Source organism: Pinus tabuliformis, chromosome 6, assembly GCF_031772625.1.
Source record: "Pinus tabuliformis cultivar Carrire ecotype Pingquan chromosome 6, CPIR1, whole genome shotgun sequence".
NCBI classification, from domain to species: Eukaryota; Viridiplantae; Streptophyta; class Pinopsida; order Pinales; family Pinaceae; genus Pinus; species Pinus tabuliformis.
This window is the reverse complement of record NC_142292.1, coordinates 171,337,827-171,409,915: the sequence shown is the minus strand read 5'-3', so window position 1 is coordinate 171,409,915 and position 72,089 is coordinate 171,337,827. Positions and strand designations below refer to the sequence as shown.

General features: G+C 40.0%; 2 protein-coding genes and 3 long non-coding RNA genes across 7 annotated transcripts; 3 read left to right on the top strand and 2 right to left on the bottom strand.

The window, feature by feature from the left end:
- Window positions 1-29,791: 29,791 nt before the first annotated feature.
- Window positions 29,792-30,977, bottom strand: LOC149257942 (uncharacterized). 3 transcript variants are annotated; one of them, XR_016256772.1, is made up of 3 exons: window positions 30,583-30,977; window positions 30,204-30,390; window positions 29,792-30,091 (listed from the first exon to the last, which is right to left on the bottom strand). It is a non-coding gene; the product is annotated as an uncharacterized LOC149257942 (long non-coding RNA). The 3 variants fall into 3 exon arrangements; XR_016256770.1 differs by having other exon boundaries at window positions 29,792-30,119; window positions 30,239-30,390; window positions 30,583-30,976; XR_016256771.1 differs by lacking the exon at window positions 29,792-30,091 and having other exon boundaries at window positions 30,149-30,390; window positions 30,583-30,976.
- Window positions 30,978-31,584: 607 nt separating this feature from the next.
- LOC149257941 (uncharacterized) lies at window positions 31,585-32,134 on the bottom strand. The gene is made up of 2 exons (XR_016256773.1): window positions 31,955-32,134; window positions 31,585-31,772 (listed from the first exon to the last, which is right to left on the bottom strand). It is a non-coding gene; the product is annotated as an uncharacterized LOC149257941 (long non-coding RNA).
- A 573-nt stretch (window positions 32,135-32,707) lies between these two features.
- Window positions 32,708-33,523, top strand: LOC149257940 (uncharacterized). Its single transcript, XR_016256774.1, has 3 exons — window positions 32,708-32,943; window positions 33,154-33,272; window positions 33,476-33,523. It is a non-coding gene; the product is annotated as an uncharacterized LOC149257940 (long non-coding RNA).
- A 1,300-nt stretch (window positions 33,524-34,823) lies between these two features.
- Window positions 34,824-35,769, top strand: LOC149257939 (oligopeptide transporter 4-like). The gene is made up of 2 exons (XM_089414615.1): window positions 34,824-35,344; window positions 35,447-35,769. The coding sequence occupies exons 1-2, from the start codon at window positions 35,259-35,261 to the stop codon at window positions 35,739-35,741; spliced, it is 381 nt and encodes a 126-aa protein (XP_089270741.1). The 5' UTR covers window positions 34,824-35,258; the 3' UTR covers window positions 35,742-35,769.
- A 3,398-nt stretch (window positions 35,770-39,167) lies between these two features.
- LOC149257938 (putative germin-like protein 2-1) lies at window positions 39,168-40,102 on the top strand. The gene is made up of 2 exons (XM_089414614.1): window positions 39,168-39,366; window positions 39,468-40,102. Exons 1-2 carry the CDS (start codon window positions 39,237-39,239, stop codon window positions 40,010-40,012), a joined length of 675 nt encoding a protein of 224 aa, XP_089270740.1. The 5' UTR covers window positions 39,168-39,236; the 3' UTR covers window positions 40,013-40,102.
- The last annotated feature ends 31,987 nt before the right edge of the window (window positions 40,103-72,089 follow it).

The following is a 72,089-nucleotide window of genomic DNA, read 5'->3' as shown; positions in this document are numbered from 1 at the left end:
TAAAAATTATTCATAGCATGCATTGACTTCTATGTTACAGTAATTCAACCATAAATACAATAATTGAATTTTCATCCTAAATAAAATGTTCACTTACCCAAAATGTTTGCTTCTTGAAATTGTAAACTATTCGTAATTGGCTACATTCTTATTGTAGCCCTCTTTTATTTGGGGTTTAACACTTTGGAGAAAACTACTATTAATTTTGGAGAGTAACAAAGACAAGATATGATGTTTACTACAGTAGCTCGAGTTAAATATTTGAATGGTCTATGATTTCAACTGCCTTTTCCATATGATCGATATGAGAAAATGGCAAAAATAATAGGTGTGACAATAACAATAGTATAAGAAAATAGTTTCAGATTGATCGCAGTGAAGATTGTTTGTAATTTACTATACTATTATTATTCACATTTTCTATCATTCAACATTGTTACTGATCCGGATTTAAACAGGAGCGCAACAAATTACAGAGATAACCATATACACAAAGATGCAACAGAAATAATACTTCATTTCATTAATGGAAAATACTGAAATATGCTTACAACCAGAAATGGAAATAAACCAGCTAGGGCGATGGTAGCTTATCTCTGAGAAGAGATGTGGTGGCTACATGCCTCTGAACTGTTTTACAATGAGGCTCAAAGGCCTATTTATTGTTGAGAAACAATGGAAAACCCTTAACATTCCAAAACCTAACCCTGGAAGATGAAACGCCAAACTGTGGGCCCCGTTTGGGTAAATTGGTACACCAACTTCCCAGGGTCGTAACTTTGGCATACGATCTTCGTTTGACGCGTACAATAGCTCGTTAGAAAGATCTATCCGAGCACTCCCACTTTGGGAGGCAACATCGGTCCATGGACCCATGTTTCCCCAGATTTCCCAAAAAACGTCGTTTAGGGCCTCAAAACGGCTCCGGAAGTTCAAGACCCGAAAAACTGCTAAAAATAGTAAGTTGTGCTACAATTAAGGAAACTAAAAATGCTGAGAGACACAATGGTGGGGGTCCAAGTGGACTTGGAAGATGGCCACCAATATCCACCTGGATCATTCCTCCCCCCTTAGGAAGCAATGGTCCCCATTGCGTTGAGTTCCTCCATGAGATGAGGAAACTTTTGCTGAACTTGTTCCCCTGGTGAGCCACTTGCCCTGCTGAGGGAGTTGGTCTGCTTTGACAACTCGATACAGTTGGATATTCTGTTGGTGAGTGTTCTTGATCTGTGTGTCCATGATCCGATCAGTTGCAGCTTGTTCCATGCAATCTGGATTTAATTCTGTGGTTGTGAGTTGTTCTGCAATGTCGGATGTGTCTAGCAATGGTGGAAAGTATGGCTGAAGGCAGTCCACATTGAACACTGGGTGCAGGCCAAGGAATGGGGGAATGCTGAGCTCAAATGCATTGTCTCCCATAGCCTTAGTAATGGTGTAAGGACCATATCGGAGTGGTCTCAGTTTCCGATAGGCTCCAGTAAGGTGTTCCTTTTGCAAATGCAACCAGACTTTGTCACCCACCTGAAACTTGTGTGGCACCTAATGTTGATCATGTCGCTGCTTGTACTTGGCATTTGATTTCTCCAAAATGTCATGGACCTGCTGGCGAATATGTTGGATGCGCTCAATGAAGCTTGTGGCCTTATCTGTTTCGGACTGGACATGAGCTGAATTTATGTGAGTAGCTGCAAGTGGTATGGCCACATCAATGGGGCATAGTGGCTGGAATCCCAAACCCACCTGAAAAGGGCTATGGCCAGTGGAGCTGTGAAGAGCTCGGTTGTAGCTGTGCTGAACATAGGGGAGGCTCTCGTCCCATGTGCGTGGATGCTTTGAGTTATACATGTGTAGAATGTGCACAATCATCCTATTGACAACCTCTGTATGGCCATCAGTTTGAGGATGGAAGGTTGTGGACTTCGTGAGTTTGGTGTCCAGCATTGACCAGAGACTGGACCAAAATGTACTGAGAAACCGACTATCTCGATCTGAGATGATAGACTATGGGATCCCAAAGTGCACCCACACTCGTTCAAAGAAGAGTTTAGCAGTGGCTTCTGCTGTGATATTCTTCTTGCAGGCCGCCATAATGGCCATCTTCGAGAACCTGTCGACGACCACAAAAACACAGTCATTTCCATGCTTAGTGGAAGGAAGGCCTGACATGTAATCCATGGAGATGGATTCCCAAGGTCGACTAGGGGTAGGCAACGGGGTATAGAGGCCGTGCTTCTTGATGGTCGGTTTGGCAATGGCACAGGCAGTACATGATCTGATGTACTTCCCAACATCCTGTCGAAGATTCGGCCAATAGAAATAATTTTGCAATACTGCCACTGTTTTCTCGACCTCGAAATGCCTAGCAGCCCGACTGTAGTGTGCTTCCCAAATCATCTTGGCACGCTCGCTTGAAGGAACACAAAGGTGACCCAGGTGGCATAACAGGGCAGCCTGGAGGTGAAAATCTGGAACATGCCGACCTTCCAACAGTGTCTGGTATGTGTGGCCGAATTCTGGGTCACTTTTGTAGAGAAGTGGCCAATCAGAAGTCTCGTGCCCACAAGAGTTGAGCACGGTGGTTAACGCCATGATCGGTGGTCGACTGAGGCAATCTGCAACATTATTGGTGCTGCCCTTCTTATACTTGATATTCAAGTGGAACTGTTGCAGGTATGTAGACCACTTCTGATGGCGATCATTCTGCAATTTCCCTTGGGTCTGTATGAACTGCAGGGGTCGGTGGTCTGTGTGAATGACTGTTTCCTTCCCCAAAATGTAATGCTTCCATTGTCGGCAGGTCTGTACAATGGAATACATCTCTTTATCATAAGTGGGGTACTTCCGAACTGTGTTTGAAAGTGTTTCACTGTGATATGCCACTGGATGTCCCTGTTGAGTAAGGACTACCCCAATAGCATAGTCAGAGGCATCTGTCTCGACCTCAAATGGTTGTTGTAAATCTGGTAACGCGAGCACTGGTGCCGTGCAGAGGCGATCCTTCAACTCCATGAATGCCTTCTGTTGAGATTCAGACCAAAAGAATTTTGCTCTCGCCCCTCCCTTGGTGACTTGACTCAAGGGCCAAGTAATATGAGAAAACCCCAACATGAACCTGCGGTAGAAGTTGGCAAGACCTAGAAAGCTGCGGAGCTCTGTTAGAGTGGTTGGAGATGGCCAATCCCGAATGACTTGGATCTTGGCTGGATCGACATGCACCCCCTGTTCATCAATGATGTATCCCAGATACTGAACCTGGGTCATGCCAAAAGTGCATTTCTCCAATTTGGCACATAGCTTGTGTTGCCGCAGTGTTTGGAGAACCTGTCGGATGTGGTGGAGGTGTTCTTCCCAACTCTGGCTAAAGATCAGAATGTCATCCAAGTATACTACTACAAAGGAGTTGGTGAATGGCTGCAAGATGTCATCCATAAGCCTCATGAAGGTTGCAGGAGCATTCGTCAATCCGAAAGGCATAACCAACCATTCGAAAAGGCCCTCCTTGGATTTGAAGGCAATCTTCCATACATCAGAGGGTTCGATTGGTACCTGGTGATATCCTGACTTCAAATCGATCTTGCTGAAATATTTCGCCCCCTTTAGTTGATCCAGGAGGTCATCAATCCGCGGGATCGGGTACCTATTACGGACAGTGATCTTGTTCAGCGCCCGATAGTCAATACAGAGTCTCCACGTCCCATCCTTCTTCTGTACCAACACGATCGGGCTCCCACAAGGCGATGAACTCGGACGGATGTGACCTTTATGCAGGAGCTCCTGAATCTGCCTCTTGATTTCATTGTTCTCTAGAACGGAGCGCCGATAAATTGGTCCATTGGGTAGCGGCGCACCTGGGGTCAGATCGATGGAGTGCTTGACCTGACAGTGCAGAGGAACCCCTGCAGGGGAGGTGAAGATGTCCTCGTACTCCTCCACAACCTTGTCCATCTGTAGTTGTCGTGCAAAGGGACCCCGTCTGGAGGCCGCGGCCACCGTCTTCTTCTTTCCTTGAGGGCGTATCATCAGGAAAACAAATTTCCTGGTTTTGGAAATGATCTTACTGCATTGTTTTGCAGTAATCAAAGAGATGGCGGTAGGTGGTGCTACCTCTGGTATCCTGTACAACTTATTTCCCAATGTAATAATAACAGCACGAGGCCTTGATTCATACACAGCATGTCGCTTCCACAAGTATGGTTGTCCTAATAATACATCACAAACTTCAAGGGGAGCAATGTCACACAATACCTCATCCGTGAAGGGCTTGATGTTGTATGGAAGGCGACACTGCTGGCTCACGCGAAGATCTCGTCCTTGGTGAAGCCACCCAATGGTGTATGGTTGTGGATGTGCTATGGTCGGTAAGCCCAACCGCTTCACGACCTCTGCCGAAATGAGGTTCTTTTGACTCCCGCTATCAACAATGAACTGTATCGGGGAGCCCTTTACCCACATCTGGGAGTGGAAGAGACGCTCCTCCTCCTCTGGATCTTCGGGTTCATTTTCTGGATCTTGGCGGTAGCAACAGTGGTGTTGGGATCTGCATCAATGATCTACTTCCCTTTGTCATTCCCCTTATCGGGTTCTGACTCAGAGTCGGAACATGCATCTGATTCTGAAACCTTTAGCTCAGCCACCAGTGATTGCTTGGCCCGACACTCACTTGTGTTGTGGGTGGAGCTCTTATGGAACTCACACCATTTTCCCGTGTCCTTTTTCGGCTTCGCGGCACTATTCTTTGCTTGCAGCTTCGACGGGTTGTCTTGGGTTGTCCTACCTTGGCTTTGTCCTTTGTTCTGTGGTTTAGGGGCACCTTTCCCCTGCTTTGGATTCACAGATCCAAAGTCTCGCTTCTTTTGCTTAAACTTCTGCTCGACCTTGACGGCATATCGGTATGCTGCGCCGAGCGAGGAGATGTTCAGGAATTGTATTTCTTCCTGGATGTACTTGTGCAGGCAACCACGGTATTTGAGTATCAAATGTTGCTCTGAATCCTTGATACCCAACTTTGTGCGAAGGGTATGGAAAAGATTGGTGAACTCCGGCACGTCTTGGTCCCTTCCCTGCCGCAGCGTGGTCCACTTTATGTATTCATCCTCATAGCTTCCGACAGGGTAGTACTGCTCCTTGATGGCCTCTCGGAATGAATTCCAGGTGGGTGCGGCTGAAATAGTGAGCTAGTACTTACATCCTTTTGCTCGCAGTAGGTTTCCCACCAGTCCTTGACGTGGGGGGCTGCTTTGAGAAGAGCGAAAACAATCTTTTCCCTACTCGAAAATTCATGAACAGAAAAATAACCCTCTAGTAGATTTAACCATTTATCTATGGCATCTACGTCTATCTGACCCTTGAATATGGGGATTTCAAAATTAACTTGTACCTTAAAGGGTGTGGCGTTTCCAGAGTAGCTACTGGAAGCCGATGCGTCGCTTCTGGGTAGCCGCTGAAGGATCTGGGCAAAGCTGTCCATCATCGCGTTCCGTTGTCGCTCGAGGGCTTCTTCGAGCAAGATTTTTATGGGATCTCCTACCCCCTCGTCTTTCTTCTCATCCGCCATGGGAGGCCGTCGGGATTTCCGAGGCTGGTCTTGCAAAGGTTCAACCAGTTCAAGCCCTAACTCCTTATATCCCGACCTTGTTGGGGACATGCAAAGAAAAACAGAGACAAAGCAGACCGCTCTGATACCACTGATCTGGATTTAAACAGGAACGCAACAAATTACAGAGATAACTGATGAGCCCCAAATTTTGGTAACATTTTGGGCTCATTTGGCCTACTTACCTTGCTCAACCCTTCATTTTTTATCACTTATGCATCATTTCTTAGTATATTCATGTTATTTGTAGGAAGGAGGGCAGTCATTATGCCTATGTGGCTAATACATGTTTATTTCAGGTCTTTTTGACATTAAATGGAGCAAAACCACGCAGATGAAGGCAAGGAGATAGCCAAGGTGGCATTGCGGTTTTGTAGGAAGGTTGTCCACAGCCTTGAATGACCTTCCTCGTGATCTCCACCCCAACTCCGAGCTCCAACAGCTATCACCACCGAGCTAGAAGGCAGCCAACGGATTCTAAAGGAACAGCAGTTTACTTTTAGTTGGACAGCCAAGCCCCACTAATTTAAGAGGCTAGCTTGGCCCTCATAATGTATAAATATTGAGGCTATAGCCTTCGATAAAAAACTTTTGACCCTTTGTTGCAAATTCTGAAGTACGAGCTACAGCTCTGTTTTGCTCTTTGTAAGCCATTTTTGGCATGTTGTTAGACTTTTGACTATGATCTTTTAATAAAAGGCAGGCAGATTTGAGTTCAATTCTGAGTTCTTAGAGGAGCTATAGCTCTCAGGTTTGGGCCCAACCTGAGAGCAATAGGCCTCCTTTCTTTGTATTGTACTTGTCTTTCTTTCAGCATTATATTTCTTGTCCTTTACTTGCGCTTGGAAACATAGTTTGCTGATTTGGATTTCTTGGTTTGGTTACATAGGTTAGTGTTATGAAAAAAAGTTGCTTTCAGTAGTTTAGATTAGAGTAAGGATTGGAGTTAATCAGAATTCGAAAAAAGGTTGAATGCGCACTCACTTTCACCTCTGTTTGGGGACCGGAAGTGCAGACCGTGCCAACTACCAAAAACAATGTTTTATATGTTCATGCAAGCTTTAACGCAATAATTTTAGTTGTAGGAGTGTCCATGCACTTAGATCTTGTGGAGTAGCTCTTTGTTTCAGCACCATGCACGATTCTCCCTTAACTTACATTGTTGTTCTTTTGTTTTTAATAAAACAGTTAGAATAGGTTGATGAATTATCGATTTTGTGCAAGACAGTGGTGATTTGTTTCATTTACACTGCGCAGCACCACTCTATCATTTCCTTATCCTTCTCAGCCATGCCTAAGCCATCTCCTTACCTCCCAGCTAGATCATTTGCCCACCAACTCTTCTATTATCCACGTTGTTTTATCTTTTCGGCCTTCCATTGCCTCTACCCTCCTATTGACCAACCAGCTTTACACACCCCCTCTCCATCTCATCTCTCTGTCCATAAGCCATCACAAGCTCCCCTCTCATCCTACCCATCCACCCATACAACTCATTCACCCATCCATCACCCAAAACTCCGATTGCAGAACATCCTGTAGAAGTTAGCAGACTTCCTGTAGAAATCCCGAGCTTCCTGTAGGATCCCCTGCAGACATCCTGTAGAAGCTTGCAAACACGGTTTCCAGGCATATGAACATTGTGAACTTCTGTGGAATGATGTTAGGGATCCCCTGGAACCTCTCAGAGTCCTCCTGACCTTTCCCAAGCCTTCCTCCCCTTGAACTACCCCTGCACAGTCAAGACCCAGTAAGAAGCACAGTCATAATAACTCCAACCACTTGAGCAAAAATACAAAAACATGTTCTCTTCAGATGAAAGTAGTTTAGACTCATGCGTCTCATCTCACTAGAAGTAATGGCATCATTTTTAGAAGTTGCATTCCCACCATTGCATCGTAAGGATTAAGTTGGTCAAATTAGGGTTTACTAGGGTTTCCATGTTTTGTTGGCTTTCAGTTCATTCTTGCAAAGTAGGTTAATTTCCTTTGAGATAGCTTTCGTTCATCACTTAAAAAGCTTCTTCTGAGAGCATATAGAAGTTGGCTTGAGCCTTAGCGGACTTGTGCCAGCTGACCAAGTGACAGCTGCGACAAGAGCTAGTACTTGTGCATACAGCACCGTCGCTTCCAAGTTTGTTACGAACTACCGGTTGATAAAATTAGAGAAGGAAGCTCCAGGAGTTGTAGCATTATTGCTACAATACTGGAGCCCACCATCTTTTTGGCGTCGTTGCTGGGGAAGCGTCAGAGTATTAGTAATTGTTGCTTTTCTTCTATTTTCCTACTTTCGCCTTCTGCCAAGTAGTTTATTTCATTTCCATTCTGTAAAAGTAGCATAGACATTTCCTGCTTTCATAGATTAGCATTTCAATTCCGCAATTTCAATTTTGCAAGCGTAGATTAGCATTTCAATTCTGCAAGTGTAGACTAGCATTTCCATTCCTGCAATTCCATTTGAGCAAAGTAGATTAGTTCTTTCTTGCTTTCATTTCAATTCTGCATTTTCATTTCAGCAAGATAGTTAGTTGTAGATCAATCTGTTTTAGTTTTTGCAGGTACCAAAGAAAAAAAAACAAAAGCAATCAAAAAAGTCTTTCCATTTCATGCCTCGTAGGAATCGAGATAAAACAGGCAAATTCTTACCCAACACCCCCACCACATCACTGAGTCACCCTTCTCTCTTCTTCGGTGACAGTGATCCAGAAGAATCTATAGGTGAACCTCCTGAGATATACGAAGATCCTATAGCAGAAGAAGAATTAGAGACCATCCCATCTGAGGCTATGGCTGACAATAGAGGAGAAGATGAGAGAATAGAAGGTGCCTTCCCCATCCGAGAAACCAATGGAGACATGAAAATGAAGAACATTAGCCCCTCCGCTTTACCTCACTTCCATGGACTGACTACTGAAGATCCTGATACCTTCCTGTTTGAGTTTGCTGTCCTTTGTCGAACCTATGACTATACTGAAGATGAGCAGAAGCTGAAACTCTTCCCTTCAACTCTTAAGGATGCAGCATTATGCTGGTTCATGGGCTTACCTGGGAATAGTATCACCACTTGGGCTCAGATGCAGCAAGCTTTCAATACCAAGTACCGGGACTACTGTAGGTCCAAGGAAACCAAGGGAGAAATCTTTCGGATGACCATGGGAAATGATGAGTCCTTAGAGGATTATGAGGAACGGTTCCAACTTAGCTATAAACGGGCCAGGTGCACACTTGACCCTGAATCCCTCAAGTTGGTCCTGCTCCGAGGAGTCCCTGAAGACCTCTTAGATACCCTTCACATGTTAGTTGGAGGAGATATTTACCAGCTGCCTTATGAGGACATCAAGACTGTGTTTAGGAACCACTCTAGGGCAGCCCGGAAACGAGGTAGAGGAAACCTCCTCTCAGCTGGTATTCCTTTCTCCAAACATGAGTTTGCAAATCAATTAGAAGATCTCAAGAGTGAGGTGAGACAAACCATTGCCATGCAACTTGACACATTCAGGATCCAGCAGAAGAAGGAAGAAGCTGAGAGGGCCTTGGCTATCTTCTGCCCTAGATGTACAAGGAGACACCCTAAGAACGAATGCCCATTGCATTCGGTTGAAGTGTGTTTCGTTTGTGAGGAGGACCATCCCACAAATCAATGTCCAACCTTACCTGGGCTTAAAGCCATGTACCAAGGGACAGAAGCCCCCACTGAACCTCTCTATTTCCTCAACCAAAGGAGGCCACAAGGACCTAGACCTTACTAGCAGGGGATGCAAGGGGCACCCCAAGCTTATTACAGCCCCAACCAATCTACTCCTATGCCTTCCTGGGGTCCCCCTGCTCATCCTTCCTGGTCTATGCCTCCTCCATGGTCTTATCCACCTCAGTACCCTACTCAACCCACTACTCATTCATATCACTCACATGCCCAGCCACGGCCTCAGTGGAATGCACCTCAGTCGGGGTGGAGGCCCCAGTACAACACTCCTCCCGCCATTTTGCCTCCACCACCAGTTCAACCTCAACCATTACCTCCTGCTCCTCCAAGGCAACCTCAAATGCCTGCTCAACCGAACCCGAACCCCAACAATAGACAGGCCCAGCAGGTATACACTGGGGAAACATCATGCCCTACCTATGCTGTGGAGATCCAGGAGATCAATCTTCGATCTGGAAAGACTCTTCCGGATCGCCAACCTCCTCCCCCAGAGGATGAGGAAGACAAACAGGAAAGTGAACCAAAGGCTATTCCACCCTTTCCTGAGAGACTAACAGCCACCACACAACCCAACCCAGAGGAGGATGAGCTTCTGGGAGAGCTCAAGCAGTTGTGTGTGAAAATACCACTTCTCCAAGCCATCAAGGATGTGCCAATATACAACAAACTGGTTAAGGAGAAGTGTTTCAAACACCCAGGCAGGCGAAAGAGAGATGCTTCAACCATCAATGTCATAGGACAACTGTCTGACCTTATGTTAGGACAAGTCATCTGCCCAAAGTACCTAGATCCTGGGAGTCCTGTAGTAGATGTCCACATCGATGGCACCATTATACCTCACACCTTGATTGATCTGGGGGCTGCCATTAATGTGATGACCAGGGATACCATGCTCAAACTCAACCTTCAGGGTTCCTTGAGGAAGACCTCGACAGTCCTGCAACTAGCAGATCGCTCCACCGTGACTCCCGAAGGGATTGTGGAGGATGTCTTGGTCTTTGTCGACTCTTGGGAATACCCTGCAGATTTCTTGGTTCTGCAACCAAAGGCAAAGCTTACTGGATACCCTCTCATTTTGGGAAGGCCTTGGTTAGCCACTGCAGATGCTTACATAAGTTGCCGTGCAGGAAACATGACCATCAAAAATGGTCCTATGTCCAAGCAGCTAGTCCTATACCCTCCTGCCCAACCCTCCTTAGAGCATGACTTACCACTTTGGTTGGAGGAAGGAGAAGAGGATGAGGTGTACTCAGCACCTTTGTGCACCCTAGACACCACTAGAAGAGACCCCCCAACCGAGGATGACTTGATTGAGACCTTGATCCAGAATCCACCTCCCAGTGCACTATCCTCAGAGAAATTGGTGGAGGATGCCCAAGCCAGCACCTTAGTGGACCTTTGTGCCACCAACCCTGTCACTCCCAGAGTCAAGAATGTGGAGTTCGGCCCTGAGAGAACGTTAAAGATCAGCTCCTCCCTATCTCCTTCCCATGAAAAGGAGCTGTGTAGCCTGTTGGCCAGTCATCTAGATGCTTTTGCTTGGAGCTATAAGGAGATGAAAGGAGTCCATCCTTCGGTCTGTACCCATCACATATACATCAAAGAGGATTGTAAACTGGTTAGGCAACCCCAGAGGAGAATGAATCCAGCCCTTAAGGACATTGTCAAGGAAGAATTGCAAAAACTGTTGGATGCCGGATTCATTTACCCCATCTCGAATAGTGAATGGGTGTCCCCTCTGGTGTTGGTTCCCAAGAAAAATGGGAAGTGGAGAATCTGTGTGGCCTACCGAGAACTGAACAAAGCTACCAAGAAAGACCATTTCCCTCTACCTTTCATAGATCAAGTGTTGGATGGACTGGCAGGAAAGAAGTTCTTCTCTTTCCTAGATGGGTTTAGCGGGTACAACCAAATCCAAATCAGCCCGGAAGACCAAGATAAGACCACCTTCACTTGTCCTTGGGGTACCTTTGCCTACCGAGTTCTTCCCTTTGGGCTATGCAATGCTCCTGCTACCTTCCAGAGAGCTGTCTTGAGCATCTTCTCGGAGCTGGTCCATGATGCGGTGGAAATCTATATGGATGACTTCACTCCTTATGGGTCCAACTTCCAGGAAGCATTGTCCAATCTGGGAAAAGTCCTAACCAAATGCATTGAGATGAACCTGTCCCTTAGTCCTGAAAAATGTGAATTCTTGATGACTGAAGGGACCGTGCTAGGCCATACCATTTCTTGCCAAGGGTTACAAGTGGATCCTAACAAAATTGCTCTCATCAAGAAGGTTCCACCTCCCCAAAAGGTAAGGGATGTTCGGAGTTTCTTAGGATTAGCAGGGTATTACAGGAGATTCATTAAAGACTTCAGCAAGCTAGCCTCGCCATTGTTTGGCCTGTTGGAAAAAGATGTGGAGTTTAAATGGACTGACGATTGTCAAAGGGCTTTGAATGAATTAAAGGACAAGTTGGTGTCGGCCCCAATCTTGAGAGGTCCAAACTGGGCCCTACCTTTCCACATCCACACTGATGCCTTGAACAAAGCCATAGGGGCAGCTTTAGGACAAGTTGAACGAAAACTTCCATATGCCATTTACTTTGTTAGCAAAAACTTATCCAAAGCTGAACTGAATTACACTGTAACCGAGAAAGAATTCTTGGCTGTGGTCCATGCACTGAACAAGTTCCGACATTATATCACTGGCTATCAAACCTTTGTACATACGGATCATGCTGTAATTAGATATTTAATGAATAAACCAGATGTGAATGCTCGCATTATTAGATGGTTACTTTTGTTGCAGCAGTTTGATTTGACCATTGTTGACAAACCAAGTAAAGAAAATGTTGTTGCTGACTTTTTATCTAGATTGGATTTGTCTGTAGATGAGGATGGAACAGTGGATGACCAGATGCCCAATGAACATCTGTTTGTTATCTCAGTACTCTCTCCATGGTTTTCTGATATAGAAAACTACCTTGTTTCAGCACAGTTCCCTCCGCACCTATCTTCAAGAGAGAAGAGCAAAATCATCAGAAAAAGTGCCTCATTTACTTGGATCGGGGGCAACCTGTTCAAGCTTGGCCCTGATCAGATCTTAAGGCGTTGTGTAAGGGAGGAGGAAGTCTTTGATATCCTCCTCACCTGTCATGATGGGCCTTGTGGAGGACATTTTGCAGCAAAGAGGACTGCCTTCAAAATCCTGCAGGCAGGCTACTATTGGCCCACACTTCATCAAGATGTCAGAAGGTATATCAGCCAATGTGACCGATGCCAAAGAATGGGGAAACCGACTCAAAGGGATGAGATGCCTCTCCAACCTCAAGTGACTCTTGAGCCATTTGAGAAGTGGGGTATGGACTTTGTGGGTCCAATCAACCCTCCTTCGAGGCAAAGGTCTTACATCATTATGTGCACCGACTACCTGACAAAGTGGGCAGAGACTAAAGCAATCAAAGCAGCAACAGAAGAAAAGGTGGTTGAGTTCTTAAGAGAGAACATCTTCTACAAATTTGGCTACCCAAGAGAGCTGGTCACCGATCAAGGGAGCCAGTTCACATCCAACTTAATTGAAGATCTACTAACTCATCACAAAATCTAGCATAGGACTTCCACCCCCTATCATCCTCAGGCAAATGGGCAAGTGGAAGTCACCAACAGAGCATTGGAAGGGATTTTGACTAAGGTGGTGAGAAGCAGTAGGAAAGATTGGGCAGATCGCCTGGTTGAGGCCACATGGGCTTACAACACCACCTGGAAGACCACCAACGGCTTCACACCTTATGAGCTGGTCTATGGGAAGAAAGCTTTGCTGTCCATTGAATTTGAATACAACACTTTGAGGATGGCAGCTCAGCTGGACCTAGATCTCAGCCATGCACAACAAGAAAGGTTATTGCAGCTGAATGGACTGGACGAGCACAGGATGTAGGCCCTCCTTCACTCAGAAGTGGTTCAACTTCAGAGAAAGGTGTGGCATGACCAACACCTCAATGACAAGCAATTCCAGCCAGGAGATTGGGCATTGTTGTATGACTCCAGGCACAAAGATTTCAAGGGGAAGCTGAGAACCAGATGGCTGGGACCATATGCAGTGGAAAAATGTCATGAAAATGGATCTGTTCTTATTCGGACCATTGATGAGGAAGCCATCCCCATGCTTGTCAATGGGCATCGACTGAAGATCTACAGGAAACCTCTCTCAAGACAAGAGTTCATCAAAACTATGGAGAAATCAGTGTTGGTCATAGAGAAGTGTTCTGCCTCTGCTTTGGGCATACCCTGAAAGATCTAAAAAAAATAAAGATCCTTGGGGGAAAACCTTTCTGAGGCTCCCAAGGCAGGTGGTAGGGGTGAAAACCTCATTGAGGCGCCCCTATTGTCTTTCAAAAAAAAAAAAGAAAAAAAAGGGATTTGAAAAAAGATCCTTGAGTGAAAACCTCTCTGAGGCACTTAAGGCAGATGGCAAGGGTGAAAACCTCATTGAGGCGCCCCTGCTATCTTTAAAAAAAAAAAACAAAAAAAAACAACAAAAAAAAAAAAAAGAAAAAAGAAAAAAGAAAACAATAACCAAAAAAGACAGGGACAACAAGTTTATAATGTGGAAATGCATGCAGGTTGCAGGTGTTCTATGAAGGAGAGGAGGTCTCTCAACTCAAAGTCAAGGATCCTTATCATGCTGCCAGGGGACCTCACCAGCACCTCCTCCAAGAATACTCATCTTCTCCAAGGTATGGGCACGATTTCATCACAGCTTAGTCTTCTACAGGAAGTTACAGACTTTCTACAGGAAGTTACAGACTTTCTACAGGAAGTACAGACTTTCTACAGGAAGTTCTGTATTTCTACAGGAAACTTCCTGTAGAAGTTTTGGACGGCCCAGAACTGATTATATGAGGAGATCTAACGACCAAGGTTCGGTTTGGACGCATGCAAGCTACTATTTTCACCCTTACACACTGTTGTCACCTCCTTCTCCCACCACTGTCGACATGCAATGAAGGTACCTGCACAATCAAGGCAGATCATTGAGATTCAAGAGAAAGCAATTTTTTGTTAATGAAAAAAACGCTGAGATGCCGTGCCATACCCATCCCAGCTATCTAAGAGCCCTGTGGGCATGATCGTGGGGCCACCGTCTTCACCGTGCAGCATGCACCCGAGGAGGAAAAACTGCTACAGGACATCCTGCAGGAGTCCCGTAGCAGTTAAGCTCGCTAGAGTGCACACCATTCCACCGCCTGCAACATGCAAAGATCACATGGGTGCATGCAGCCGAAGCATCAAATTCATCGTCAGCAGCCTGTAAAGAGGAACCTCCGAACCTGTGCAATCACGCAGCAGCAAACAAATCGACTCATCATTGTCCAAAAGCCTGAAGAATCGTGTCGCGGCCGCACAGGTAAGTGCCTCGCCCTTTCTTCCGTCGAATTGCATGAATTTTACTTTGGAATGTTTGCGAAGTGTAAAGTGAATGGGTTGAGTGGTCGTATGGCCATTCGACTGGCCACGTCGACCAGTCAGTGGTCTAGTCGGATGGTAAATGGTGGTCGTGGCAAAAAAGGAACAGGCAGTGCACACGTGAGAGCCATCCAGTCGGGAAAAACGAGTTTTAACAGAAGTGACGGCGGCGGATCTACAGGGAATGATGCGGCAGTAAGGGAACTCGCAGACGAATGATGGAGTGACGTCGTCCAACGGTCCGGCAGGGACAGCTCTCCCCCGCGCCACGGATTCCGCCGAATTCAAATCTAATCGGCTAGATTGCCACCCCACGCATTTATCATTCATCGTTTGAAAGTCGAGTGATCATCCGGATCCCTCTGCAGCTCGACACTCCAAGTCTTTGGCCGTTCGAACGCCTGTTAAGCAGCACAGAGAGCGCAGACCCACTACAGTATCCTCCGGAATTCGCGCGCTGCTTCTACAGGAAAGCTGTTTCTACAGGAAATCGGGTTCCTCACGTCAAAAGGTGGCGGATTCAAAAGGTAAGCCTGAACCTTCCATGCAATTGGTTTTGAGGGTGGCAGAATCGACGTCTACAGTTTGGTCGTAAGAAAATTTTGCAAATATTGTCTGCTGTTGCATGAATTGTCGTCCTACAGGATGTGAGTTATAGTTAAGCCGTGTTAAGGTCATCGGGAGATAAGTTTTGTGAATTGTATGCGTGGCAGAGGCGTAATTCTATGCTCTGTCCCAGTTAGCCAATTTTCTTCCGCACCCGCCACCTCCAGTTAACGTCGCAGGTTTTTCACCATGCCGGGTGGGTTCATCAGAAGGGAACCAACCGACTCCACAAAGCTAAGAGAAAATCCTGAGGTGGTGGAGCTCTTCACGCGAGCACAATGGATATCATTCTGTGACAAATTGCAGGGCTATGACGACGAGGTGGCAAAGGAGTTTTTGCAAGCTCTGAGGCCGAAATCCAAAACATTGGCCACCGTTAACTTCAGGGGTTTGAGTCTCAGACTCACCCCACAATTCATCAGCCGAGTTACTGAGCTCCCAATGGGATTACCATGGGATAAAGAAGAAAGGAAATTGGGCCAACAGGCTAAGAAAGACTTCTTTCCACCAGAGGAGGAATTCTCAGAAGATAAAAATGGGGTTCGTAGAACCAGTTTACTGCCACTGTGGAGTGAAGTTAGCCTTCAGATTATGAAGTACATCACGTGCGAAGGTCGGTTTAGCATTGTATACGGGTACCATTTTCGGTTACTCACGGAATTAAGGCATCAGATGGTCCTACCTGTAGAAAACAAACTCAGTCTCCCCTACTTTCTACTACAGTCTCTGATTGAGTGTGCCACCAAGTTGAAAGAAGGCACACCAGACCAGGTAGCCCACCATGGACTCATCAAACTCCTCGTGGAGGATGCGCTCCACACATACAAGGTTCCTCTCTCATGGGAAGCCTTCAGAAATTTGACCAAGGATGGTGATATAAAGATGCTGACCGAAGAGCTCGGTTCATCTAGCAGTGAGGAGAAAGATTCAGTGCCCGCAGGGAAGAAAGACAAAGGCCAGAAGACCACGACCACGGAGCAGAAGAAAGAGAAAAAGAAGAAACAAGAGAAAAAGGGTGCCAAAGAGAAGGATGACACACCCATTTTGACGACAAGAGAGAAAAGATTGCAAAGCAGAGTGGACAAGGCTGAGAAGGTCCACATCAGCAAAAGTGCCTCGACAGCAACCGCAACCAAGTCAAAAAGTAAAACTCATGCCGCAAAACAAACCAAAGCGGTGACACCTATTTCTACAGGAAAACTGAAACCGGCTTCTACAGGAAGCCCGAAATTAACTGAAAAAGGGTCTTCTACAGGAAGCCCGAAATGAACTAAAACAGGGTCTTCTACAGGAAGCCCTGAAAAAGTGAAACCCAAGGAGAAGAAAGCTGACATTCTTGCAAGGGAGGCAGCAGCTGTGCTGGCCGCCCTCAGCACACCTCCTAAGCCAAAGGAGAAGAGAAAGAGGGAGACCCCTCTATATTTTAAAGCTAGGAGAAGTGTGAGAATAAAGACGGGAAAGCCACAACCTCCGTCCAACAGCCCAATCATTATCGAAGATGCCCCTACTTCGCCTAAGGAGAGGTCCCCCTCGAGGATATCAGTCACCTGTGAGAGGGGGAGCCCGAAGAAAACTACTTGGAAAGAAAGGTTAGACCAATTGACTACAAAAGCTCGGCTATAGGATGCTAAGGATGCTCTACAGGAAACCTTAGCCAAGCTTAAAGAAACTGAGAGAATGGAAGGAGAAGCACCCTCATCACCACCGAGGGAGGGCGAAGTAGAGCCACCAAAAGAAGTGGAGAAAGAACATATACCAGAGCCCAGCCCTCAGCCAAGTCTGAGTTCATATTACAACTTTTTAGAGGCTGGCAAAATTATACCTAAGAAATTTATTGTGCCACTGTTTTTTGCATTGGAGGAAGAAAGAGTCCGTACACACACGTCGATGAAAATAGCCAAGTCAAAGGGTGTGGCGGAAATAGGCCCCTTGCAAGAGCAACTTAAGGAGGCCAGAAGTGAATTATGGCTAAACACGTGGCAAATTGCCAAAGAGTGTTCCTACAGGAAGAAAACGAAAAGCTTAGATTGCAGCTACAAGAGCTGAGGACAGGGACAGGTACACCCTCCAATGACACCACAACAGAATAGCAAGGCAAAAAGGAACTGAACACCGGTCTTGGAGAGCCAACCACACATCTACAGGAAGCAGAGCAGCAAGCACAAATTGAGGTGAAAGCTCTCAGACAACAGCTGCAGCAAAAAGAGGCACAATTGGCCTGCATGGCCAGCTGGGCCATGGATGCTATCCAATGCAGACAGCCGGCCAAATCCTATGGCCTGTACTTGAAAGACCAATGGCTGCAATTTCAAATCAATACCTTGGCGCAAAGAGGTATCTCTCAACTCCAAGACCCGCAGCAATTCACTGAAGTATGTAGCACCAGCTCATCAGAGGATAAGGCTAAATTAGCGGAGTTCTACCTCCATAATTTGGCCCTGCCCAATGTAGTTTCATGGGATCCCAATACAACCTTGGGAGATATGCAATTAATGGCATTTGCCTCATGGCTGAACCATGAGGACAAAAGAGCAGCAGAAGCCAAAGCGGTCATGAACCGGGAGCTGAATGAGCCATTGCTCATCAGACCAGAACCAGGAGATCCAGTTGCACTAATCTCGGCACACCAACATTTGTCCACTGACCCTCAAGCTTCATTGAGATATATGGATCAACAGGCCCAAGCCATAGCTCATTTTGAGGACATGGAGAGACTGTTAGGAGACAACGCTGTCCAAGCATGCACCCGCAGATGGAATACATTGGCCCACAGTCTGAAAATCCGAGAGTACCATACCCCAACTCGGATGAGGGAAGCTCTGGTATGGGTGGCCCTCTATAAGAAATCCATGCAAAACCTCCAGGCCAGCTGGATTGGCCTTAAGCTAAGCCCACCACTGCTGCTAGGATTGATGGAAGGCAGCACAGAGAAAGATGATAATGAACAGTGGGAAGAGGTGAACAGAAGGGCTGGGTTCCATATCAGCAAGGAGGACACTACTACAGAGGCTTGGGATGTAAGGGTGGCAGTAAAGGCAATGAAGGATGAAGAGTTGGACTAGTTGCTCAAGGATGAGCAAATATTTTAGCTGGGGGTTGATGATGAGCCCCAAATTTTAGTAACATTTTGGGCTCATTTGGCCTACTTACCTTGCTCAACCCTTCATTTTTTATCACTTATGCATCATTTCTTAGTATATTCATGTTATTTGTAGGAAGGTGGGCAGTCATTATGCCTATGTGGCTAATACATGTTTATTTCAGGTCTTTTTGACATTAAATGGAGCAAAACCACGCAGATGAAGGCAAGGAGACAGCCAAGGTGGCATTGCGGTTTTGTAGAAAGGTTGTCCACAGCCTTGAATGACCTTCCTCGTGATCTCCACCCCAACTCCGAGCTCCAACAGCTATCACCACCGAGCTAGAAGGCAGCCAACGGATTCTAAAGGAACAACAGTTTACTTTTAGTTGGACAGCCAAGCCCCACTAATTTAGGAGGCCAGCTTGGCCCTCATAATGTATAAATATTGAGGCTGTAGCCTTCGATAAAAAACTTTTGAACCTTTGTTGCAAATTCTGAAGTACGAGCTACAGCTCTGTTTTGCTCTTTGTAAGCCATTTTTGGCATGTTGTTAGACTTTTGACTATGATCTTTTAATAAAAGGCAGGCAGATTTGAGTTCAATTCTGAGTTCTTAGAGGAGCTATAGCTCTCAGGTTTGGGCCCAACCTGAGAGCAATAGGCCTCCTTTCTTTGTATTGTACTTGTCTTTCTTTCAGCATTATATTTCTTGTCCTTTACTTGCGCTTGGAAACACAGTTTGCTGATTCGGATTTCTTGGTTTGGTTACATAGGTTAGTGTTATGAACAAAAGTTGCTTTCAGTAGTTTAGATTAGAGTAAGGATTGGAGTTAATCAGAATTCGAAAAAAGGTTGAATGCGCACTCACTTTCACCTCTGTTTGGGGACCGGAAGTGCAGACCGTGCCAACTACCAAAAACACTGTTTTATATGTTCATGCAAGCTTTAACGCAATAATTTCAGTTGTAGGAGTGTCCATGCACTTAGATCTTGTGGAGTAGCTCTTTGTTTCAGCACCATGCACGATTCTCCCTTAACTTACATTGTTGTTATTTAGTTTTTAATAAAACAGTTAGAATAGGTTGATGAATTCTCAGTTTTGTGCAAGACAGAGGTGATTTGTTTCATTTACACTGCGCAGCACCACTCTATCATTTCCTTATCCTTCTCAGTCGTGCTTAAGCCATCTCCTTACCTCCCAGCTAGATCATTTGCCCACAAACTCTTCTATTATCCACGTTGTTTTATCTTTTCGGCCTTCCATTGCCTCTACCCTCCTATCGACCAACCAGCTTTACACACCCCCTATCCATCTCATCTCTCTGTCCATAAGCCATCACAAGCTCCCCTCTCATCCTACCCATCCACCCATACAGCTCATTCACCCATCCATCACCCAAAACTCCGATTGCAGAACATCCTGTAGAAGTTAGCAGACTTCCTGTAGAAATCCCGAGCTTCCTGTAGGATCCCCTGCAGACATCCTGTAGAAGCTTGCAAACACGGTTGCCAGGCATCTGAACGTTGTGAACTTTTGTGGAATGATGTTAGGGATCCCCTGGAACCTCTCAGAGTCCTCCTGACCTTTCCCAAGCCTTCCTCCCCTTGAACTACCCCTGCACAGTCAAGACCCAGTAAGAAGCACAGTCATAATAACTCCAACCACTTGAGCAAAAATACAAAAACATGTTCTCTTCAGATGAAAGTAGTTTAGACTCATGCATCTCATCTCACTAGACGTAATGGCATCATTTTTAGAAGTTGCATTCCCACCATTGCATCGTAAGGATTAAGCTGGTCAAATTAGGGTTTACTAGGGTTTCCATGTTTTGTTGGCTTTCAGTTCATTCTTGCAAAGTAGGTTAATTTCCTTTGAGATAGCTTTCGTTCATCACTTCAAAAGCTTCTTCTGAGAGCATATAGAAGTTGGCTTGAGCCCTAGCGGACTTGTGCCAGCTGACCAAGTGACAGCTGCGACAAGAGCTAGTACTTGTGCATACAACACCGTCGCTTCCAAGTTTGTTACGAACTACCGGGTTGATAAAATTAGAGAAGGAAGCTCCAAGAGTTGTAGCATTATTGCTACAATACTGGAGCCCACCAATAACCATATACACAAAGATGCAGCGGAAATAATACTTCATTTCATTAATGGAAAATACTGAAATATGCTTACAACCAGAAATGGAAATAAACCAGCTAGGGCGATGGTAGCTTATCTCTGAGAAGAGATGTGGTGGCTACATGCCTCTGAACTGTGTTACAATGAGGCTCAAAGGCCTATTTATTGTTGAGAAACAATGGAAAACCCTTAACATTCCAAAACCTAACCCTAGAAGATGAAACGCCAAACTGTGGGCCCCATTTGGGTAAATTGGTACACCAACTTCCTAGGGTCGTAACTTTGGCATACGATCCCCGTTTGACACGTACAATAGCTCGTTAGAAAGATCTATCCGAGCACTGCCACTTTGGGAGGCAACATCGGTCCATGGACCCATGTTGCCCCAGATTTCTCAAAAAACGTCGTTTAGGGCCTCAAAACGGCTCCGGAAGTTCAGGACCCGAAAAACTGCTAAAAATAGTAAGTTGTGCTACAATTAAGGAAACTAAAAATGCTGAGAGACACAATGGTGGGGGTCCAGGTGGACTTGGCAGGTGGCCACCAATATCCACCTGGATCAGTTACATTGTCACTTTGCACTAAAAAAAAATATTTCGTCATTTTTTATCATTCAAGTTATCAACAGTTTCTGTCATCTCAAGAAATTGAGGTTGCTAAGAAAAATTAAAATTAAATTGAACAAATTAATCTTAGACATATTTAGCATATTTAAAATTATCAAAATAATAAAATGTTCAACAAATTTTGTATAACCACACAGGACTGAAATCAACCTAGATCCATCTTAACCCCGGATCTATCAAGCACCGAGAGGAATCAAATCTCTCAAGGTGCAAACCTTTCCTCAAGTTTTGCACTCAAAAAAGAGGTTTGCACTTCGAGAAATTTTATCCCTCTAGGCGCTTCATAGATCCAGGGCTAAGATGGATCTACACTGGTTTATTTACATTAAAAAATAAAGTTATGAAATAGATATTAATTCAAAGTTTAAACTTTTGTAATAAATTAATTAGTTTTTTAAATGAATTTTATAATAATATTTTTCTTAAACATATTTCCTTTCTCTAATTTCAACTATTTAAAAAACATATTTTGAAAATGAAAAATTAGTAAACTCAATTGTTCAATGCGATAAAAAAAAAAATTGTTTTGATTAAATATTGTATTTTGAATAGATTTCTCATACTTAAGGAATTTAGATTTCAATGTGCACTTTAGAATTATTGTCACTTAATCCCGGCATAAGACTTTTGACATAAACAAATGCTAAACATAAACCTTTTCTATTCATTGACTCTTTGTATTCACTAATTTTGTATGGCTTTTAATATGATTGTGCTCAGTGTACATATTTTTACTATTTAGAAATTTACATGTTCACAAATTAAATTTAAAAAATTATTTTAATTAAAAAATTATATTATTTATTTAAATTAAATTAGTTGATATTAATTTTGATTAAAATTAAATTAAATACATAAAAAAAATAATCGTAAACAAATAACTTAATAGTTATATAAACTCAAATAATAACCTTTATTCAAAAAAATAAATACATGAAATTAGAAATGATATATTACATCATTATACCATGAAAATGTATATTTAATAGTAACATTCAGATATAGCGATGAACGCATGCGCAACAAAAGGATAACAGAAATGGCGTTGACTAGCATATGTAGTTGGAGGAGTTAGCCGGATCCATTTCCGGACCTGAGGAGAGAATGCTGGAGAAATACGAAATCGTTATACCTCTCAATGACAATAAACCTACCATGCCCTTGGTGAGACAAATCTAAAAAGTGTGGTGCTAGATTTGTTGATGGGAATGTTATGTATTATTATTACGCGGTAAGGTGTTTCCTCTTAAATGAACTTCCCAAATTGCTTTTGAATTGAACAATGCCAACCGTGACAATTATCGCTGGGTCGTTGGATCCTGCGATAACTATCAACTATCTTCTTTATGAACCATCAACTGACTTAACTTATTATATCAATAATATTTTGCTCCATGAACAAGGTTTTTTTTTCAGATTTTCAAGTACGCTTCTTTCGTTAATTCTGCGAGTCTGTAACTTGATCTTGCATTGTAAGTTTTGTAAGTTTTGATTTATGTTGATATCAATAATATTTTGCTCCATGAACAAGGTTTTTCTTTAGATTTTCATGTTAGGCAACTGGTATTTCGAAGGCAGAGGCGCATCTATTGCAGATCATTAATCCCCAGCAGCGGATCAGTAGTTTTCCTCAAATTTGTAAGGTGTGTATCGTATTATTGTACTCTTACCCCCCTTGCATGTGCATTACTTGCTAATAACTGAGAGAAGATTTCGATGGTGATTTTTGCGCCAATAATGAGAGTTTTGTTTTCTCGAGCGTTTTCCGTTTGTTGGAAAGTGCCTCTCAGAGATGGCCGAGGTTTTGTTCTGGGTTTGGTAGATATTACCGGATTTTTGTTTCTGGGTGTCGCAGTGGTCCAGCTTTTGTTTGGGGTATGACACCTGTTTTTAGCATAAATTGTTGGGGATTTTTCTGGTAAAATCCCAAAAACAAACAAATAAAACTGAACACAGAGGCAATGCTCTGTTTTTCTTTCTCTCCACAAGATCTTTTGTGCACAGGGAAGCTTCAAATAAAATTTCTGAGAACAGAGTATTATACATCCACACAAAGATTTGTATTCATTATTAATATAATGCCTAATACAAACTTCATCCTCTTTCACTCAGAGGGATTTACCAAAAATACATTCAGCCAACTCTGATACATATTCATCCTCTTTGCTAAGAGGGATTCACCAAAAACAATATTCAACAAAACTCTGTCTCTTCCTGAGATTTTACACTGCTGGTGTGTAAAAATCTCTTTTTCTTTTACTGCTGTAAACCCCTTTTACATTTACTGGTGTAAAACTATTTTTACATATGCAGTAAAATTTTTACATTACATTCACAAAAAAATCTTTACTCACACCATACGATTCTCCATGCTTCCTTCCCTTCGTTTGGGCAACCAACAAAAATTACATTTCAACCTGGGTTTTTGTTTGGCACTGTTGTGCGTTCACACATACAAAAATTAACTTCATAAGAAATTCTCCCCTGCTTCACACGCTGGTCTTCATTCTATTGCATTAACCCTTCGCACTCTCTTGCACTGCTGTGCACTATATTTCTTTTTATTCACAAGTGTGAGTTCAGTAGCTTTATTTTACAAAATGGTCAACCACACATATATGCGCTCCCCCATTTTTATTTTTCATATGCACTGTTGTGCAATACCATAGTTTTTCACTACTGCAGAAAGGAACATTACAACCACAAGCGTTTTTCACTTTGACTCGTTATCTCAAAAAAAACTCAAAACAAACATATGTAAAAACATAAAACGAACACACATAATTACTTTACGTGCCGTAAAAGAACTTCTACCAACTTTCTACGATCAGGAAGAGTTCATTAAATGCCTTAATGAAAAAAATCTGCAGTCAACCAAATGTTAATTTTACTCCACGCAATGTAATTAATTCGATGCAGGTTCGTATGCAGGTTTGATTTATGGACGACGGAGAACATTGAAATGAATCGGACGGTGGACAAAGATTTCGGGAGGCTCCTTTGTGCTGAACATTAGCGTCCGAAAAGTCAGTTCTGTTGACGTATGTAGAGGACCACGTGGCTGCATTACATTGTATCGGAGTCCACTGTCCAGAAACAGCCAGATGACCAAAGGCGGTCCGATAAGTTTAAGTGGTTTTGCTGAGGCGGTTTTAGGTGCTGCGTGCTTGCTGAGTTGATGGCGGATTTGGCCTGTCGTCGCTGTCCACGATTTTGCAGTCGCTGTCCACAACGCCTGCAGTTGGAATTAATATTCCAACACTCCCCTTTAATTTCAACTGCTGGGCATTCAGTCATACCCAAACACTTCCTCATATAGAGGGATTTACCAACACTGCTGTTACAAGAATATCTTTCTCACATAGAGGGATTCACCAATACTGCTTTTCATGCAGTTCCACAAACAATCAAAGTTGTCTTCCTCTTAGCAGAGGGATTCACCTGAGACTGTGCTGAAGAGCACCTTCCTCTTGACAGAGGGATTCACCAGTGTATGCTAAAAAGCATCTTCCTCTTGACAGAGGGATTTACCACACTATGCTGAAAAGCATCTTCCTCTTGACAGAGGGATTCACCAAAAGACAACAGATCTTCCTCTTAACAGAGGGATTCTCCAACATGCCTTCTTCAGAGGCACTTCAATCTGTCTCTTACATTCATTTAGCACATACACGCTGCAGCGTATTGCCTTTTGTTTTCTCAACAGAACAACTGCAAAGATTTCACGCTGTTGTGTTTTCTTTGCATTACATTTCACTTGCGCTACTGCGCATTCCATTCCTGTTGTTTTCACAATGAACAACAACCAAAACTTCACGTTGTTGCCTGCTCCCCTTCATTGATTACAATCGCACTGTTGCTGTATCTCACTTGCATTTCAGATGCAAACAACAAAAACTGCATTTACATTGCTATGCATTTCAATGCATGTGCTCCACAAAAAAAATTTCCATGCTGCCCCTGTTCTATGTTCTGCCCTCGCATTGCTGTGCGGGTCTCTTTGCTCTGCATTACAATGCATATAATTCATAAAGAAATTTTTTTTCGGAACTGTTGTGTGTTCTACTGCTTCTCATTTTTCTTATCGCGCTGCTGCACTTCACATTTCAACGCTGCCCCTTCTCCTTCTCCGCACTTCTGTGCATATTGCATTGCATATGTGATAAAAAAAATTACATTTTTGAACACCACTGCGTATTACATTTCAGAGGTATTAATCAACAAAAAAAAATTCATTTGCGCTCTGCTGCGCTGCAATACATCCTCCACGCAGCCTCCATGCCCTGCAGATTTTTTTTTTTTTTTTTTGCTTTTATGGCAGATTTAATTCCATGTCTCTCCCCTATAAGAAGATCTTCATCAAAGAATGACTGTTAAAACAGTTCAGCAATAATGATTAATAAAATTATAGGCTCCCCTTAACTGTATGCATCATCTTCTTTCAGCAAAGTTTTCTCAAAAGAAACTTAGATCAGCTGGAGAGCTCAAGGGACTTTCAGGCTGTATTTCCTTCTTTCTCCATACTTGTGTAACTTTCTTCTTTTGCATGGGTCTAGCTTGTGTAAGAGCCCATGTTAAGTTACAATCATGTGCCATATGCCCAATGTTATGACACTTGAAACATTCTACATTGTTCATGAATAAGGTTTCATGATTTCTTCCTGTAAAACTGTTTCTTGGAGGTTGTCGGAGACTACAATATCTATCTCTATGAAATGCTCTACAGTCTTTTGCCATATGACCAAAGTTTGAACAAGAGTAACAATAACCATAAAATGAACTTTGGTACCTGGGAGATGGAGGTTTCCTTGATGTACTTCTGAAGCCTTGCTGCCTTGAGATTCTTTGATGATAACCATTGCCTCTTGCCTCTTTAACATCATCAACATTTGTTCTTGGAGCTGGTTTTCTGCTTGGAGTAGGATTTCTTCTATTGTAGCCTTGATTTTTCTCCTTGCCTTTGCTGGAACTAGGAGCATCACCATTTCTTTCTGCCTTCTTCACATCTCCTTTGCTTAAAGCATCTTCATTCTTGTTTGAGGGTTCACCTACATACCCAAGTCCTGATTTATCAGATGGAGATCTGTGATAGCTGAGCATGTCATCCAAGGCTTGAGAGCTCTTCATGATTTTGTTCATCCCTTCAACCTTTTTCTTGAGGAGGACAATCTCTTCTTCCAATCTTTCACACTCATTCTTCTTTGCAAGTTGTTCCTCAGTTTCTTCCTTGCTATGAGTAGCTTCAGCTGCTACTATTTTAAGAGAGATGATGTCTGTCTTCATTTTGGAGATTTCTGCTTGACTGCTCTCCATTCTCTTTTCAGCTCCTTGTGCCTGCTTCCTGGCTTCTTGTAGTTCAGACTTAAGGGAGGAGACCTCTACCTTGTACTGTCCAATCTCTTCTACAAGCTTATTCAATCTCTTGTGCCTTTGTTCAAGTTGACTTGTCAAGACATCTTCCTGATTCTTTGCTCTATTCAATTGATTTGTCATTGATATGACTTCTTCATGATGTTTCCTCTTGCTTTCATCAAGTTCCTTCTTAAGCTTAACGAGCTCTTCATCCCTTTCTTTTACTTGAAGATTAATGAGGTCAACCATCTCACATTCAGCTTCTATGATGGGTTCAGAATTTTCTTCTTCACTGATGGTCATGATCAGTGCTCCCTTTGCATGAAGGTCATGAAGTCTGTCCCATATCTCCTTTGCTGATGAATATTTTCCTAAATTCTTCTTTATAGAATCAGGGACTCCATCCAAGATAGTCTTTGCTACTTGTGCATTATACTCCTTGGATTCTTTATCCATCTTGCTATCATCAATCACTGATTCCCAAATTTCAATCCCTTCAGACTTTAAGAAAGCCCTCATTTGTATTTCCCATATATCAAAGTTCCCATCGAACCTTGGAACCTCAAATAGAATGCTTTCAAATAGATTGTTTTCTGTTTTAATAGAAGAGGGAGACACATTTTTAGGAGGATTGGAGGCTTTCTTCTTTGACCTTGCCATTTTTAACTGTGTTTAAAATACTTCACTGTGTTTTTTAAAATGACTCACTGTTTCTTCAACAGCAACACAGAAAAAAAACTTTGAGGAATACCTGGGTTCTTTTGCCTGAGACTTCACTCTGCTGGAGAAGCTTTACTGCTGCAACAAGATTCTTTCCTTCAGCTTCTTTGACACTTCAAAGAGCTTAAGCCTGCTCTGATACCACTGTTGGGGATTTTTCTGGTAAATTTCAAAAACAAACAAATAAAACTGAACACAGAGGCAATGCTCTATTTTTCTTTTTCTCCACAGGATCTTTTGTGCACAGGGAAGCTTCAAATAAAATTTCTGAGAACAGAGTATTATACATCCACACAAAGATTTGTATTCATTAAAAATATAATGCCTAATACAAACTTCATCCTCTTTCACTCAGAGGGATTTACCAAAACTACATTCAGCCAACTCTGATACATATTCATCCTCTTTGCTAAGAGGGATTCACCAAAAACAATATTCAACAAAACTCTGTCTCTTCCTGAGATTTTACACTGCTGGTGTGTAAAAATCTCTTTTTCTTTTACTGCTGTAAAACCCTTTTACATTTACTGGTGTAAAACTGTTTTTACATATGCAGTAAAATTTTTACATTACATTCACAAAAACATCTTTACTCACACCATACGATTCTCCATGCTTCCTTCCCTTCGTTTGAGCAACCAACAAAAATTACATTTCAACATGGGTTTTTGTTTGGCACTGCTGTCCGTTCACACATACAAAAATTAAATTCATAAGAAATTCTCCCCTGCTTCACACGCTGGTCTTCATTCTATTGCATTAACCCTTCACACTCTCTTGCACTGTTGTGCACTATATTTCTTTTTATTCACAGGCGTGAGTTCAGCAGCTTTATTTTACAAAATGGTCAACCACACATATATGCGCTCCCCCATTTTTATTTTTCATATGCACTGCTGTGCAATACCATAGTTTTTCACTGCTGCAGAAAGGAACATTACAACCACAAGCGTTTTTCACTTTGACTCGTTATCTCAAAAAAAACTCAAAACAAACATATGTACAAACATAAAACGAACACACATAATTACTTTATGTGCCGTAAAAGAACTTCTACCAACTTTCTACGATCAGGAAGAGTTCATTAAATGCCTTAATGAAAAAAATCTGCGGTCAACCAAATGTTAATTTTACTCCACGCAATGTAATTAATTCAATGCAGGTTCATATGCAGGTTTGATTTATGGACGGCGGAGAACATTGAAGTGAATCGGACGGTGGACAAAGATTTCGGGAGGCTCCTTTGTGCTGAACATTAGCGTCCGAAAAGTCAGTTCTGCTGACGTATGTAGAGGACCACGTGGCTGCATTACATTGTATCGGAGTCCACTGTCCGGAAACAGCCAGATGACCAAAGGCGGTCCGATAAGTTTAATTGGTTTTGCTGAGGCGGTTTTAGGTGCTGCGTGCTTGCTGAGTTGATGGCGGATTTGGCCTGCCGTCGCTGTCCACGATTTTGCAGTCGCTGTCCACAACGCCTGCAGTTGGAATTAATATTCCAACATAAATCAACTGGAGTTTATATTCTTGTAGTTGCTTTTACTAATAGTAAATACTGCAATGATTATAGAATGTAATTTTCTTGGGTATTTTTTTGAGAGGGATTTGGCATCGCATGGTAACTATGTTATTACATGACAACAATTCTTTGGAGAAGGAAAAATACCAAGCAGTGGGTTTCGTGTGCTGCATCTTGTGAGACCATTTCTTTCAGTCTTACCAGAAGTCCAGACAGCTAAACGAAAAGTACCCTTTAGGGAGAAGGTTCTTTACACTGTAATCTCCCTTTTCATCTTTCTTGTATGCAGTCAGCTGCCTCTATATGGAATACATTCAGCAACCGGTGCGGATCCATTCTATTGGATGCGTGTAATTCTGGCTTCTAATCGGGGAACTGTTATGGAACTTGGTATCACCCCAATTGTTACCTCGGGCCTAGTAATGCAACTTTTGGCAGGATCCAAGATAATCGAGGTGGATAATAGTGTTCGTGAAGATCAGGCAATGTTGTAAGTATTGTTGCTATTTTTTAATTTCATGACATTGATTTTGAGTTTTATGATGATCCACTAGTTTTGTGATTTCTTCTTAAGTCTCCTGATAGAGCAGTTGTGAGTCATCTGTGAGTTCATTTGGAAACCCCAACCCATTATTAGTCCCTGCCATCTGGCATTCGGCAGGGACTATTGTAATCGATCGGCAGGGACTTAGCATTACTTCTTAGTCGCTGGCGAGGGTTATTCGGTCATTAGTCTAAAGTTTGGAAATGTGCTGTGAGGTGATGTGCCTACATAGCCAAAGTTCTATTGCGCCCGGAACCTTTGCCATCTTATTTGGCCTCTTCCCGAGGCGGAAGAGGCCCGACCATAGCTTAAAACCAATTTAAGCCTGCTGCATTCTCGCTAACCGTCAGACTAATGCCAGCATTAAAACCAATTTAAGCCTGCTGCATTCTCGCTAACCGTCAGACTAATGCCAGCATTAAATCTGAGGCATTTTATGTTCTTATTACATTTGAGGGCATTAAATCTGAGGCATTTTATGTTCTTATTACATTTGAGGTATCTGAGGAGGCTGAACCGGTTCATATCGTTGTTGCAATGTGTCACTCTGCATGCACAACAGATGCTGTCTTTCTTGCCTCTTTGCTGTGATACATTCCCCGCCCACTTTCCCTTGCTGCATAGCTGAGCTTGTATTCTTTTGTGCATCTGGAGCTTTCGTCTTTTCTCTGAGGCTCGCACAATCTCTGCGGTTCTCTCCTGAAACATTCTTTTCTTTCATTGCTCCCCTCTTGTTTTTTATTATACGCAGTGCAGTTGTTTTGAACAGAGACTGGAACAATACACACAATTAGAACCACCTGCGTTGAAGCCAGATCCATATTCAAGCGTTAATATAATTAATATATTGCTTCTGTATTGAGTCTAATGGCTTTGAGATTTACAGAAATTCCTGCTGGTGTAGGCCGAAGGCAGGCACCTTTGGATGTAAAGATTGAGGGTATCGGCGCCTTCCGTAGATCTCTTTGCGTCTCAGGGCCGCTGGGTGGTGACCAAGCAAAGTGGGCCGATCGTCGTTCGGTGAAGTCGAAGACGCAGGAGCTTTCGTTTTGTGCGTCTGGAGCTTTCGTTCTGTAAACAAGGTATGCCCTTTTCCAAATCAGAAACTCATAGGTAAGGAAGTTAAACAGGAACTTATTAATGTTTACATTTGACTCTGTTCAGAGACTCAGCAGCCTAATAACGTTGCTTATTAAAAAATCAGGCAAGTGTATGTAAAAGTAAAGTAGGTGCATAGTAAAGAAGTAAGAATTCGATTATTACCAGGGATGCCTCAGATCTTGTCCGCACGGATACGATTCTTTTGGGCATCGTGGCCGTTTCCTCCCCGGAGCCATTGCTGACAGCCTTATCAGGTTTCTCTTTCTGTGACTCCTTCATCGACGAATTAATCATCCCATTCTGAAACTGATCCGACCGCATGCGATTTATATAAATCTAATGTTCTTCCCATACTTTTCCCGAGCTCGTTCATGAGAATAAGAAGGTCGAGAGGAACCATAGAGCGCCCTGGCAGCTTTATCGTAGGCAAGAGCAGCCTCCTCTGCAGTGGCGAAGGTGCCGAGCCAGAGGCGAGCGCCTCTGTTAGGCTCGCGAATTTCAGCAACCCATTTACCCCATGTCCTCTGCCTAACTCCTCTGTAATTGCAGAGCCCATTTTCAGGGCCTCCTTTGCCTTTCATGCATCCTTTTTTGGATCCCTTTGCAGGAATCTTCCTTATCTGCTTCTTGGGAGCACTAAACCCCATGAATATGAAAAACAAAACCAGAAGCGCGAATTGCCCCGCAGATGCACTCTCGCATTTGTTCAGCTTCTTGTCCGTGGCGCTGCAGGAAGACGGCAAGAATCCCGGGATTACAGCCGTGAGCGTCAGAATAAACATTGCCTGCAGATTGAATTATAATAAACCAAGGGCAATACTTTTCCGGATCAGGTTGATTAAGAAAAAACGTTGATGCATTCAAATGAAGGCTGATCGATAAGATACAGACCAGAACATATGAAAAACAACCGATGGTTATCATTCCAAATCGGCCGATGTAGGAATCTGCCAGAAAGGCGCCGGGCAGAGTTGCGAGGCCCATCGTTCCAGACCAGACATTCAACATACTGGTAGCTGCCACTTTCTTCATGTTGTATTTGGTAATCAGGTAAACCATCATGTTCGCTTGCACGCCCATTCTGTCTGGGTATCGGGCCGCCCCTCAACTATCAAACCCTAGAGCTAATTATTTGAGATTAAATGCAGTTACCGATTTTACCTATTATGAAAGGCATGGTTTTCAAACCGCCTGGTATTTTGGGCTGTTGACCACGAACGGAAATTATCATTTATTGATGGACTGTCATGCTTGTCATTCCCTGGAGGTCGGCCCGATTTGTCCATTTGCAAAGCTAATTCAACTGCCCTTTTCTCTTCTGCCATTGCCAAGGCTTGCCAAAGATCTGGTATCTATGAAATAAACATATCAATGAACTTAGTTCATGGATCTATAATAATACAGAAACAAATAAATTTAAATAAATGAGTTTTTGTAAATGTAGTTATCCATTCATATCCTTAACTCGTTTGCATGCTCAACTAAATTGCATATTCTGTAAATATTGCAAAATTGAAACAATAAATAGCCTTACCAGGAGCAGTTCGGCTCTGAGATGTTGTGAGCTCCACCCCCAAAAGATAACGAGCTCCTTCCTATTCTTGGGCGAAAGAATTGTATCGCCGGGTTTCTTGCATCTGTATTGGAATAATTAAATATGAAAGGAACGTGAATGGGCGCGAATCGCCAGGTTCGTTGCATCTCTATTGGAATATTTAGATATGAAAAGAACGTGAATGGGCGTGATGCAAGTGGGGTGCACTCCTTTTGACGGACTCTATCACGAGAGTAGAGTAGGTTGGAGGATGACGATATGTGTTGGCCACTCAATCAAACAAGAAATGGGGAGATCATGCACTGCCACAGCTGGCTGTTTGGCTACACACGTCGAGGCTTCAGTCGCTCCCACGTGTCTTCTTGAACTTGCTTGCCTCTTGACCCAGCCCAAGCGCTCCTCCTTTTCTTTCTGCCTCTTCATTAGCTAGAGTTAGAAACAAATAGGCCCACTTGGCAGTTAACTTCAATTTTTTATTTTATTTAGTTATATTTTTGGTTATTGTATTTATTTTTTAATTTTCATTCAAATTTTTATTTTTAATTTAAAGAATCTCATAGCCCTGCATGCATGAGACGTGTCTACCTCACCGTCTCTTTAAAAAAATAAATTTTGATTAATCAGTTCCTTCATTCCATTATTTCATTTGCTTCGTTAATCTTTCTCTCTTCCTGTAGGTGAATGAGCCATGTTTGGAGGAGAATTCCATCTCTGCAAAGGAAAACATGTTGAGCCTTTTAGCATCACGACAGTGAATTTCTTTGTTCCATTTGCAGCTTTTGTCCCTGTTCTGCTCTATTGGTAGGGACTTGCTGCATCGTAGCTATACTTCAACACATAGTTTCTGCAACATAAACTGGCATGTTTCTTGTTGACGAGTCTGCAGGGTTGGATCGCTAATCCTGCCCCTGTGCCTCATACTTCACTTTCTGCAGGCCCTGTAGGGCTTAGTTCGGCAACAAGTCCAGGTAAGTTGTCTCTGCCTCTGGCTGGGATGCAATCTCATTTCTTCGATTTTATAGCAATGGCATGTTTGTATAGATAGTGATATATGTTTTTTAGTCTTTTTGCTCAGAGTTTTGCAAATACTTTGATATGTAGTGATTAAATAGTCTGTAGACATATTTCATTCTTGACCATAGAACCTTAGTAAAACTCTTGTAAAAATCATTTTTTAGCTGCTATGGTGAAGCGTCCGAGGACCCCTCCAGTCAACACCCCACCAGTAGATTACCAGTCTGCAGATTCTGAACATCTCTTGAAAAGATCAAGGCCAGTTGGTCAGCCAGGCGAGGAGGTATTTGAATAGTATTATTTTTGTTTGAACTTTGTCTCATTCTTCAAATTGAGAGTTTAGCTTTTGTTGTCCCATGTTTAATTTGTCAATTTTTGCACTCAGAAGAGTTAATTTAAACTGATTGGTATCTTTGACGCAAATATGAGTACTTGGCTGTATTGTTTTCAACATTCGTAGTTAATTTATTAATAAACTTGTTGCAGGTTAGCTATCATGGGACAAATCATCTTCAGTGCCTGTATTCGCAAGATCCCTCCACAACTAGCTCTGGTGAGGCATTAACGGCAGCAGTAGCATGAATTATTTCGTGAAGCCCTGGCGATGGGGGACCAATCTCCTAGATTCACAGAAAGTATGCAATGACCAAACTTACCGATTTAACATACAAAACACAATGCTCAAACAGTTACAGTTAAAAGACAGTTTATGGTACTTATGCTACCTATCCCTTATGCTATGTAGCTGGCTGCTATGTAGCTGGCTGGCTTTCTAGCTTTCAGGTTATGGGTCTGGGAGCTACATGGTATGGTTGCATCTTCCAGCATTCTTTTTGCAAGATGAGGATACGGATGGGCTGGACTGCTCCGTAAGTATGTTGTAGAACCTGCACACATGTGGTGGCCAAGCACACTGGTCCAGGTGACCCTGTTCCGGTATAATAAAAATGAAAGGGGTTGTCTCGTAACACCTTCTTCTTCATGGCCATGACCTGCAGCTTTTGCTACTATGTATTCCCTGGTTATCTATTCTCAACCCTGACCAGTGTATCGTGGGTGTGCTGGATTTGGCCTCACTCTGTCACAGCACAGCAGATTGGCTAGTTTAAATGACATGCGTTGTTATGGTGCAGGGAAATATGGCAGCGTGCTGTAGCAGCATCCAAAAACAATCGGCCTGATATCCATACTAAATTGATGCGCAAATACCCTGACATCCCACAATGGTGGTTCTACACTCTCTTGTTTGGGACTGTTGCTGTTGCCTTTGCACTCTGCGAGGTTTACAAGAAAGAGGTACAATTACAATGGTGGGGGTTACTTTTTGCCTGTGCTCTCGCTTCATTTTTCACTCTTCCCATAAGTATCATCACCGCTACTACTAATCAGGTAAGCACATTGATTTTATTGATTATTTTGTAGAAGGAATTATATATATATATATATATATATATATATATATTCATATGTTCTGGTTATACCACATTCCTAAACGAAATCCATTTCCTGAAGATCTAGTGTCTATATATGTATATATAGGTAAGGTTGGTTTTGGTAAGAAAAAGCCCAGTCAAGGCGTGTTTCAGTCTAAGCAAAGGGTTAGTACCTAAGCTCAGTTTTGAGGGCTATAAATCTAGTGGTTTGATTCATAACATGGCATTTGTTCTAGGATTTGTTGTAATTAAGAGAGTAAGATCTTCCCTGTTGCTTGTGTTTTCCTCTGCTCATGGTGTCTACTGAGTGATTGATTCCTTCTGTTGTGAGTGTAGTACCAGTTACGATAAAGGTAAAGTGAATAAGGCACTCTGTAGTACCAATATGGATGGATATAAAGAGGCTCAGAAGTGATGGTAATGGTATGAGGTCTAAGTGTCAATTTGATCTCCGGGGATACTATTTGATTTTGTCTAGTGGTTTTCTTATAGTAATAGCTTGTTCCTAGCTTTCTATACAGCAGATTGGCTCCGGCATGAATGGCCTCGGACTAGGTGCCTTTGGTTTCGATTGGAGCACCATCGCAGACTTCTTGTTCAGTCCTCTTATTTCTCCATTCTTTGCCATTATGAATGTCATGGTTGGTTATGTCTTCGTAGTATACTTTGCAGTCCCTCTTGCTTATTGGGGCACTAACATGTAGAATGCAAAGGCTTTTCCTATTTTCAGCTCCGATTTGTTCACAGCCCAAGGTCAAAACTATAATATTTCACAGATTGTGAACAATAAATTTGAGCTGGATCTCGCTGCTTACAATCAGAATGGTCAAATACATATGAGCTTGTTTTTTGCTCTGACTTATGGGTTTGGATTTGCAACCATTGCTTCTACAATTACCCATGTCGCTCTATTCTATGGGAAGTAAGTTCTGATTTTTGTATTGACTTGATTTCCATTACTGCTTTCTTGCAAGATCATCAATTATGGATGTTAGTTTAAATGACATGCGTTGTTATGGTGCAGGGAAATATGGCAGCGTGCTGTAGCAGCATCCAAAAACAATCGGCCTGATATCCATACTAAATTGATGCGCAAATACCCTGACATCCCACAATGGTGGTTCTACACTCTCTTGTTTGGGACTGTTGCTGTTGCCTTTGCACTCTGCGAGGTTTACAAGAAAGACGTACAATTACAATGGTGGGGGTTACTTTTTGCCTGTGCTCTCGCTTCATTTTTCACTCTTCCCATAAGTATCATCACCGCTACTATAAAATATTGTCAAAACATTCCTTTAAATGAAAAGGGAAGCATTTAATTTTGTATCCCCTTCATGCACATTGCTGGTTACATGACTTAGTGGATTATCAATGCTTCAATTTTTCAGATCAAAATTTGTTACGGCTTTGTTACTTGCATGCCTTGAATCAAGTATTGAGATATGGAAATTCTAACAAGCTGGAGTGAATTCTGTATTGAGCTAATTTATCTTTTGAGCTTCATTTGATGCATCCATTACTAATGATAAGATTGATCATTGAATATTCTTACTGCACATTTTTCCCCTTCATTGTTGCAATGCTATATTAATATAGCGTGAGCACTTATTATTACCAACAGAAACTGCTAATTAATATGGATTCATTAACTCGTCAATTTTTTTTTGGGGCATTGGCACTCACTCTTGCTTATCCGTGCCTTTGCAAAGCACTTTGGGTTATAATCTTTTTATGATATCAATGCTTCTTTCGATGCTTAAGTCTCCTTTTTTATTTCCATAGAAAAACAAATCTTTATATTAATGTTTCCAAGATAGAAATCAAATATACATTGAACATTCCTTCTTGGATCGGTTACTTATCATGACCACCTGTTCATATATGAGCAAAAGAGATGCTAAATGTACTTATTACAGTCTTCCTCCAAAAGTCAAAAAGCATTACAGCTTATCCTGGAAGCTTATACTAACTTTCAGTACCTTACATACATTCATAAATTTGTCCTCCATAGTGCTAATATCATCAAAACATTTGTACAAGGATTTCTCAGATTTTGAAATGAGAGAACCTTCTCTGTACTCATGTACAAGTAGAGTACCCTCTTGCATAATAGCTTTTTTCATATCTGCTCGTGTATTGAATTCAAAATAAACATGAGTAAATGGGATAAACTCAAAAGTGGCCTTTACCTCGTTCACTTGTTTCATAACAGCAATTAGGTCCAGATTCCCAGTGCTTCACTGTTGATTTGCCCAATCTATCATAAGTTTTGTGTTTCCAAAGACTTAGAGATGCTGAGCCAGGCAGTTTCTTTCTTGTCAGACTTCAAGCTCGGCCATTAAGATAACTGGAAGAAAAGTTAGATTTTTATTTATCAGATAACTGGAAGAAAAGTTTAATTTTTTTGAGGAGCTGATTCTCCCTGTGTTTTGGCTTTTTTTGAGGAGTTTATTCTTTTTGTGTCAAAATAACTGATGTTAGGTTTTAGCACTGTAGTTTATACTGGTCTAAACTACAGGTTTAAACAAGTATAAACTACAGTGCTAAAACCTATACTTGTTTAGCTTTTAGTTCTTGAGCAATTTGGTGAACTGATAAAAGCATTGTTTGCTACGAGATCTGCTCTATTTGTTTGGCTTTAATGTTTAATCTCAGCATTTCCAGTCACATCCAGGGTCCGGTTTCATCTTAGTAGTACCATTGCTTATCCCTTATTGTATCGTAGCTTGTCTTATGCTATTATACTGCTATACTTTGCTTTGGGTCTGAACAACACATCCATAAACTGGTGAGGAGCAAGTGGGGAACATTGCCCTTTGGCCACCTGCCCCACTGATTGCACAAAACTTCTGGTATACAGAAGCTGCATTTTGCTTCTGAATCTCCTGATCTAGTTCGGAAACTGTCGGCATATAGTGCTGCTATACGAATTCAAAGGCGGCTAGATAGAACTATGTGCAGGGACTAGCTGCTTCGCAGCCATCCTTGTTTCAGAATTGCAACTGGGTCATTGAATATTCCAAGCCTTTTTCTATCACATCACATTGTAGTCAATGTTGTACCATGTTTCCAGCTCATAAACTGTTGTTATCAAATACAAAATATTTCTTTCCTTTCGCTCTTTTTTTGTTCTACTCTTTCTAAAGAACTTGTAGGTGGCGGTATTTGTAAAATTTCAGTAACCGTCTGGTTTGGCTTCTGTGTAAATCTTCATAATTTGATTTTTCTCTTGTGCAATTGCAGTGAGAGCATAATATGGAAGGCATTTAGTCCTACAATAATTAATAGTGGATGAGGTGCAGAGTTTGAGGGAGCTGTCATTGCATTGTTCCATTTGTTGATAACCAGAACTGACAAGGTCAGGGCTCTGCGAGAAGCTTTTTATAGGCAGAATCTACCAAATGTCACCAACCTGCTTGCCACAGTTTTGGTTTTTCTCGTTGTAATATACTTCCAAGGTTTTCGTGTTGTTTTGCCTATGAGGTCAAAGAATGCACGTGGGCAGCAGGGGTCATATCCTATCAAGTTATTCTATACCTCAAACATGCCAATTATTCTACAGTCAGCTCTTGCTTCAAATTTGTATTTTATTTCCCAGGTATATTTTCTTTTAGTCTTTTATTTATGAAATCTGCAGATGCATTTATTTGCAATCTGGATCTAGATAGTTTCATTTGTATTTGGCATGTGTATTTCTCACTTTGTTTACAATGTCCATTTACATGTTGTTATTCTTCCCCACTCCATGCATTACTCTCCTGTCTACGTTTTACGGCATTTCCTTTGCAACATCAGGTGCAAATGCTAGTTTAGCTTTCCCAAGAAACTTCTATGCTCAGAGGGAAATTTAGTGTTAAATAGGTAAATTAATTGATTTGGGAAATTTCGTGCACTCAAATCATTTTCTCAAGATCCACGTGAACGGGTTCGTGTCCTCAAACCATTTTCCCAAGATCCACGTGAGCAGGGACGGAGAGGTGGGCCTGAGCCAGCAAGGTAAGGGTTTTTAATAAGAGTTTCTAATAAGAAAAGTTTAACTAGATTATAATTTGGTTTAGAAAATAATGGAAATTTTGATAAAATTTAGTAGATTTTTTTTATAATGAAAATTTTGATAAAATTTAGTAGATTTTTTTTTTTTTTTGGAAATTCAGATTATCTCAGCAATTAAAAAAACATTCCAACAATGCCTTTCGAATACAAACCATGTTGATGGAGACAGTTATGTATTATTATAGGCTTCCCAAAAAACTTCTGCTACGCTCGCAGGGAATTATAAGTTTGCCAAGAAACTTCTGCTACGCTCGCAGGGAATTTTAGTGGTGGGTAGGTAAGTTAGTTGATTCAATGTCCTCAAATCATTTTCTATACTAATGGGGCATTTGAATTTTTGTCATCGAAACTGAACCTTTGATCTTTTCTCCCCAAGGGAAAATGAGGATGCCGTAAAGGCGGTGAAAACAAAAAATACCAAAAATTCTTACACGGTCATATGTGGTAGAGGGGCGTTGGTGGGTAATGATCCGCGTTATCTCCGTTTCACACAATTGCTACCAAGTTTAATGTCAATATATACAGGCGGGTGACCGCGTCGTGAAGAGTGCGTCACTCATTACTCTTGCTTCGACGAAGACTGAAAATAAAAGTTGGCTTCTGGTATTAAAAATCGGAAATGGCATATGGCCGCTACGTTATAAAAGGAAAAGGAAAGACGTTCAAAATTCATTCTTCATCGAACTACTCAGTGCAGCATCATCTATCATTTAAGCATCGAATTATCGTAAGGAAGAAAAGAAAAGAAAAGAGTTGCAGGCATGGAATCCTTTCTGGCGTTAGCCCTTGCAGTACTGGTGATCTTGTCATACGCGAATAGTGTTGTTATTGTGTGCGCAGGTGATCCAGATCCTTTACAAGACATTTGCGTCGCTGATTTAAAGAGCAAAGGTATAAATTTGCATTTGATGATTGTGTATTTCTATTTCTGATGCGTTTGCCATCAATACTGTGATCATCTAAATGTTGTTTTAATTTGATTTATGATGCAGTTATTGTGAACGGATTCCCGTGCAAGGATGCGGCCATGGTTACAGCAAAGGACTTCTTGTTGAGCGGCCTAGATAAAGCGGGAGATACAAGTAACATGTTGGGATTTAACGTAACGCCAGCCTCTGTCATGGAGCTACCAGGCCTGAACACCTTAGGAATCTCCATGGTTCGGATTGATTTCGCTACTCCTCTCGGCCTCGTTCCCCCTCACATACATCCGCGGGCCACCGAAATCTTGGTGGTCATCGAGGGTACTCTTTCAGTTGGTTTCATCACCACTAACAACACATTGATCGCCACAAAGCTTGAGAAGGGAGACGTGTTCGTGTTCCCCAAAGGCCTTGTGCACTTCCAACTCAACATTGGCTCTGTCAACGCAGTGGCCATCTCTGGACTGAGCAGCCAGAATCCAGGAACTCAGCTGGTGGCCAACGCACTGTTCGGGGCCTCTCCCCCTGTTGATGCCTCCGTTCTTGCCAGAGCTTTCCAGATCGATACCAAGCTCGTCCACCGTCTCCAAAACAAATTCAAGTCCACCTCCTGATCTCATGACGACGTCACTTCTCGTTTGCATGAATCATAATAGAACAGATTTGGTCTTTCGTTGATATTTATATAAAAAAATAAAACCCCTCTCCTACTCTGAGGGTGACGGAGTAATAGGTAGTCATTCTTATCTAATAATATGTATGGTACCCCATAAATGGAGGGTCAATATTGTTTGGATTAGTAAATTTCATATCTATGTATGCAGACTTATCGCAGTAACAAAGCGAACAGTACCCTTTTCTTCATTTTCTGGAGTTGCCGAACCTACCTCCTTAGATTAGGATTACAATGGCATGGCATTGCATCAACTAATGATATCATGTACACTTCCTGCAATTTGGTGGTTATATTTGGACACCCTCTTCCATCGTCATATTACTCCTCTATCGCTCCAATTATTTTTCTTCTCAATTAGAAATTCAATCTAATTCTCTACCAGGGAGGGACAAGACCTTCAATTTGTTTATCTGGTTGATGTCCATACACGTTATGTTATGTTTTGTTTGAGCAAATTATGAAATGTTAACTAAACCACGAGCAAGTGTTCGTGTTCGTGCTATCCATAGCTCATCATCTGCTTTTCCTAGTCTCTATGTGCATGGAACATCAAGGTTGCGGGGAAGCGTTTGTGGATATGCATTTTTGTGCGTTTAATATTTTAAATTAAATTATTTGATCGCAATAAATTGTTTATATGCCAATACGAAATTAGCTAATGAATTATTTAATAAATTATTTAGAATGAATTATTTTATTTTTAGATATTATAAAGTATTAAAATATTACGTGTAATTATTTGGATTTTGTATAAAAAATAGATTAAAACTAATTTCTGTTAGAATATTTATATAACAATAAAATATTACGTGTAATTATTTGGATTTTGTATAAAAAATAGATTAAAACTAATTTCTGTTAGAATATTTATATAACAAAAATCTAAGAGATGCCTTTTTTGAGTTTTAATTGAAAAATACTTGAGCTATATAATATTTAGAGCAAGTTCGAAACCATTTTATTTGATTGGAGAGATGCTTCTCATTCTTTTTAATAAAATTTTAAGAATAGTAATTTGGAAAGAAAATTCATGTTTTTGCCCATAAAAAATGATTTTTCCTTTTTTCTTAAAACAATGAGCCAAATTTTCTAGCATAAAACTAGCTAAAGTGTTTACACTCTAAGTGTTATATCCCTATAAATTACATACACGTTGACATTTACTATTCCTTTTGGAATATTATTATTATTTACCATGTTTACGTTAAACGAAAACGGTTGAAATGAGTTGTGAATTCATTGGTAGATATTGTGAAGTTATTTTTCTTTATGGAAAGGGAAAACATGAAAAACGAGGTTTGACCTAGTGTGCATATAGGAGGTGCTTAGCGTTTGAAATTAGTAACCATTGTGAATTCATTGGTAACTATCTATGAAGTTATCTTTATACGTGGAAAGGAAAAAATAGAAAAAAGGAGGTTTTATGCAGTGTGCATATAGGAGGTGCCGGGAGTTTGAAATTGGTTAATTATTAAGTAGGGTCGTGTTCTTGATCATTAGTAATTGATATCATTTTAAATTAGGGAAATAAACTATTAATGAGGTTGAAAGAGTATTTCCAGTATAAATTTTAATTTAACTTAAAAAGTCATTGTTATACCTTTATAGTCACCCATATCGGGGGATGATTTAGCGCACCAAGATGGCCCATCACTATAGGTTTGTGGTGCATCAGGACTCATTTCATGTCATTGATTTTCTCAATCCAAAACTACGTGATTCCATACCCTCACTTTTTATATTTCACAATTATTAAAATTCATAAGTTTAAAACTTATTGAAGTATGCAGATAATCATTTCATACAATTATGCTTTAACATAACCAATATACAAATGATATGAATGAAATTAATCTTATAGAATTATGTAGATAATCATTCCATACAATTATGCTTTAACATAACCAATATACAAATGATATGAATGAAAGTAATCTTATAGAATTAACAACCCAACTCGCGTAAAAGTTGTCAAATATTCAAATGTGTTACAGCCAAGTGAACTCTAGTCTCGTATAAACCTATCCCCAAATTTCCTATTTGATTTACTGCCATTGATCACAACTTTGTCATAGATCAAAAACATTTCACTTGATAGAAATAGTAAGTACTCTCATATGCATGCAATGTATGAAGAGTTAAGTTAAGTGAAGGAAAGCAAGTTAAGTCTAATATTAGAAGTCAAGTGAGTCAGGGTTAGGGTTAAAAAGTTAATGCCTTGTCAAGAAAAGCTAAGGAAAAGAAAAATGTTGATTTATGTTTAAGTGAAGTTAGAAAAGTTTAGTTAAAGTGTCAAGTCATAGTTTGCATGAGGAAAAGAAAGTTAGAGTTTGCATGATTCCATATTTAGAAATTTTAGTGCTTATATACTCATGGTTTAGTCATTTTAATGTGATGTAAGAAGAGAGAAGTGGATGTATATAAGAGAATAATTAATTAATAGAACTTCTTTATTCAAGAAGAAGCTTGTGTACCTATTTGTTTTTATGTTTTTATGTTTATCTCTGCCTCTAAATAACAAGTGGTATCAGAGCAAGGTTTAGTAAGGTTTCAAAGAACCAAAGGAGTTAAGAAGGTCATGAGCTACTTCCACTAAGAGCCTTGGCTATTGTGAGTATCCCACAAATCGAAGTTTGCATCCATCGATCCATAAGTAGAAACTAGAGCTCGTTGAGAGTTTGTAAACCCAACTACTAAAATATTAGGGTGAGTAGCCTATAGAGCCACCACTACTGACGAAAGAATGAGTCTCCATCATAAGATGTAGCCATGATCCTCCATAAGAGTCTGTGTAGAAGAGCTTAGCAAAGTTGCTAGTAGTTGTTGGGAGCCATCGTTAAAGTGAAGGTTAAAATGTTTAAAGATAATCAAGTGTATGCGTTTTCATTTCTAGAAGGATGACACAATAAGGAAAGAAGACAAAATACAAAAGAAAGACGATAGTCATGGGTCACAAAGCAAGACTAAATCAAACCGAGAAAAGAAATTGAAAGGAAGAGCCAAAGTATTTTGAAGAGATCATAGAGGTTCTCACCACAATCGAGGCATATAAAAGACAAGTAGATGAAGTAGAACAATTCGAGGATGAATGGATCAGGATAGATCTAGTAACACTTCCAAAATTTACTGGTAAAAAAATTAATTTTTGGGAACTGTCAAAATGAAAACTTTTATTCGATGTAAAGAGTTGATTGAGTATTGGTCTAATAACCCATATGATGAAGTACATGATGCCTTAGTATTGGATCTTATAAAACATGCATTGGATGAGAATTCCTTATGCAAGGTAGCAAAAGCTACATCTTCCTAGGAAGCATGGAAGACCCTAGAAGTAGAATTTGGTATAAAGGAAAGTGACATAAAGCAACAAATTCTGTTACAGTCTGTTGAAGAATCAATAGAAAGTCAACTGCAGGTCTAAGAGTAAATGAGAAAGACTCTAAGAGGAAAACAAAGCTTGGAGAATCCCACTCAAATGTGGATGATGGTCATAAAGACTATAAAAGTGAAACCCATCATGCAGACATGCATATGGATGAAGAAGACACAGAAAATATTGTAGAGTGAGAATTTGAAGCCTCTACATGTGAAGTAGAGCAAGAGAATATAGATTCTCGAGAACCCCACTGTAACATGGATGGTGAAGATGATGATGAATCTCATTATGACGAGACACATGTGGATGGTGACTGCAAAATGAGTTGTGAATTGGTGAATCCAATAATGCACCTTGTTGATTATGGTGAAGGTTCCAATAAAAAAATGAATAACATGCGTGATCTAGTTCGTATGATTGTAGTTGATGATGACCTATTTTCATCAAAGTTTGAGGCATTTAATTTTGAGAATAAAAAATACATTTTTCATAAGAAGTAATGGTTTGTAGAGCTGAAAGTGCATCTCTCATGAATCCAGCAACAAATGATGAATTTAGTGAAGTTGAAATTGTTAATGAGCACATGCATGCTCAGATATCTCACCACAGAGTGGACGAAAATTATGTTGATGAAATTTGTGGTCTCTTTTTTGAAACAAGGACTGATTGTGGAAATATGGAAAGTGCCATGTTTTATGAAGAATTGAAGGTTGAAGCTATCACTGTAGTAGTAAGTTATGAAGCAATAGTTAGAATTTCTCATGAAGCAGTGTGCAATCTAGCAACAATTGATGATTAAGAAGAGGATAAAGTGATTCATGATTTTTTGATGAGAATATCCACTAACATCATAACATTGGAAGATAGCCTCAATGCAGTTGAAGAGGAACAGAAGAAAAAGGAATCAAAGGAAGCTCTCACTGCAGAGCATAATGAAGATGTTTTTAACATTAATTTTGAGTGTGTAAGTAGACAGGACAACAATCCAATTATAGTTATAGTTGAAAGAGAAGATGAATAAAAAGATGTAGGAAAGGGCATGGAAGTTTCTAAAGATGAAGAAGAAATAATTGAAACAATATTTCAACAATGGAGTCAAGAAGAGATCAAATTCTACTATCAAGAAATATGGCAGAAAGAAGATCAAGAATATGAAGTGGAAGAAGCATGGAAAAGTTCATAGTTTGAAGATGAAGAGTTGTGGTAGTAGTCCATGAGTGAATGAATCTTTGAAGAGGAAGCTATAGAAGATAGGCTCTGAAAGCCTAAATTGTTTTTTAGAACAAATATAAAAGAATTCAAAGAAAAATTGCAGTAGCAATAAGTGAAGAAATATGGAGCTTACATCAAGAAAGCGCAACTAAAAATGAAGCAGTTTCAAAGGTATAGAATATGTAAGAAATGAAAAATGAAAAATAAAAAATTGCATTGTAAATTTTTTTTGAGTCAATTTTTTATTGTAAGCATAGCATGCATAGTTGAGTCATAATTAAGTTAAGGTTGAGTCGCATGGTCATAATTAAGGGGGAGTTTTATAATTAGTAGTTATTGTCATATGCATGCAATGCATGAAGAGTAGAGTTAAGTTAACAAAAGAAATTCGAGTCTAATATTAGAAGTCAAGTGAGACATAGTTAGGAGGTTAACACTTTATCTAGATAAGTTAATTCAAGTAAAAGAAAAATGTTGAGTTAAGTTAAAGGAAAGTTAGAAAATTTTAGAAAGTGTGAAGTCTTAGTTTGCATGAGGAAAGGAGAGTTAGAGTTTGCATTATTCCATATTTAAAACGTTTGGTGTTGTTGTAGAGGCTACAACCCCCCTCCAAAATGTTTCCTTCGCTTTGTTTTGGAGCCTCCCTCCTCAAAATCTTAGTACCTTGTCTTGCACTACTCAGGTACTTGTGTTTCATTCAAGTTTATCTTTCACCTTGCAGCTTGTGTTCGCTTACTTACTTTGCTAACTAACCACAAGCTGAACCTTCACATCCAGTTCTTGCGCTGTCTTGGAAAACTGCGTAGTCCTAGATGGAAGCCTGCATTTCTCTCAAGAAATGTGCAGAGTAGCCAGGCAATCTTCCTTTCTCTCAAAAATTGGGTAGATAACCCTGGCAATCATCCTTTCTCTCCAAAATTGCGCAGAACATCCTGGTAGCAAGCTTCAACTTAGAAATTACATAGAACCAGCTGACAACTTGTCTTCAGCTGGGAAATTGCGTAGAGCATGAGAGGCATCCAAAGCCACTCAACGCAAGAATTGTGCAGAAGCATTCCATAAGCTATTTTCCAATGCATGTGCCGACAAGTTGCCCAGTTCACTCCAAAACTACGTAATTTCTCCATTCATGCATCGCAGCCTTTCCCGAAAAAGAAAAAAAAGCAAAAAGAATCCATAAAAAATAGGGATCTATTTTTATCACTAGGAGTTACACTCAAGTCATTTTTAGAAACTTCCTGCCACTTTTCGCCTTTTCCTAGATTTTTGGCATGTGTGTCATAAACCTTGAATCTACCAAATCTATTTAAACGATGCCCCAAATCTCATTCTACACATTTGATCTTAGAGCTCTCGCATTCCTAAGGCATCTAGGAACCTTCGACACAGTCGGTGAAACTTTCTTGGGTAATTTTTTCTTTTTAAGTCTTTTGTTGCTTTTTTTGTCGCTTTTGTTTCCTTGGCTTGTGTGAGTGATGTTTTGCATGTTTTATTGAACAACCATTGTCATTTTTAGAAGTGTTGTATCAAGTTTTGTATTTTCTTTCTTAAGTGTCGCAACATTATTTTTTCACTAACGGTCGTCATTGCAGTGACTCTCTCCACTAACTTTGATGCTCATCCATTTGGCTGATTCCTGCATTGATTTGATTTCACGCATGATCATTCACTCCTATCTACACCATACTTTGCTCATGTATTTAGATCTACTCGTTTTCAAGTTGCCCTTGGGCATATCTGGGCTGCCTTGGCTCAGATCTTACTTTGTCTGGCATGCACTACGCATTCTCAGAACTCGAGGCTCTACCTTGGCTCCAGCAATTATGTAGAAGCATCTTGTGGCCTCCAGATGTGCTCTACATAGTTCTGGAAGATAGTGCCCAGTCTTGCCCACTAGGATTGTGCAATGCGCAGTCCTAGCCAGCAGTCAAGCGGGACTGAACTGCACATTGCACAGTTCTAGTCCACAGTCAATGCAGCTGGACTGCGCTTTGCGTAGTTCTAGTCAGCAACAAGTCTCACTGGTAGTTGAGACTACGCAATGCATAGTTCCAACTAATATTCTCCCCGCCTCTGAGAGGCACTACTATGCAATCGTCCCCAACAATCACGCAGTTTGTTGCATGATCGATCCTTGAAGTGCTTTGTGTTTTTAAAGTGACATTTGCTTTCTGTGAGTGTCTACTCTGTCTCTAGATACATTAGTTGTTGAGTAGTCTCTTAGCAATACATGCATCATGGTTTCCAAGAGAGCTGGATCAAAGGACACTGTAGAGAGCAGCACTAGAGACGTGGTTGAACAGGTGCCAATGAACTTGCCCATCTATGTCGACACGCAGTTGTTCGTAGATAAGGACATGAATATCACATGGAAATAAATAAAGGCCATATTTGTAGGCATTTTTAAGGAAGATTTGGAAGATTGACAAGTCTATGTCAACATTCAAATTCAGGCTTGTGCAGGGTTGAATACAGGTACCTACCTTCCATGCATGGATATCATTCACTGGGTTGTCTAACATACCAATCCCGAGACGATGAAATTGAGAAATAATAGTGGGACACACCTTACCACCTTCAAGATGGAAAACTACCATCAGATGTATCACTTGCCGCAGCCGATGAACTACATGGATACATTGTTCTTCACTCCCAACCCCAATGTAAACACTAGAGATATCACGAAGCATTGGGTAAAAGAGCCATCGAAGTTCAGGACGACACCCAACCAGGTCTACAAGACAAAGTCACTCGGGAAGGCTTACCAACTCCTGGTCATCTTCACATGTTGCTTGTATGGTCAAGAGAGCACAAATAGGTTCCTGCAGAGTTGGGTTGTTATGTTAGATCAATTGGCCTTTCAACTGGTCGGACATGTTGGCTCTGCAGCTGAAAGTGCATGTGTCAAATGCCTGGAATCCGCCTAAGGATGGACAAACAAGATTCTTTATGTTCGCGTACCTTATTGATGCAATCTGTGCCCAACAACAGTTTCTTGGCATGGGTTGGACAGGGGCACTATCAGAGGAAGCAATGAACATTTATTGCAAGTTTCTCTTTGGGTGCAGCTACTGAGGAGTAATGGCGAGGTTATCTGACCACTTCATCGCCCCAATGTATAGGATGATATTCGAACATGATCCACCTTACATGTCCCAGGAAGCGATGCAAATATTGCTTAACATCATATATTGGTATGCCTCACCGGATGGCACCTTCATCAAAATTTTTGGCATGGAGAAGCCTTCGCATGAGCTACTAAGGTTTTCCACAGACAAGCTGGTCATGCAAGAGGTTGCATACCAAATCTCCATAGGGTTATCAATAGGACTTCATAGGAGGAAGAAGGCCCCATGGCCTACTTTTCCTTTGTGGATTGGGTTGTATGAGATTCATATCTTCAAAGATGCAGATGTTGAGGACGAAGACTTGAATAAGTTTGGGTTCGACACCAAGAGCTTCAATCCGTATGATCCCCACTACATATGAAAGAACCATTGTGCGAAGGTGTACTACCCATGGATCTACGGGGCATGTCATTAGCAAGAGGAATATCTTTGGAGGTATTTCTATAACTCCTATAAGCTCAATGAACCGGTTAGCATGGCTATAGAATGGAAATTAGCACTACAGGCAGCAACACCACACAGAGAAACAACAACAACAACAACAATAGTGAGCAATAAACCGGCACATGACAAAGGTAAGAGGAAGATTGCCGAGAGCGCAAAGGCTGAGAAAAGTTACAAGCTCAACGAAGATCCATTGTTGAGAGTGTAGCTTTGGAGATATATGTGAAGAGGTGACAACATGAAAGGAGAGTCGAGCAGAAAGAGAGAGAGAAGAAAAGGTTGGAAGATACAGAGAGGAGATTACAGGAGACGGAGAAGAAGATGAAAGCGGAACAAGAGCTTAGGAGGAGAGAAAGAGAAGAAAGGTAGAAATAGCAACGGGAAGAAGGACAAGGTGCACTGAAAGAGAAAAATGGGCAGATACAGGTTGATACAACACAACAGATAGCAGATGAAGAAGAGGGTGAGCAGGTGCAGGTTCGGGAACTTGCTCAGCAGGTTGAGAAGTTAGTTGAGGCAATAAACATGGAGACAGAACATGAGCTATAGGACCAAGACACCGGTCTCATGCCGAGGGCATCCGAGTTCACACCACAGTCTTCGCCACCTCCAGAATCACAACCAGTCCCGAGCAAGCAAGGATAAGTTGTTCTCCTTAATAATGATTCAAAGACAGACGTGTACAATTTGGAATTTGACGAATCATAAAAGAGGATTGTACAGGCATGCAGAAAGCAGCTCTCGGATGATCATACATCACTTGCACACACAAATGAAAGGGTTATTGTACCAGATGTTAGAATACATCCAGTTGCCATGGTTGAGGCTTCAAAGGCTTATGTATAATCCACGAGTTAAACGATAAAGTTCTTGATAGCAGAGAATGATCGAATTGCGAAGGACTTGCAAGAGGCCAAGAAGAGAATAGAGCAGTCTGCAGAATCTACCATGACAGAGATGAAGAAATAAATATTGGCGGAGATATCAAATTTGGAGGCCACCATGTGGACATTGTATAGCATATTTGTCACCGTGCACAAAGTAGTTGTCCATCTGTACGGATTTCAACAATAGTGCGCACAGACAACCCAAAATCTCAAAGACATTCACATTGCTATTGTGCACATGAAAGAATGGACAATGAGGTAAAAGGGAGCCCCGCTTTACTTTCACAAGAGGATGAAGCTAGAGGATGAGCTAGATAAAGAATGGATTCAGATGTTGATCCGGAACTATGAGAATCTCCCTCCACTCATCACTAGCATTGGGGCTTCCTATGCACAATTGTTCAGGAGTCTAGATGTCATAGTGCGAATGCACAAAATCCATTCCATCAGAACCCTCACCCAGGCCATGAGGAATAACCAAGTCATGTTGGATGTCGACAAGTACATAGAACAACTAATGTGTGAAGTCACTAGTGATGACTTGCATCTCAGCACAAAGAACATGCAATGGTACATCAGTGGTCCAGCCACACTCAAGATAGTGTTGCGCATGCTTTAGGATGAGCTAGACAGAGGTTTAAAAACCATATGCCCAGAAGCCATGGAGGCAAGAGTCTGATTTGACAAAGATGTCATTAGACAGTATGGGGACACAATAGCGCAATACCAAGCTTGGTATATTTTCATCACTGAATACCATCGTGAGGAGGTTACCGAATTGGTCTTTCCCCAAGACCCTAAGTAATGTTGTTTGTCTTGTCAAGCTAACTCAAGCATATTTTTGTCCCACATGGGTATATGTGGAAATTGTATTATTGTAAATATTTTGTAAGTAAAATTCCAAGTGTCATTAATGGAATGAGAACAGTCATTGTTGTAATGTGAAGAGTCATGAGGGTAGTCCAAGAGTCAAAGGGGATTGTCAAGGGTCACCCCACCCTTTGCTCTATATATAATCTAATAACTCATAGTACGAGATTTTGGGAGCCAAGATTTTGGCTAATCATTTCTTAGAGAAGGCTTGGAGAGTATTGTGACGAGCCTTGGTTTATCCACAGTGCAAAGCGAGTACATCTCTTTGGAGGAGCAAGCGGTGTTGACTGTAATGTTCCACTATTGGAGCTAGTGGTTTCCAATGGTTTATGTATGGATGGAAATTTCACTTAATAATATATAACATAGGCAACACATTTTCATGCATATGTTGTTATTGTAGTTGGACTATTCTAGTTTTTTTAGCAATATATGTTATTTAACTTACGCATTTGTGTATGAACTATTTTGTATGAAAATGTATGAATCTTATTGCAGATGTGTTGTTGGTTTAACCTATCACTTTGGATTGTGGACTATTCTTCTTTCAAGCTTGTGATGTCATTCAGCTCATGTGTTCCTTTCAGGTTACATATTGTTATAGGCTTCTAAGGAATACACTTCCTTTTTTCCCCTTTGTGTGTTAGAACCCCCATGCATCTCACTTGACTCACTACAAGTTCACACACTTTCTTTCGACAAAGATATCAAACTTACCTCTACGCGCTATCGTAGTTAAGGAATTGCTTTACTACCCACTGTTGGGACTCCAAATGGTTTGAGTTCTAGTTGGGACTTCTCACTGGAGAGATTCCCTCACATGTTGGCGGATCTAGCACTGTCAACATTTCTAGTGCTAGAAGGAGGGCTAGATTAAAAGTTGAGTCATTAAAGTCTATTTTGAATCTCTAGACATCCTTCATGACTTACATTACATTTAATTCTCTGAGATGTATATCTCATGGATGTGATTTTGAAGTGTTGGAGGATCTCCTTAATGAATTGTCACATAACACATATGATGGTGAAGACAGAGAATCCTTGCTTAGTCAAGGAGTTTCCTTCATGGGTTTCTATGAAAGGAATGAAATCCATTAGGATCACATTGCTTGCTTGTTGTTCACATTCACGTTCTGAGGGAATGCGTTGTAATGGTGTGTCACATTGCTTGTAGCCTTCATTCACTCTTATGATCAAATGATTAAAGATTTGGCCTATGATTTCTATCATTATGATCGTAAAGCACTTAATAAAAAAATTATGGAATTATGAAAATCACCTGATGAATCCATTTTTCAATTTTGGAAGCGCTTCCAAAATATCGCTTTTCAAATCCCAAAAGATAAAATTGATTGGAAAGTTCTCAATGAAATATTTCAGTATCTTCTTCACATATCTAAAAATCCTCATGTGTTAGAATCATTCGAACCCCTCCGAGCATACCTCGGTGTTAGAGCTGCCAAACCCAAGATGGACAAGGTTGTTGTCACAAGTGACCCTCCATCTGCTTCTCATCAAACATCTCTAGCTCTGCAGTGTGAGGTGGGAGAAGTTGTGAACCCATCTGTTGAACTGTCACATCCTCCCACCCCACCTTCTCTCAATATCTATGCAAATTTGGCTTGCAAACCTACTGGTTGTCACATGAACCTATTATCTTAACCTTCTTCCTCTTGTTATGTTGATCCTCTGGATTGTATTGTGTTGTGTTCTCCCGTTCTAGACTCCACATTTGTTGTTCACGAGGATCAAGTGTCGATGACGTTGGTGTTGCGAAACTAACCTGCGCTGGGATTTATGATGAGTATGTGTGGGAATATGAAGAAGAACCTACGGTGAAGGATGACCTCCTTCCCTCCGCACCACATCCATTGTTTCCTGACACCTTTTGTGATTCTACCACTTATGTTTTGTCTTGTGAAAGTTCATTCTTGGATGTTTCTACTTCCGATCATCCACATGACACACAAGATGTCAGTTTTTCATTTAATTGCGGAGGGGACACATATTTCTTTATGAATCCACCCAATTTATCATATTTTCTTTCTAGAAAATCAGAGGGTGAAAATTCTTGTTTCTCATCAACCCCTCTGTATGATTTGTCAGATCATGAGGATACCAATGAACATCTCGAATTTTCTGGTTGTGGCTGTCATGATCTCTTTACTCCATTCGATCATGATTCTGATTCACTTGTTGTTGATCTTTCTAAGCCACCGATCTTTGATGATCTACCCACTGATGAAGTGGAAACCCCTTGAACTATTGAGGCACTTCAACCCACGCTGATGGTTATGTCAGGTCCTCGTTGTCTTGAGGTCAGTTCCGCTTTTGATCAAAAATTTGTTGAAATGCCCTAGGCTCCTCATCACTCTCATGTTTACATTAAAGATCAATATAGTTTATAGATTTCACATCCTCCACCTCAATCACATGATCCCATCGCTCATGCATTGGAGGAATCATACACAACGAGCACTCTCGCTAAGCGAAAGTTGTCTTCCTTTTCTATGTTTTCGTGTTTTTTATGGTAAAAAGAGTGTACATGTTCATCATCTGTGCATGGTGTGTTGCAACACCTCGGTACATCTGTAGAGTGTTTGTCTTGCGCTTTTACTCTTTTCTTTTCTGTGGACGCATTCAAACTTCGAGCGTGTTCGTCATCATTGTCTTATCTTTTTTGTGCATTGGTTTACTTGTATATATTTTTGGTCGACTATGCCTTCACCAACATGGGTCAACCAATGCACTGGTGGCTGCATTAGAAATATCACTTTACGTGAGTAGGCCCATGCACTGTTTATTTTAGGAGTAGGAGTATTGTTTTCCTTTTTGTTTGCTCTGCTTGCATTGTTTTCTTTGCTTTCATGAATTTCTTTCATTTACTTTTGTCCTTTGCTTGTTTGTTTGTTTCCTTGTTATGCACCCATAGGTTTAGCTTCACATGAAACCGTGTTTGGCTCTTGAGATAGGCAGGGTGAAGTACAAGAGGACTTGTAGAACTATCAAAAATTGGTTATCTTCTATCCTCTCTTTTTATGAATAATATGTTGTCTTCAGTCGATCATACCCTGATGGAAAACATGTTATGTTTAGAGTGAGTCTTGGTGAAAACACAACGCTTACACTTTTAACTAGTACTACCTACTCTAATCTATTTTTATATATTCGGTTAACCCTTGTCGACTTAGTCAAGTAGAGTAAGGTGAGGGGGGGAAACTTAACAAGTATGTTGGAGGTATATCTATAACATACTTCTCTGAAAGGACAACCTCTTCTACTCTAAATAAATCAAGATCCCTCCTCTGCTTCATGAAATAAATAAGTGCCTATGCATAGTTCTCTGAAAATGAAAAAAAAATGAAATATAAAAAATAAATAAAGGTGAAATAAGGAAAGGCTTCCTGTGTAAAGAGGTGGTGTAAGTAACTCCACCAGGGTACTGACTATGCTCGTTGGCAGCAGAGTGATGCTTGTGTTCCTACGTGACTCTGTTGGGGTAAAGTTTCGATATTCTACATATTTATATATCGTTAATTAACTTGTCAATGCACATCAAATAATTGTCTCTTAAAAGCAATAATTTTTTGTAGAAAATCTACTATAGGTTAACCCGATAATGCAATATAAATCAAAGCAGAATACTACAACCTACTTCTACTATCAATTTGCGGAAGCTTGAAGATCAAGCTGAACAATATAACCAGAAGAAACAGAATCAATGGTGAAATACACACGAAAATACTTTGGGGAAAGCCTCAGCTAAAAACCCCACACTATTGTATTATCATACATGGTGGAAATACATAGGAATTATACAAAGCCTTAGCTCTCACAGCTAGCCAACTTTCAGTACAATCCTCATAGATGCTCACAGGCAATCTTGGCTTCTCTCCAGCCTCTCTCTTTGCCCTCCAAGCTCCTATTTCCTTGCATTGTTCCTTGTGGATGATTCTCCTTTTACCAAGTGGATAATCTCCTCCAGAATTGTGTAATCCTCAAGGATTATATCCTTGACTGCATGCATGTGTTTTCTTATAATAGTACACTATCCTTGAACATTAATCTCAACTAGGTCTTTCTCATAATAGACATGCATGAGTTTCTGATGAGGGAATCTTCAGTTAAATGGAGTAGCACTAGTTGAGTGCATGCATGCATCAACTCACTGTTAACTCTCTATTAGTTCCTCAAACAGTTTGGAACTAGTTTAACTGGACTTAATTCAGTAAACTGAGTTAACTAATTACAACTCAAATATAACTTAATCTTATCTCCCTAATTTAAGGGATAACTCTTGCATGACTTCAGAAAGACTTCTAACTTGAATTTCTCCAACTAATTAATTTAAAATAAATTAATTAATTATTTCCAAGTAGATATTAAGACTAAATTCGATTTTAATTCACAATTTAATTCAAGGACAAATTAAATTGGAATATTCTTGTTGCCATATTTCAACACTCCCTCTCAACAAGAAAGGGATTTTATGCCACCCCGATCTCGTCTCTATCGAACTCGAATTTACACTTTGACAATGCCTTTGTCAAAATGTCAGCATCTTGCTCCTCTGTCGAAATATATTGCAGCAACATGATCCTCCTCATTACATAGTCTCTGAGATGATGATACCGAATGTCGATGTGCTTGGACCCATCATAAAATACTGGATTCTTAGAGAATTTGATACAACTCTGATTATCACAATAGATCACAGTTGGATCCATCCTCTGATAAAACAAACCAACTAGGATATTCTGCATCCAGATGGCCTCACATGCTGCTTGACTTGCAGCCATGTATTCTGCCTCTCCTGAGCTAAGTGCAACCGACCTCTGTTTCCTGCTGTACCAAGAAACTGCTGCTGACCCAAGGTTGAAAATCCCTCCTGATGCGCTCTTCCGATCTGATGGACTCCCTGCCCAATCTGTATCAGTGAAGCCCTGTAGCTTCACTCCCTCTGTCCGTCTGTACCATAATCCATACTGAGATGTTCCTCTAAGGTATCTCAATACATGCTTTTCCACCTTCCAAAACATCTAAGTTGGTAGGCTAAACCATCGCTTGACTCAGCTAGTTCACCACATAGCACAAATATGGTCATGTGTTTACTAAGTACATCAGTGAAGCCACAAGCTACCTATACACAGTAGCCTCTACCACTCCTCTTGAAGTAGCAACCTATGTCCTCTAGTTACCTACTAGAGGAGTTTTCATGGGCTTGCACTTCTCCATGTGGAATCTCCTGAGTATCTCGTTGGCATACTTGCCCTGAGACACCTCCCCATTCTTCTGCCACACTTCCATGCCAAGGAAGTAATGCATGAGACCCATATCTTTCATCTCGAATTCTCTTGCAAGGTCCTCCTTGCAAGACACAATCAACCGATCATCACTAGTCAATATGAGATCATCAACATAAAGTAAGATAATCAATAACTTACCTTTCACCACGATTTGGTACAAGTTTGCATCCGCTTCACTGTTTGTGAAGCCCAACCCGATGAAGTAGTTGTCTATCCTGGTGTACCAAGCACGAGGTGCTTGCTTCAGCCCGTACAATGCTCTCTTGAGTCAGCACACATGCCACTCACAATCAAAGCTGTCAAAACCTTCTGGCTGCTCTATGTACCCCACTTCCTCAATCTAACCATTGAGGAATGCAGTCTTCACATCCATCTAATGGATATTCCAACCCATTTGTGCTGATAGTGCCAACATAGATCTGATAGATGAGTACCTTGTGACAGGAGAAAAATTCTCATCATAGTTAATCCCCTCGGCTTGTGACAAGCCACAAGCAACAAATCTTGCCTTATGCTTCTCCACACTACCATCAGCAACTTGCTTTACTTTGTAAAGCCAATGGGAACTCACAACTGACTTGTTCTCTGGTCTCGAAACCACATCCCAAACAGTATTACAAACTATGGAGTCATACTCCTCCACCACAACATCAACCCAAATAGGTTGCTGCACTGCTCCCTCAAAGGAATATGGCTCAGTCTCAACACATTCCCCAGTAAGGGCCATGTATCCAGTGTACCTCTCAGGTGACCTCCTCTATCTACCCTAAGAAGATGGTGCTCCCACATTCTCTCTCACATCCTCCAACACTCTGTCAGCTTCTCTTATGTACTTCCATCTATCTCTGGAAGACTCTGCTTAAGTGGATGTCTTCACTCCTGGAACCTCTGCATGCGGCTCCTCTACATTAGTCTGAGGCTCCTCCTCCTTAGGAACCAACAATTCCTCCACAACCTATAGTTGGAGCTCCCTCTCAAGGGAAACTCACATGGCCTTCTGCTCATCAAACTCGAGATCTCTACGAACCACTGTCCTTTGACTGGTAGGCAAGTACACCCGATAGTTGTGAGGTGTATCAGTGCACCCCACAAGTATCCCCAACTTTGCTGTCAGCTCAATCTTCTTCCGTGCATCCTTTGTCACATGGAAATATACCGATGAGCCAAAGATCCTGAAGTGACCCACATCTGGTCTCTTACCATAGAAAGATTCCTCTGGTGTCTTCATCCCAAGTATGCGATGCGGGCTTATATTCTGCAAATAGACCGCTATGTTGCATGCCTCAGCCCACAAGTGAAGTGGTAGGCCTTGGTCATGCAACATTGCCCGTGCTACCCCTACAATAGTTTTGTTCTTCCTCTCGGCCACCCCATTCTGCTATGGGTTATGAGGTGCCATCAACTCTCATTTAATTCCTTCCACTACACAGAAGTCCTTAAACTCTTGAGAGACATATTCTCCACCATTGTTGCTTCTCAAGGCCTTGATCTTCTTCCCTGACTCTTTCTCAACCAAAGCTTTGAACTCACAAAACTTTGTGAAAGTTTGGTCCTTCTTCTGCATGAAATAAATCTATCGTTTACAAGAAGTCATCAATGAAAATCACATAATACGTTTGATTCATTGTGGATGCCGTCGAGAATGGTCCACACAAATTAGTATGAATTTTCTCTAAGATAGCCTCTGCTCGACTGTCTCAATCATGAAAGGAAGACTTGGTGCAATTTCCCAAGGTACAACCTTTGCATGTGTCAACTTGCTCAAGTTTACCTTTGGGAAGTCCTGTAGATATCTGTTGCATTATCTTCAAAGCCCCATGATGCAAATGGCCCAACCGCCTATGCCACAACTCGCCAATGTCTTGGCTTTGCACCAATTCTACTTTCGTACTCAATGTTGTACAATCATCTACCTTTAGTTTATAGAGATTCTTCACATGAATCCCTATCCTCTTGGTCTAACCCATTTCTATGTGTCTTAGGAATGCCTTTCCTTTACTGAAGAAAACATCATAGCCTTTATCCTCCAACATCGCGACCGATACCAAGTTCTTGTTCAGCCCAGGCACATACATCACATCTGTCAAGGTGAGAGGAGCTCCATGCTCCCTCTGAAAAGCAACCGTGCCCACTCCTGAAACACTATACCTTCCATCATCACCCATCTCTGTGCATATCTTGAAGTCTTTCTCCTCCAATGCATTGAATAAATTTTTATTACCGGTCATGTGGAATGAGGCTCCACTGTCAAGATACCAGACACAACCCATCATCGATGACACCATGCATGTGATGAGGGTAAAGTCCATTTCGAACTGAGAGGCTAATGCCTCACCTTCCGATCCTTTCGAGGATCCCTTCTTGGACTTCTTCGATGGGCAATTAGTTGCATATGTCCCATCTTGTGACAATTAAAGCATCTTACTTTAGACATGTCACCCTTCTTCCCTCCATGAGAAAAATTTGATTTGAAATGGGAAGCTTTCCCCTTGCCTTACTTGCGAAGGCCAAATTTTATTCATCATCGTTCTTATATGAAGAACCATCTCATGTGCTCCTCATGTTCTCCTCCTGCATAAGATTCAACCACAGTCGTTCCTAATCCGGTAGTTTCTCCCTTCCATTCACAGATTCCTGGTAGCTATTCGAACCTTTTAGAAGGCCAAGGAGAGCGAGGCTCACCATATCATCATCGGCAGTAGTTATTCCCACACTTCCAAGCTCATCTCTGCAGGTGGTGAGCTTGTTCAGATATGTGGAAATAGTATCGCCCTTCTCCATCTTGATTCTTCAAAGCTTATCCTTGAGCGCCAATTTCCTCTGGTCGCTATTGTTCTGGTAGAGATCCTTCAATATCTTCCACATTGAAAATGGAGTATCCTTCCCATGGAGACTCGAGACAATATGGTCTCAAACTCCCTCAAGGATGATCTGTCTTGCCTTCGCCACACACTTCTTCCACTCAACCAACTCTTGTGCATTAGTTGAAACTGGCTTTGGGATTTCTTGATCAATGAATTCCTTCAAGCCATTGTCTTCTAATATAGCCTCCATTCTATCTTGCCATGCTATGTAATTCAAGTTACCTTCCAAGGCATACTCGAGTCTCAAGCCATAGAATGCCATTGGCCAACCTTGAAGTATGATATGAATTCCATTTTCACCTGCAACCCTGAACTTCAAACTTCAAATTCTCTTCTCGATACACTGTTCATAGCTCCGATACCATGTAGAAAATCTGCTATAGGTTAACCCAAAAATGCAATATAAATCAAAGAAGAATATTATAACCTACTTCTACTATCAATTTGTGGAAGTTTAAAGATCAAGCTGAACAATATAACCAGTAGAAGAAGAATCAATGGCACAATACACATGAAAATACTTTGGGGAAAACCTCAGCTAAAAACCCCACACTATTGTATTATCATACATGGTGGAAATACATAGGAATTATACAAAGCCTTAGCTCTCATAGCTAGCCAGCTCTCAGTACAATCCTCACAGATGCTCACAGGCAATCTTGGCTTCTCTCCATCCTTCCTCTCTTCCCTCCAAGCTCCTATTTCTTTACGTTGTTCCTTGTGGATGATTCTCCTTTTACCAAGTGGATAATCTCCTCCAAAACTACACAATCCTCAAGGATTATATCCTTGAATACATGCATGAGTTTTCTTTATAAGAAAACACATGCAACTGATAGTACACTGTCCTTGAACATTAATCTCAACTGGGTCTTTCTCAGAATAGACATGCATGAGTTTCTGATGAGGGAATCTTCAGTTAACTGGAGTAGCACTAGTTGAGTGCATGCATGCATCAATTGACTGTTAACTCTCTATTAGTTCATCAAACAATTTGGAACTAATTTAATTGGACTTAACTCAGTAAACTGAGTTAACTAATTACAACTCAAATATAACTCAATCTTATTTCCTTAATTTAAGGGATAACTCTTGCATGACTTTAGAAAGACTTCTAAATTGAATTTCTCTAACTAATTAATATAAAATAAATTAATTAATTATTTCCAAGTAGCTGTTAAGACTAAATTCAATTTTAATTCACAATTTAATTCAAGGACAAATTAAATTGGAATATTATTATTTCCGTATTTCAACATTTTTAACAATTGACTTAAAAATAAACATTTTGAACATAAATATAACAAAAAAATTAAACATTTTGATCATTTTTTTTTTCTAGAAATAACATATCAAAATCACAATTTTTATAGGAAACATTTAACAAAAAATGGTTAAATAATAGTTTTTTTTTATGAATTTTATGTAAAAAATTAATAATAATCACATTTTTTTTTCAAAAAATAATGATTCACATAAAAATTAAAGTGAAAACCAAATAATACAAATATTGAACATATAACAACATTAACTGCATACTTATTCTTCTCATAAAATGTCAAAATCAAAACATTACAAGTATAACTAATTAATAGTTACAAAAAATGAGCTTGATTTCAAAGCATAACTTAAATTTAATCAAGAATATCATGTAATCCATACTCTTCATCTTCTAGAGTTTCATCATCTTCTTCTTCCACAATATTTTTTGCTTTTGTTTGCTCATTTTCCTCTTCTGATTGATCTTTGATGTCTATGAATCTCCCAATGTATGCCTTTACAATCATTACATCTAATGGTGGTTGAGTTCCTTTGCCTTTTTTGCCACACGTGATTCATTAAAATCGTCTTTCCTTAACCGAATTTCTTGCACTTCATTTGGAAGAAATTGAAGAGCATTAGTTCTTTATTGAATAAATTTGCACTATATTGGGTCTTTTTCAATGGCAATGCAATTTCTTCATTTTTGTAGGAAACATGTTAATGTTGTACCTTTATAAAGCACAAAAGAAATAATGAAGTAAATTGGTATAATCACATATAAATTAAGAAAGAAGATATTTAAATTCAATTTTATATAATAAAACTTACTTGAGCCTGAGAATAAATCCAGAACCCAATCTCCTTCATTTGAACATAAGTCTATAAGATAGTTAATCAATGACTGTGGTTTTTGATAAATGTTAACTATCTTTCATTTTGCTTATTTATCTTCATATGTTATTTTTTTACAACAACTTCATAAACCAGTACTTGGTTATGACTCTTTCCATCTACCCGATTAAGAAGCATAGACTTATAGCTATCATCTTTTGTCCAACTTTCAACATGGATGAACTCACAATCACTTATAATTGGTTGATCTTCATGGTTAATAAGATTTGACTTTTTCCTGTAACATGAAATAGTAAAAGTTTAATTAACTTGTACATAAATGAATTTTTTAACATTAATCAAACATACAATTTCAACGTCTTACCATGTAAGCTGCATCCTTGAGTTTGTTTTCCCTTTGAAGCTTGTCAATAACATTGCCAATTGTGTGTCTGAATCAAATGTCACAAATCTCCATAATGATGATGATGTGACTTCTACAAATCCCGCAACCACTTTACTAAACGCTTGATAAGTATAAAGGTCACTATCATAGTCAATGTTTGGAATATTGAAACCATGGGGAATATCTGCAATAACTAGGGAATAATACCTTTTAGATAAAAGTTTAGAAATGTATTCACAATCACCTTATATTATTTGATATTGAATAGTGTCAAGCCCGCTCTAAATGAAATGAGTAAGAGTTGGATCAAGTTCAAGATTACTAAGACTTTGCTTTTTTAGTCTTTCGATCTTAATTTTTTCAATAAAGGTTTTGAAACTATCTAGTGATCCATTTGCATCCTTCTTCATCTTTAATAAAATAAAAAAATTTATGTATAAGTTTTAAAATAAAATTATTATACAGATGAATAAAACTTAATGTATAAATCGACACACCTTTTTAAATGCAAAATAAAAATCTTTTAGTGTTGATGTAGAACTTGAATCTGGGTAGTTACATACAACATCATCCCAACTATCTTCATTCAACAATTTAACCATTTGTTCTTGTATTTTCATATAAAACTCGTGAATGAATAAAGTAAAAAAAGTTAATATAATGATATGTATAACAAATACTACCAACAAAAATATATTATATTTAAAATAAAATTATAATCTAGAAATAAGTAAAAATAATTCTAGAAACTTATTTTTTAAATTCCTCACACATTTCATCCAATGATAATTCCCCTGACTTCACACGAGATAATATTATTTTGACAAGTTTTTCATCCTTCACTCCTTGCAATGCTCTCAAAGGTGTGATAGTCATATCTTCTGGAAGCAATTTCATTTCAGGACTTGATTTACTACTGCTGCATATCAATGATTTAGACTTTTTGACCTTTTGGTTTTTAATTTCAATGTTCTTCCACATGCTAAAAATATCATTAATCAATTCCAATATCTCTCCAATTCTAAATTCTAACAGGAAAATATTATCAATACCTCTGAATATATCAGAATGTACTTTGCCTCTTTTTGAATTAATTTTTTCCTCAATTTGATAGCGTATTTAGATTAATATTTGTCTTATCCCCATCACATTTTTCTTCAAATTCATTATGAATAAATCTAACCCTTTGGATAAAAGTCATAGAAATCCTATACTCATTATCTATATTATGATCCCATGCCAATAACTTTTCTTCTGTATCTGATAAACCAGCATAAATGATACATTTCATTGTTTCAAAACGTGGGTTATTGGGATATTCCTCCATCAATTGCCTTTGAGCTTCTACCAAATGGTTTCCCCCAAGCACATAATAATTTTATTCAAAACATTTTGACTTATCAAATGCTTCTTTGTTGGGAACTTGAACTGGATCAACAAGAAGCATATGATCAACCACATGATCATATGGATTGTACCTCATCAATGTATTCAAGTTGTGAACATGCAGGTGGTGTGGCTTTCTTATTTGATATTTAAATTGTCCTTCACTTGGCTTAGATATTTTTCTGAGATTAAGCTGAAATGTACGACCACCCTCAATTAAGTTTGTCTTTGTCAAGTGATGTCGAATGACATTTTATTTTGTTTTAATAGTGCCATCCTCTAAATCATCTCCTGGTGTAATGATTTCCATGGTTTCTTTTGAATTTTCACTGGGATCTTCATTGTTTGCCTTGACTTTTTGAGAATGATTAACTTTTATTTTCTTCCTCCTCTTTTCTTCTAGACAAGTAAAATCCTCATTATCAACTAGAACAGAGACATTCTTGGGCATTTTTTCTTTTGGTCTTTTATGGCTCTTCTCCTTTCTAACATCGGTTCTAATCTCATCATGGTCCAGGTGGATATTGGTGGCCACCCGCCTATTCCACTTGGCCCTCCACCATTGTTTCTTTTAGTTTTTCAATTTTCTTATTTGTAGCACAATTTACTATTTTTGGCAGTTTTTCAGGTCCTGAACTTTCGGAGCCGTTTTGAGGCCCTAAGCGACATTTTTTTGGGAAACCTGGGAGAAACATGGGGTGATGGACTAATTCTACTCACTCAAAAGTTGTAGTCCTCGAATAGATCTTTCTAACGAGGCATTTTGTGCATCAAACAGAGATCATATGTCAAAGTTACGACCCCGGGAAGTTGATGTACCAATCTACCCAAAACAGAGCCCATAGTTTAACGCTTCATCTCCTAGGGTTAGGTTTTTGGATGTTTAGGGTTTTCCATTATTTCTGAACAATAAATAGGCCTTCGAGCCTCATTGTAAGATAGTTTAGAGGCATGTATCCACCACATCTCTTCTTAGAGATAAGCTACCATCGCCCGAGCTAGTTTATTTCCATTTCTGTTTGTAAGCATATTTCAATATTTTACATCAATGAAATGAAGTATTATTTCTGTTGCATCTATGTATTTATGGTCATATCTGTAATTTCTTGTGTTTCTGTTTAAATTTGGATCAGTGGTATCAGAGCGGTCTGCTCTTTCTCTGTTCTTCTTTGCATGTCCCCAACGAGGTCGGGATATAAGTAGTTAGGGCTTGAACTGGTCAAACCTTTGCAAGACCAGCCTCACAAATCCCAATGGCCTCCCATGGCGAATGAAAATAAAGACGAGGGGGTGGGAGCTCCTATCAAAATCTTGCTCGAAGAGGCCCTTGAGTGACTAAGGAACGTGATGAGGGACAACTTTGCCCTGATTCTTCAGCATCTACCCAAGGGTGACACATCTACTTCCAGAAGCTACTCTAGAAGAGCCACACCCTTTAAGGTACAAGTTAAATTTGACATTCCCATATTTGAGGGTTAGATAGATGCAGATGCTGTAGATAAATGAATAAATCTACCAGAACGGTATTTTTCTGTCCATGATTTTTCTAGCCGGGAAAAGATTATTTTTGCTCTTCTCAAAACCGCCCCCTAGGTCAAGGACTGGTAGGAAACCTACTGTGAGTAGAAGGATGAAAGTACGTCCTCACTGTTTTCATGTGCACCCACTTAGAATTCATTTAAGAATGCCATCAAGGAGCAGTACTACCCTATTAGAAGCTATGAGGATAAATACATCAAGTGGACCACGCTGCGGCAGGGAAGGGACAGAGACGTGACAGAGTTTGCCAATATTTTTCATACCCTTCACATAAAGTTGGGTATCAAGGATTCTGAGCTGCATTTGGTACTCAAATACCGTGGTTTCCTACACAGGTACATCCAAGATGAGATGGAGTTCTTGGACATCTCCTCACTCGACACGATGTACCGATACGTTGTCGAGATCGAGCAGAAGTTTAAACAGAAGAAGCGAGACTTTGGATTTGTGAATCTGAAGCAAGGGAAAGGTGCCCCAAAACTGCTGAACAAAGGACAAAGCCAAGGTAGGGTGTCCTAGGACAACCCACCAAAGCCGCAAGCAAAGAACAACATCGCGAAGCCGAAGAATGACACAGGAAAGTGGTGTAAGTTCCATAAGAGCTCCACTCACAATACAAGTGAGTGTCAGGCCAAGAAATCACTGGTGGCCGAGCTAAAGTCTTCAAAATCATATGCATGTTCCAACTCTGAGTTAGAACCCGATAAGGGGAATCACGAAGGGAGGCAGATTATCGATGCGGAGCCCGCCACCACCGTTTCCACCCCGAAGATCTAGAAGGAGGAACCCGAAGATCCAAAGGAGGAGGAATGCCTCTTCCACTCCCAGATGTGGGTAAAGGTTTCCCCGCTACAATTCATTATTGGCAGCAGGAGCCAAAAGAACCTCATTTCACCAGAGGTCGTGAAGCAGTTAGGCTTACCGACCACAACACATCCACAACCGTACACCATCGGGTGGCTTCACCAAGGATGAGATCTTCACGTGAGCCAACAATGTCTGTTGGGCCTCCAAAATGTCTTTAAAATGACATCCACTTTCACCTTTATTGCCACCATTTCACTCACATGTCACAACTCCATAACCATATAACCTTTCATTAGCCACCATTTTCATAAATATATGGGTTAGGATCCTTATTTACAAAAGTTATTTATTTTATGTGTTTAAAGTGAATTTATGATTAAAAACTATGAAATTAACATGGTTTCATGTATCTATATATGTGGCTTGAGTTTCATGATATGTGTAGGTCCAAGGCACCCTTATGTGGCCTCCAATGCTCAAATTCGACTTCCCTTCAAAGGAGATCTGGATAAAGGTCAAAGAAGGATATGTATCCTATTTGGACTGTAACTCTATGAGGTGTCTCATCATTTCTTTTTTGGATTATAACTCTATGAGACACCTAGGGGATATGTGTCTCATTATGAGCTATTTGGTTGTAACTATATGAGATTTTAGTGGAACTTCATTAAATAGGGTAGCTTCCTATGTTTTTGTATAAATAGGAGAGTCTTCTCCTTTGAAAGGCATGTGTAAAGTTGGAGAAATGCTTATGTTTTTAATAGAGAATTTGGAGCTTATACTTGAAGATTTGAAGATTTAGTTTTGCTTGCATATGGAGCTTCTTCACTTGCCATCCTCATACACCATTGGAATGGCCATCTAATGATTGTGAGATTTAATTTCTTTTATAGATTAAAGTTCATTTGCTTTCTTAGTATTAGTTTTAAAATGATTATGTAATCTTTGCTTTTCTAAAAACATTTCAATAGTCATTCTAAAGCTAATACTAAGAAATCAAATGAAATTTAATCTATAAAAGAAATTAAATCTCACAATCATTAGATGGTCATTCCAATGGTTGAGAACAAGGAGCGCAAGTGAAGATCACGAAAAATAATTTAAGGTATGAGATCAAGCCTTTTCATTTTATTTTTGCAAAATTTATAGAAGAATCGATTGATAAAATCTTGACTATGCTAACAAAATAAATCTCTCAAGTATGCTCTCCTTCTGCACTTCGTGTGACCTGGAGGATCAGAAAAAAGAAATTGTTTTGTTAGTATATCATAAAAATTATTTAGCTACTGTAAGACTTGAAAATCCATGTGAAAAAATACTTAACTCTGTAATGCAAGAGTTAGATATTTTCTTTTCCTTTGCTAGAAGACATCCATGCAGCCACAAGCCTAACCTTCAAACCCTGCAAATCAAAAAGCATGGGAACATTTCTAGAAAATGCAGTAACATAGACACCCGATTTTAAAACGAATTTTCTGAGCAAACCAGGGTGAATCTGAAAAAACTGAGACATGGATTTTCTCTGGAACGTGGGAAATTAGGTAACCTATGAATGATTTCCTGAATTTTGCAACCGTTTAGGAGAAATCCGAAATTGATTTTTGCAGAAAACGTAATTGCTAGAAATGGTAAACTGTCTTGACACCCGATTTTAAAACAAATTTTCTGAGAAAACCAGGGCAAATCTGGAAAAAAAATAAAAAAAAATAAAAAAATAGGACATGGGTTTTTCCGGGAAAGGGGTGAATTTAATAACATAGAAACTGTTTCCTCGGATTCCTAACCATTTGGGAGAAATTTAGGGTTCTTCAGAGCTCCATTTTACAAATTGCGTGAGGGAAAAACGATTTGTTTTGAACTGTTTTAACATGGCAAGTTGAAAGAAAAAAAATCCAAGTGAATAACAAACTCTGCTCCACATGGCATGTGGTCTAAGAGTCCAATTAGATTTAATAAATTTGATTTTAAAAGAATCCAAGTGAATAACAAACTCTGCTCCACATGGCATGAGGTCTAAGAGTCCAATCTGATTTAATAAAGTTGATTTTAGACAAATATGTGTCTCATTCCTTATGTGTCTCATAATTAAAAAACAAAAAAAATAAATAAATAAAAAATAACATAAAATAAAATCATTTTCTTTATTATAATTTCTTTTTGATAAAGAAAAAAAAAATCATTTTCTTTATTATAATTTCTCTTTGATAAAGAAAATTGAAAAAAAAAAATTAAAAAAAATAAAAAAAAAATTTGAAAAAGACATTGCAATTATCACTAGATTTTGGCTCCAGTAAACCACAACATTGTTTCTTGCTCTTTGAATTCATTTTTGGTTATTTACTAACTTGGGTTGTTTGTTCAGGATTTTAGCTACATAAACTGTGCACATTCTACAGCTGGAAAACAATTCTGCAGCTATGCATTTAACTCAATGATTTATTTGTCAAACAATGAATTCTAACCAGAAATTCATGATCAACATGCCATTTCATCTGCTTACATCATCTTTCACTGTAGCATCATGTTCCCATGCCACATTTTTCATGACAATTTTCACTGTTTCATAAAAATTTCAAAATAGTCTAACTTTCTCATACAACATCAAAATTTGATGATTCAAGCATCATTGGAAAGATCTCGACGAGATCTACAAAATGAAGAAGCTATTATCAGATTTTGAAACAGTAAAGAATGAAGAAATTTCTTAAAAGAAACAACAGGTAACTTGAGGCACTACTTTCGATATAGATATAAACTCTTTTGGTTTTCTTTCATGAACTTGTTTAATAGTACCAATTTTTTTTTTTTTTTATGTAAATGTCATTAATAGAGAGATTGATCACCTCTCTATTTTGATAACTTTACAATCCATTGGAGAAGAAGTACTAGTTTTTTGCAGGTTCCAAGAGGAAGAACAGATGACCATAAGCAAATAGTGTCTCTCAAAGACCACATTTATTTCACAAGAAAATGATCAGAGCAGCAACAGAGATGAAACATCAATGCATGAGCACATGCTAATGCATATCAGATCCAACAGTGACAAGCCTTTTAGATGCCAGTGTTTCCATTGCATCCATACTCCTTAAGTCAATAAAACATTCATCTCATTTCCTTTGCAGTCGCATTGCATTTCACTTAGTTAGTCAATAAAATTCTCATCTCACTTTCCTTCACTGCTCATTTTTATTCATAGAAACTATAATTTCCTGCCTTGCTTTCACTAACTCATAACCCATTTTCATAAAGACATTCAGCTCACTTACATGCTGATTTGTCTTTTTACTTTCCATTCACTTGTCATTTTCCTTTACGTTAAATAAAACTTGATCCATTGCAAAATTTTCCTTTCATAGTCCTTCAAAATCATTGTTTCATGCTCTTGTTAGATAATGGAGGATTCCTTAAGACCTTCCTTCTAACAAGCCTTGGCCTATTGACATCGACACATTATCTAGGTTCAAGGCTAGAGTCCTCATTAGTACCTTGAGGCTTGTATGCCTTAATGACAAGCTCTCTCGCCAACAATTATGGGAATACATCAATGTCCCTTGATCGTTGGATCTTGGAAGTGGCTCGACATCGGCTCATTTATTCGCCCTTCACAAGATGTACTTAGGTACCTTGGCACTCGTTGACATTAATGGCGAGTTTGCCTCGCATTGGTTAACGACATTCATCAATGGTCGGTAATCCAATGACCTCTCTTCATGCTCGACACCGACACATTTATTCGCATGACTAGAGTTGTACCATCAGTTTTATAGTGATTGAAGACTATATCATTTCAACATTTTGCAGAAAATACAACAGATTTAGCAGCAGAAATAAAGAGTCCACTTCGCAACCTCATCCACCATTTATGCAACCAAGAAGTAGATGAATTCTACATTTCATTCCATGATCCAGAAGCAGCCACACTCTTCAATTTCCATAACTCATGCACATTGAAGGTAAGTGAAGGTATGTGGTTTTCTAATTTTTAGTCATGCAATTCCTTAAAATACTAAAATTGTAACTTTGGGAAATTCCTCACTTCCTCTTTCACATTGTCATATATTTAGTTGGGGGGAAGAGACATCATTTCATATTCATATATCATACACCATCACACATTTTCATTTCATCCTAACATACTTGTCCTAATCAATTATGATTGCATTATGGTTCAAAAAGTTATATGATTTGCAAATAATGTCTAAATTAAGAGCACACTATATGGCTGATTTTAAAGATGCATTCTTAAATATGTTCAATGAATCTTGCTGCAACAAAAAAAAACAAGGTATTGAAACTCAAGAACCAATACCAATTAGAATTTGGTTGAAACGTAAGAACCAACCAAACATGTTGCAATTCAATGTATGACAAGGAATACTTTGCAAAAATAAATAAAATTGTCAAATGCAAAGTTTAAGGACATATGATATAAGCCAAGATCATTCAAAAGAAAAGACGTTGTGAGCAAATCAAAGGAATTAATGTAATATTTGCATGAGGACATGAAATTACTCTAGTTGGGGGGTATTTTGGGCCTCCAAAATGTCTTTAAAATGACATCCACTTTCATCTTTATCGCCACCATTTCACTCACATGTCACAACTTCATAACCATATAACCTTTCATTAGCCACCATTTTTATAAATATATGGGTTCGGATCCTTATTTACCAAAGTTATTTATTTTATGTGTTTAAAGTGAATTTATGATTAAAAACTAGGAAATTAACATGGTTTCATGTATTTATATATGTGGCTTGAGTTTCATGACATGTGTAGGTCATTTGGAAGCTTCCAAGGCACCCTTATGTGGCCTCCAATGCTCAAATTCGAATTCCCTTCAAAGAAAATTTGGATAAAGGTCAAAGAAGGATATGTGTCCTATTTGGACTATAACTCTATGAGGTGTCTCATCATTTCTTATTTGGATTAGAACTCTATGAGACACCTAGGGGATATGTGTCTCATTATGAGCTATTTGGTTGTAACTATATGATATTTTAGTGGAACTTCATTAAATAGGGTAGCTTCTTATGTTTTTGTATAAGTAGGAGAGCCTTCTCCTTTGAAAGGCATGTGTAAAGTTGGAGAAATGCTCATGTTTTTAATAGAGAATTTAGAGCTTATACTTGGAGATTTGAATATATAGTTTTGCTTGTATATGGAGCTTCTTCACTTGCCATCCTCGTACACCATTGGAATGGCCATCTAATGATTGTGAGATTTAATTTTTTTACAGATTAAAGTTCATTTGCTTTCTTAGTATTAATTTTAGAATGACTATGTAACCTTTTCTTTTCTAAAACATTTCAATAGTCATTCTAAAACTAATACTAAGAAAGAAAATGAACTTTAATCTATAAAAGCAATTAAATCTCACAATCATTAGATGGTCATTCCAATGGTTGAGAACAAGGAGTGCAAGTGAAGATCACGAACGATAATTTAAGGTATGAGATCAAGCCTTTTCATTTTATTTTTAAAAATTTTACAGAAGAATCGATTGATAAAATCTTGACTATGCTAACAAAATAAATCTCTCAAGTATGCTCTCCTTCGCCACTTCGTGTGACCTGGAGGATCAGAAAAAGAAATTGTTTTTTTAGTATATCATAAAAATTATTTAGCTACTGTAAGACTTGCAAATCCATGTGAAAAAATCCTTACCTCTGTAATGCAAGAGTTATTTCTTCTCTTTTTTTTTGCTAGAAGACATCCATGCAGCCACAAGCCCAACCTTCAAAACCTGCAAATCAAAAATCATGGGAACATTTCTAGAAAACGCAGCAGCATAGACACCCGATTTTAAAATGAATTTTCTGAGCAAACCAAGGTGAATCTAAAAAAACTGAGACATGGGTTTTCTCTGGATTGGGGGAAATTAGGTAACTGTGAATGATTTCCTAAATTTTGCAACCGTTTAAGAGAAATCTGAAATTGATTTTTGCAGAAAACGTAATTTCCAGAAAGCGTAAACTGTCTTGATACTCGATTTTAAAATGAATTTTCTGAGCAAACCAGGGCGAATTTGAAAAAATTGGGACATGGATTTTTTCGGGAACGGGATGAATTTAATAACCCGGAAACCGTTTCCTCGAATTCCTAACCATTTGGGAGAAATTCAAGATTTTTTAGAGCTCCATTTTATAGATTGCATGAGGGAAAAACGCTTTGTTTTGAACTATTTTAACATGGCAAGTTGAAAGTAGAAAAATCCAAGTGAATAACAAACCCTGCTCCACATGGCATGGGTTCTAAGAGTCCAATTAGATTTAATAAATTTGATTTTAAAAGAATCTAAGTGAATAACAAACTCTGCTCCACATGGCATGAGGTCTAAGAGTCCAATGTGATTTAATAAAGTTGATTTTAGACACATATGTGTCTCATCCCCTATGTGTCTCATAATTAAAAAACAAAAAAAACAAAAACAAAAACAAAACAAAAAAAATCATTTTCTTTATTATAATTTCTTTTTGATAAATAAAATTAAAAAAAAATGATCGCCATCAGAAGTAGTCCACATACTTGCAATAGTTCCAATTGAATATCAAGTATAAGAAGGGCAGCACCAATAATGTTGCAGATTGCCTCAGCCGACTACCGATCATGGCGTTAACCACCATTCTCAACTCTTGTGGGCACGAGACTTCTGATTGGCCACTTCTCTACAAAAGCGACCCAGAATTTGGCCACACATACCAGACGCTCTTGGAGGGTCAGCATGTTCCATAATTTCACCTCCATGGTGCCTTGTTATGCCACCTGGGTCACCTTTGTGTTCCTTCAAGTGAGCATGGCAAGATGATTTGGGAAGGGCACTATAGTCAAGCTGTTGGGCATTTCTGGGTCGAGAAAATGGTGGCAGTACTGCAGAAGTATTTCTATTGGTCTAATCTTCGACAAGATGTCGGGAAGTACATCAGATCCTGCACTTTCTGCACCATTGCCAAACCAACCATTAATAAGCAAGGCCTCTATACTCCGTTGCCTACCCATAGTCGACCTTGGGAATCCATCTCCATGGATTACATGTTGGGCCTTCCTTCTACTAAGCATGGCAACGATTATGTTTTTGTGGTCGTCGACAGATTCTCGAAGATGGCCATTATGGCAACCTGCAAGAAGAATATCATAGCAGAATCCACTACTAAACTCTTCTTTGAACAAGTGTGGGTACACTTTGGGATCCCATAATCTATCATCTCAGATCGGGACAACAGGTTCCTCAGTGCATTTTGGTCCAGTCTCTGGTCGATGCTGGACACCAAGCTCACTAAGTCCACAACTTTCCATCCCCAAATTGATGGCTAGACAAAGGTCATCAACAGGATGATCATACACATTTTGCACATGTACAACTCAAAACATCCACGCACATGGGATGAGAACCTCCCCTATGTCAAACACAGCTATAACTGAGCTTTCCATAGTTCGACTGGCCACAACCCCTTTCAGGTGGGCTTGGGATTCCAGCCATTATGTCCCAATGATGTGGTCATGCCATTTGCAGCTACTCAAGTAGATTCGGCTCATGTCCAGTTTGAAACCGATAAGGAAAACAACTTCATTAAGCACAACCAACATATCCGCTAGCAGGTGTTAGCGCTTGAAATTTCACCTCAGGCTGAGAAAGGTAAACCTCAAGGCAACATCAAACCATTTAGCCTCGTAGCTAGCCCTACGGGGCAGG

Bases quoted from the DNA above. Each gene is read 5' to 3' on its own strand.
- LOC149257938 (XM_089414614.1), top strand. From the start codon at position 39,237: ATGGAATCCTTTCTGGCGTTAGCCCTTGCAGTACTGGTGATCTTGTCA. The intron at 39,367-39,467 runs GTATAAATTTGC...TTTATGATGCAG, and splicing joins CGCTGATTTAAAGAGCAAAG to TTATTGTGAACGGATTCCCG.
- LOC149257939 (XM_089414615.1), top strand. From the start codon at position 35,259: ATGAGCTTGTTTTTTGCTCTGACTTATGGGTTTGGATTTGCAACCATT. The intron at 35,345-35,446 runs GTAAGTTCTGAT...GTTATGGTGCAG, and splicing joins GTCGCTCTATTCTATGGGAA to GGAAATATGGCAGCGTGCTG.